At 45.5% G+C, this 70,803-nt stretch overlaps 5 protein-coding genes, 3 non-coding genes and 1 pseudogene across 8 annotated transcripts; all 9 read left to right on the top strand.

Annotated features, from left to right (window-relative positions):
• Nucleotides 1-4,753: 4,753 nt before the first annotated feature.
• Trnav-aac (transfer RNA valine (anticodon AAC)) lies at nt 4,754-4,826 on the top strand. Its single transcript has one exon. It is a non-coding gene; the product is annotated as a tRNA-Val (tRNA).
• Nucleotides 4,827-9,677: 4,851 nt separating this feature from the next.
• Nucleotides 9,678-9,914, top strand: LOC144175536 (uncharacterized; annotated as a pseudogene).
• A 6,832-nt stretch (nt 9,915-16,746) lies between these two features.
• LOC144175784 (uncharacterized) lies at nt 16,747-18,445 on the top strand. The gene is made up of 2 exons (XM_077704796.1): nt 16,747-16,898; nt 18,088-18,445. The coding sequence occupies exons 1-2, from the start codon at nt 16,784-16,786 to the stop codon at nt 18,327-18,329; spliced, it is 357 nt and encodes a 118-aa protein (XP_077560922.1). The 5' UTR covers nt 16,747-16,783; the 3' UTR covers nt 18,330-18,445.
• Nucleotides 18,446-25,731: 7,286 nt separating this feature from the next.
• Trnav-aac (transfer RNA valine (anticodon AAC)) lies at nt 25,732-25,804 on the top strand. Its single transcript has one exon. It is a non-coding gene; the product is annotated as a tRNA-Val (tRNA).
• Nucleotides 25,805-29,747: 3,943 nt separating this feature from the next.
• LOC144175785 (uncharacterized) lies at nt 29,748-31,152 on the top strand. The gene is made up of 2 exons (XM_077704797.1): nt 29,748-29,779; nt 30,911-31,152. Exon 2 carries the CDS (start codon nt 30,916-30,918, stop codon nt 31,150-31,152), a length of 237 nt encoding a protein of 78 aa, XP_077560923.1. The 5' UTR covers nt 29,748-29,779; nt 30,911-30,915.
• Nucleotides 31,153-36,933: 5,781 nt separating this feature from the next.
• LOC144175786 (uncharacterized) lies at nt 36,934-38,446 on the top strand. Its single transcript, XM_077704798.1, has 2 exons — nt 36,934-36,967; nt 38,092-38,446. Exon 2 carries the CDS (start codon nt 38,097-38,099, stop codon nt 38,331-38,333), a length of 237 nt encoding a protein of 78 aa, XP_077560924.1. The 5' UTR covers nt 36,934-36,967; nt 38,092-38,096; the 3' UTR covers nt 38,334-38,446.
• A 6,680-nt stretch (nt 38,447-45,126) lies between these two features.
• On the top strand, nt 45,127-45,199 carry Trnav-aac (transfer RNA valine (anticodon AAC)). Its single transcript has one exon. It is a non-coding gene; the product is annotated as a tRNA-Val (tRNA).
• A 2,921-nt stretch (nt 45,200-48,120) lies between these two features.
• LOC144175787 (uncharacterized) lies at nt 48,121-50,186 on the top strand. Its single transcript, XM_077704799.1, has 2 exons — nt 48,121-48,250; nt 49,822-50,186. Exon 2 carries the CDS (start codon nt 49,827-49,829, stop codon nt 50,061-50,063), a length of 237 nt encoding a protein of 78 aa, XP_077560925.1. The 5' UTR covers nt 48,121-48,250; nt 49,822-49,826; the 3' UTR covers nt 50,064-50,186.
• A 12,653-nt stretch (nt 50,187-62,839) lies between these two features.
• On the top strand, nt 62,840-64,466 carry LOC144173542 (uncharacterized). Its single transcript, XM_077701922.1, has 2 exons — nt 62,840-62,969; nt 64,106-64,466. Exons 1-2 carry the CDS (start codon nt 62,855-62,857, stop codon nt 64,345-64,347), a joined length of 357 nt encoding a protein of 118 aa, XP_077558048.1. The 5' UTR covers nt 62,840-62,854; the 3' UTR covers nt 64,348-64,466.
• The last annotated feature ends 6,337 nt before the right edge of the window (nt 64,467-70,803 follow it).

The following is a 70,803-nucleotide window of genomic DNA, read 5'->3' on the forward strand; positions in this document are numbered from 1 at the left end:
ACAGGCAACCTGCCCTGTTGGCAGTAAAGTTTGTTTCGGAAAATACTGCTGGATTTTTGAGGACGCTTATGTGCATACTAAAAAGCACGCATGCAAGCTCGCGTGAGGCCTTTTATTTTCAGCGCACGGCCCATCTCATGATTCGTAGCCACCACCGTAATGTCGCCATCGCCGTTGGAATGTCGTTCATATACACGCGGAGATCACCCACTGTTGTTGGTTAAAAGTGGCTCGCATCTTCCTCTCGCTTAGATCGTCAATTAACATGTGCCTGTCCTGCAAAAACAAAACAAAGATCGCTTTCAAAGCTTTAGGGGTGCGGTATTGCTGGCACATCTTCGTCCTCCTCAAACATTATCGCTATTCAATTTCAAAGTCGACCGAGTTAGAACTGAACGGGCCCCTGAGCGACGCCGACGCACGCCAGCTAAGTACGGAAAGAAAAAAGTGCTAAATCAATCAATGAAGAGAGGTATCAGGCCCACGAGGCTATGTCGCAACGTGTAAAATGGGGCAGTCGTGAGAAGGCGTAAAAATCTGAGGACCTCCCAAACCTTCAGAAGTGCTAGAGAATTGAGAGAGCTCAATCCAGGTATAAGCATTCCCCACATTGTTAAAAGAAAGCCTAGAAAAGAAAGATCTAACTTGAAAGCGTTGGATTATGGTGCTCCTCAAAAAGTACTGCAGAAATTCAGAGATTTTTTTCCTAATGTGTAGCGCTCTTATGCCGCTTGTCCTGAGCGTGAGTTTTCACAGTCACATCGTCCAGTTATTTCCATTTACGTTATTATAACGACTCGAATCTCCATTATTGTGGAAATGCAGGGCGTTATACGTATACGGTTTGCCGTTTCACGGAATTGCTTAATATTTTCCTGATGTTTTTGGTTTTTCAAACTTTTGTCTGACTAATAATCTCCATTTACGCTGCACTAACAATTACATTTGGAACTTTCGTGAAATCTACATTATTGTGAAAATGCAGCGCGTTACACGATTCGCAATTTTACGTAATTTCTTTTATTTTTTTGTATTTTTTTAGTGCTTGAAAATTTATTGCTACCAATTATCTCATTTACGCTAATACAACGATTATGGGTGCAACTTTGGCAAAATTGCATTATTGTTGAAATGCAGGTCGTTGTACGGTTTCCCGTTTTCCGTATTTCTTTCGTATGTTTGTTAGTTACTTTTTTTTCAAAAATTTGTTCCATCAATTGCCTCCATTCACGGCCTCATAAAGCCTACAAATGGAACTTTACCGAAATAAGCATTATTGTGGAAATGCAGGGTGTTACACGGTCAGCGATTTCCCGTAATATTTAATAATTTTCTTATGTTTTTTCAAAGTTTCATTCAGTCAATTATCTCCATTTACGCTATTATGGCGATTACAGTTTAAATTTTCGCCAAATCTGCATTATTGTGGAAATGGAATGCGTTGTGCGTTTTGCCATTTTCTGCAATTTTTAATAGTTTTCTATTTATTTAGTTTCTAAAATTCCATTCGGCAAATTATCTCCATTTACGTTATTATATCGATTACATTGAAAAATTCGGCGAAATCTGCCTAAACATGGAAATGCAGCTTATGCACTGTTCGCCATTTCCCGCAATTAATTTATATTTCTCTTATTTTATTAGTTTTTCAAAATTTTCTTCGCCCATTTATCTCCGTTTACGGTATTATAACGATTACAGGTAGAACTTTTGCGAATTGTGCATTATTGTGGAAAATTTTCAAAATATCACCATTTTTTCAAAATTTTGTTCGAATAATTATCTCCATTTACGCTATTATAATGACTACAGGCGAAACTTTCCTGACATCTGCATTATGTAGAATTGCAGGGCGTTACACGGTTCGACATTTTATGTATATTTTGTATTTTTTTATCATTTATATTTTTCAACATTTCGTGTGCCCACTTATCTCCATTTACGCTATTATAGTGATTGCTGCCAGAACTTCCGCAAAATCTGCATTTTTGTGTAAATGCAGGGAGTTACACGGTCCGGGCTGTGGGGGAACTCGGCAAAGAATGCTACATATTTTTTTTAAAATAAAGATTGCTATTTTGCGTCTCTCTGAAATGTTCAAAGCAAAGTGGGAACTGTTATTGTAACACGATTTCTTGCTATTCGATCCTAAGCTTCATGAAGGCGCACGGGTGGTAAGTTTAGTGACAGCTACGTCACCCCTGACTCCGCCGTATATGTCTGTCTGGACTTCCTAGGAAGCTCAATAGAGCTGAGCAATGGGTGAGCAGAATATTGTGGGCTCGCCCACGAAATGCAGGAAATGTTTATTGAAGCACACTCTCATTCATTCATTCATTCATTCATTCATTCATTCATTCATTCAGAGTACCCCTAAAGGCCCTCTAGACGAGGGTATTACACAGGGGGGAGGGGGGCAAGACAACATTATACAAAAATACTGACAAAAATACAAAACGCATTATAATCAGTAATTAGTTCCCACGAAGGGAAGAAACCACAAATACAACCTACAGCCATACCGCGTTGTACAATCGTTAAACAACAGATAAATTGGGAACATAGCTCGCAAGACCTCAAGAATTTGCTTGACACTTTTGCGCCCATAATATTGGCTGAAAAAGAAAACAATATTACGCAAAAACAAAGAACAGAGAACGTAGCAAGTGGCAGCGTATGCAGAAATAGCCTGCAGCAAGAGCAAGAGCAACGTATGCAAGCTACTGCTACAATTTATGCGTGAGGTAAAAACTGCAAAAAATATCTAGTTAGTGGCCGTAGTGTACAAGAGCTGCAGGAGTTTATTGGAATCTTTTTCGGTGGCAACATGTGCTGGCAAGTCATTCCACTCAACAATGGTGCGCGGTATGAATGATTGTGCGAAACGAAGTGAATGACATTGTGGGCGTTTAACTTTATTGGGGTGATCACGTCGTGGAAAGAGAGCAGAGGGGCTTTCAAAAAAACTTTCACGCAGTGACGGGTGGTTATAAATAGAGGCCGGATTTTTAGGCACTAAAAAAGCACGTTTTAGGCGTCAAAAATAGGCAGCAAAAACAACGTTTTAGGCACTAAAAAGAATAAAATAGGCGCAATAAATTTTTAGATAAATGCTAATAATTTCAAGTCAAGACGTGAGCGAACTGTAAGCACGGCAGGAAATCCAAAAATGTTATTGCTATGATGCCGCAATGGCAGTAACAGTTCAATTCATTTCAATTCAATTCTTTATTTTTCTCTCATAACAAGTTCTATACATTGACCTTAGACGTGGAATTGCCCCGTAATACCTCTGGGCTAATGGCGATCAATTGGCTTAATTTCACAAGCGCATTGCTTACATACATGTTCAGATGCGAAAGTTACTCAAGCGTCGCATATTGTGAAACAGGCAGGAGAAACAATACTTGAAATATGGTAATACTGATTTATAAACGCGCAAGCGTCGGCACAGGTGCGTCTCTCCTCCACTCTCCTCCTCTCCTCTCTCCGATAGCGAACGCGGTCTCAGTCGACGGTCGTCCGTGCTCCGTTTGCACTCTCTCGCAGTACTCGACGATTGCTTGATGCGACGGTTCCTTTAGAGATTCAACCCAACGGAAACACCAATGGAACGACCCAGATGCGTTGCATCACACCAGGGTTCCCGCGAGGGGAGGTGGGCGTAATTTTCCCCATCACTTTCTTTGCCCCTGACGGTATCATAGTTCCCCTGGGGAGTAGAGTTGTGCGTCCACCGCCAAGTCCTGCGGGAAAGCCACCCGTAAAGCATGCAGAAGCCGCCGCTCTGGTTGCTCCGGCGCAAAGAGAGGGGTGGGTGGGGGGAGTGTTAAAAAGAGGGCCAGGTTCAAACCCATAAAATTCAGAACAGTAAATATTTCCAGGTAGAATGAATAGAGGTATCAAATTGCACTCGAAAGCGAAACTTGACGCTGCATAGTGCTGATTTAGGCGCCAATTTGAGAAAAAAGGCATTTATAGGTATTTATCGGAGTTTAAGCACCAACACCCAAAATAGGCATTTATAGGCACTATAAAACCACCATAAAAGCCATCCTTGACCTCCAATTCGTGCTCATATATCGAAATGGGGCGATAGGAATGCGAGGGAAAAAATAGGCATTTGCTTAAAATCCGGTCTCTAGTTATAAAGCTTGTGAAAAAGTGATAAGCGCGCATGTTTCCGGCGCAGGGCCAAATCAACTAGTTCAGCACGGTTTTTCAAGTTAGTGACGCTGGAAAAGGAAGAATAATCAGAATAAATAAACCGAGCAGCACGGTTTTGCACGGATTCAATATTTGATACGATGTAGGCTTGATGAGGGTCCCAAATGGCGCTAGCATACTGAGTCTGAAGAATCACCATTCGAAAAATGATAACGGCTATTGGTCCAAGCATCGCTTCGAGAGAACCGCATTGGCAAAACCTTGTGTTCTCGCTCGCCAAGCAGAAGTTGACCTGTAAATAAGAAGACGATGGCACTGACTAATTTTTCGGGACTAAGTAACAGAACTTGTTCGGATTCTTACGCAGTTAGCGACCATCGGGATAAATAATCGCGTGGGCACTGTTGTCTTGGGCCGCAGACCGCCGTCCCTCATCGCCGTATAACGCAACCGCGTTTCGTGTTTCAGAGCACGACCATTGCGACACGCTCCGTGTATGGAGGCAAAGGCGCAACCGGTTACGAAAGTATGCCAGCGCGCTATCATTCCGTCGACAGGGCCACTTTTTGAAGGACCCCGGACAGCCGTGCTTGTGGTGTAGTGGTTATCACATCCGCCTAACACGCGGAAGGTCCCAGGTTCGATCCCTGGCAGGCACACACCTATTTTTATTTTGCTTTACGAGGGCGTAGGGACGCTAAGATAACGGTACAGCCCTATGAGCAGTGAAATATTAGGCCCGCATTGACGTGTTCGTTTAACAGATTCCCCGACCTCTGTATTCTACACTTTTTCCTTAACGTTGAGGGTGGTTTAAGATTTGGTGACCGTAACTTCTTTTTGGAACACCTCAGAGTTTAGGTTGCCTTCTGTGTTCGCAGCCCCACTTTGTTCTCTATCCCCTATCGGTATATTGTTTTATTCTTGCGTTCTAGTAGCACCTAACTTCTTATGAGAATCCGGGTGTAATTGACGACAACGGCACCTGGCTGGCTTCCTCTTTGCTTATCCCTATGAAGGTCCAATAACGAAACGTGGAGGTGCGAAGGCTTTCCATAAAAAGTACGCATTCCAGGTCACAACTGTCGCGACATGTGCCACGGGGACTGGTAACGCTGGAATCGGTACCGAAGTATGTCAGTCAGAATGTCTCCATTCCGCAAAGGCGCCTCTTTAAACCCCACAACATCAGTCCTTGTGGTGTACTGGTTATCACATACGCCTATCACGCGCTAGGTCCCAGTTTCGATCCCTGGCAAGCACAGGATTCGTTTTTGCGGTTGTTTGGGTCATGAGGTCGCACTAACTCCACAAAAGTGAATAGAACTTATTTTAAAAATAATGTCAGGATGTTAAACGTAAAGAATGTCTCCAAATTACTGATCCAACACTCATCATATGTTTTTTTTTTCGATCTCATTGCCATGATGCGCATATTCAACACCACGCTTAAGATTGCACATATTATCTGTATAAAACGCCAACCGGTTAACTGAAAGTTTTATGCGTTATGCAAGGTTCATCAAAGGCAATTCGGTAAGCCTGGCGGCAGCGGTTAGGAGACGGAAAAAGGTGGATATCTTGTATTTTGTTTGTGCAATAATTAGGAGCTGTTTATTTTAAGTACATTATTCACTACAAACAAAACATTGCGTCCTCATTCTCCCAACATCTCCCAGCGTGAGAAAGCATTCAACTATAAAATAAACCGTTCTTCGACCTTCATTGCTTCTTTGCGTCATGCATTTGCAGACGGCATACGAAAACGTTGCCAGTATGGTACATGATTGCCTTCTTTCCCTGGCCTCAAGGAAACTTCCGCAACCTCGTGAAGTCAACGTGAACCTTAAATGAATGACCTAAACGTGCGATATAAACTTCCGGGGAAGTCAAACATTGAAGCCTGCTGTTTCAGCGAGGGTAAGGTTTTAGCCCTACAGTACACCTTCAAAATATAAGCTTTGAGGGTGAGCAAGATTTGACCTCGAACTGGGGACAAAATGACGTGAAACCGCAGGGGTTTTTCTCATCCGTGATGATGTGGCATTTTGGCATTTTATCTTAACTGATGATCAGCGTATTATAAGATTATCGCGTAGCTACGCATTCACGTCGCAGCATACGCGTAATCATGAACGCAATCGACATAATCAAAGTGAGGGATGCGAGAAAGTTCTATGGTACTAGTTATTCAGCGCGAAAATTTACCCGAGCTCTTTGAGGTTCCAATAGAAGTTTTTGTTTGTTTTTAAGTGCAGAGAAAGTAAGGCGGTCGTCTTGTCGTCGTAGCTCGCTCGCTTGACCCAACTAGAGCAACAGGGCGCCTTGTTGTAGCGCGGCCGTCGCGGCGTACCCCAGAGGCTTCGAAAGCCAATCGGTTTATATAGCCATTAGCGTTCGCAACTTGTTACCGCTGGCGCTTGTCTTTCATCTCCCCGTTGTTCAGCTAAAAAAAAACTGTCGATACATTTGAGGCAAAATATACCTAACTAACAGGCATGCCCGCGTTCATTTACTTAGGAACGCTCGTTGGGATAGTTTTTACGATAGCAAGCGAAAAAACCGGCCGCGCAAGAAAAAAAATGGCGCGTTCGAAATGACGCGCAAACGTTCCAGCTGCGCAAGAAAAAAAAATACGCATTCGAAATGACGCAAAACAGCCCCAGCATACGAAACTAAAGCAAGCACAAAACGAGCAGAACTCCCGCTGGCTCAGTTTCAGGTCGTGGGCGAGCGACAACTACGAAGTCGTGAAATTTGGATTCCATGGGGTGGCAGCCGTGAGCGGATAACGGCGGTACATCCCATCATTAGGAACCACTGCTCTGCACTTCCGACAACTTTCACATTGACTACAATGGCTTTAATTTTTTTATGTAGATATATACGTTGTGCTATTTTGTTGAGGCGGCACATAAATATCTTTGTGGAGTACAGTAGGATGGAGACTGTGCCGAGTAAAGAGGGGAGATCTGAAAAATGCATGAATGGACTTTTCCTATGCGTGTGAAAGTTGCTATATTTTGTACGATAGTAATGAATCGATGAAACCTGACGTCTCAACTCATGAGCCTCATTCCCATCAGCTGTAAAGCCTTTGATAGAGTTGTCAGGTAAGCGACACAGAAGAGGGGGCTAAGAACTTGTGGGTCCGCAGGGGCCTACACTCACATGTGAACTCGCCAACGCATAAAACTAGTAATATGTCAAGCGATGGGAGCTTAGTTGTGATGATAGGCGAGCCCGAATGTGATAAACGGGATTTGTAGGGCCAATGAAGCTTAATTGACCCAGTGTAGGTTTTAAAAAAACTGAATACTGGGCATATTCTGCGCTAGCGAGCCGAGGAATGAGCGCGGGGTTGGTTTCTTGGTACACCAAGGGATAAAATGGAATCCAGGAGAATTCTGAAGCGTTCGGGGCAACCGTTCTCGATGTCAATAAGGAAAAGAGCAGGTTCCAGTTGAAGGCTGCGCAAGTTTATGCACAATGTTTAACTACTAAACGGATGCTGTTATGAAGATCTTCGAAATTGTAGAAAGCGCGATGAATAAGTTTAAGATTGAGCGCACTACTGAGAGGGGAGGCCTCAGCGCAAAGGTGGGAAAGTTGCAGGTCAAACTGGGGGAAGCATGACCATGAATGAAACATCTGTATCCACCCATTCCCGTCGCGCTCACCGAAAAAAGTGCGGCACAAAGAACATCAAACGCAACCCATCCAAAAAACTCACACACATTAAAAGCTCGGTTTGTGAAGTAAAAATAAGCTTGATTGCATCTAAATTCTGCACCTGAAATGGTGGCTGTAATAAGCATACTTTGCAGGGTTGTTGCCTGAGGTATTTCTTAAACATCAGCAAAATTATGTGCTAATGTGCTAATAAATAAATATGAAAATATCGGTGCTTCTCCGAATAAATGTAGGTTCACCATATCAGACCGATGAAGGCAATTAAAGCGTCTATTGAAGGATCATATCTGAAGTAAACAGTGGGGACATTGCAAACCCCGGAAAAACATTAGATCCGGTGCACCTTCTCGATATGAAAACACAACGCAGTGAGAAGCATCTGAAGTCCCTGCGCCTTTGACGCGTTCTCTTCGCGCGTGTATTTCTCACAAGCCTCCTCCTTGGGCGAGAGACTAGCGGCATTAGGAACGACGTGTCGGGGCCTACGTCGGGCTTTCCCGGCAGCCCGACCTTCGTGCTAACGACCATTCTAGCGGCGAAAGAAGCTGATGACCGTACCAGCACGTATCTCGCTGCCTCAGTATATAAACCCTGAGGCCAGGGTGCCCATCACACACTGAAACTTCTGGTTGACTGAGTTTCATTGGAGCAACAAGTGGTGAGGTTTTTGTGTGTCCTTTTCTACTGGAAAACGAAACTTTGTTGCAAAGCAAGTGCCCGTTTTCCTGATGCGGCCGCAGCAGTTCGTAATGTGTGTAGATACACTACGGACCAATTTTTGAGACACTAGTCGATAGAGAAAAGGGTGTCGCTATCACACTTTTGTGCTAGTAGTTCTTGAAACATCCTTTTTAACATTAACGCTTATCTTGTTGTGTGTGAACTCTTTGGTACCAACAAAATGTTTATACCATTCGGTGACATGGCGGATGAGCTTAGTCACAAAAAAACCAAGAAATCCATTTTGAAAAAAAAAAGATTCACATGGACTTCCTTTGTAAGGTATTTTAAGTCGCGTTAGCCCTGTTCATTGAGTGAAACAGCAATTTCTGATTCTGTGTTCTTCCGTATGTTAACAGAGGCCACATAACGTCAGAGGACCAAGACGTGTTTTTCACAGTTCAAGGCGAACTATTTCTAATTATATGTAATTATACGTATTAAACAGTAGTGGACGGGCTATGCACGAATCCAAAATTGCTGCTTTCACAGGATGCGAAGTATCTGACTTGGGGAAGGAAGCCTTTACAAAAAGTCAGTAACGTTTTGAATTACTAACGGCCATTAGGCAACTGTCTGGCGCAGTTTTTCTGTTTCCCGAAGGGTCAGTCCGACCAAAGCTTCGGCTTGCATTTCCATTATGCGATGGTAGTCCCACCTTCAGCATTATTTGTTTATGAAATGCTTTACTGTTTGGGGATAATAATTTCAAGCTTTCCACTGGAAACAATCGTCGGAAGGGAGGGGGAAGAAAATAACTTCTCAGAACATCCCAACTGCTACGACAGAATACCCAGCACAACATAGATTTGTGCTTTTATTTTGGCACCCTTCAACGCATGCCATTAGCATAGGGATTTCCGCCGTGTGGAATCCGTCCACGGTTTGTATTACCAGAAATTGCCAATTTACTTTTTATGAAAGCCAAATACAATTTGCCCGCATGAAACGTGGTCCGAAATGTTCACGTGAGCGCACAACGCTCCAATACGGCGCCAGCCAACATGCCGTTCTGCGTCGTACTGAAACAACTACGTGAGACAGTTGCACAGATTGCTAATATGTCGGTTTTTGTTCACATGGTTCTGGCAGCCAACATGATCGCCGTGAGCAGCAAGTCCCTCCTCGTCGCCCTCATGGTGCTGGCCGTCCTGTGCAGCCTCGGAGCCGCCCAGTTCGGCTACGGCGGTTCCGGACGAGGATATGGAGGCTACCGCGGCTATGGCTGAGGGTTCGGAAGCTACGGAGGCTTCGGACGAGGCTTCGGAGGATACGGCGGCTATGGTCGCGGATTCGGAGGCTACGGCGGCTACGGACGTGGCTTCTACGGCTAAATAAAGCAGAAGAGATTCTTAATGCCCATCCTGACGCCAATCCAGAAGCTCACGACCTGTTTCAACCCAAGTGTTCAACCCATCGACGTCATTTCCCATCCAATAAATTAATTCTCGTCCGATAATGCAATGGTCCTGGATTGTTCTTTCGAATTATGCAGACAGAATGCGCGAATACGACACTACCAATGAGTTTGTTGCTGAAAACATCTGGCCAGCCTCAAAATATGGGGCAACGCTGCGCTGTTACGCGGCGCCTATACTGTGAAAACTTTTGTTTCCAGAACAGCAAGAGAACATCAAGAATACGCATTTAATAACGATTTTCTTGTAAGCTGTTTTGTTTTACGGTTAAAAAGGCCTAATGACCCCGAATGCTAGTTTAAACTGTTGTGAGTTCAACTATCATGTACATAATTGCAAAAAGAGCAATTTAGAGCCGCAGGGTATCGAATACATCGCACATCAGTGCTGCGTAGCGATGGCTTAAAAATACCAAACGCATTACATTTCACTTGTTTCCCTCAGCATAAAAATAATTATGCCGTATTAGTGAATACAAGACAACAAACTATGCTCCAAGTAACTCATGAAGGGTGCAAAGAAAGTTTATATTCGATTCGGGTTAATTTCGCTGTGCTCAAATTGTAAGAACGCCTTACGCAGGCAGCTGAAACTATTACCTTTTATCTATACCATAGTGTAGTGACCGTACGCAGCTACAACTGCGCGACAACATAGTCCACGAAAAATCCGCCGCTCGTGGATGGTCTGTTTTTATACTTTTCTCTTAGGGCATGACGTTTGTCGGTGTGCTGTTCGGTAGGAATGCCGTTTGGCGTTTGTATGCTTTTTCACCGCAATCTGTTAATTGTCGCATGCCCTGTTTTGCATTTATATCGGTAGATTAATATCGGTGTCGAGTATGGAAATGGGCCACTTGACCTTCGGCATCATTGAGAAAGTCAGGAGTTTGTTCATCAACTTGACAGAAGACAGCGTCAAAATGCGGGTTTCGATGTTTTCGTAAAGTTGGGAATGCCGAATATACGAGAAAAAAACTACTTCCTTTCTTGTTTTTTTTATAGCAAAATTTTGGAGCTCGCTGTTCACATAATAGTTCCCCTGCCCCATTGCATTCAGGGCACGTTTTTTCCGCACTCTACTTTTGAACATGGCGGGATTAACTAATTTTTGGCCAGCTGACGGACCAATTCACTTTGGTGAACATACCGAGCGACATCCTCTGCGCTTAATGCCGTCTTTCTATGAACTTTTTTCATCTCGTCTTCCTCCTGCTGCTCTTCTAACACAAGGGCTGTTAAGACACCATGCGAGCCCTGCGCGACTTTCGACTCCAGAACAACCAGTGCGAATACAACAGTAGCGGTCAGTTTTCTCACTCAGTTGTGCGGAAGTATTTTCGCTGAAGACTCGTACGCGCGAGCCAAAAAGAGAGGGGCCGGTCACGTGGACTGCCAACGTCATGAGCCTCCCCTTGACTCTACGCACCCAAAACATGTCCATGCACACTTCACAACCGGAATTATTAACAGAAGCACTGTCATGCAGTTTCAGAACGTCACACAGGCGCTCTGAAGCAAGTAGTCTTCAAGAGCCTCAAATCTTAGTAGACACACGTGCGACCAAGCGCCTGTGTTTGAATTCTTGCTCCTTCGACTATGTTATGCAATGGGTGGTCCGTACTGAAGCCCAAAAATAGAGGCCCCTAACCGCGTCTCTGCTTGCGGTAATGAAACAGCAATATCTAGAAGAGGGGTCAGCATCGCCTCGGTTCCCCGTGAAGCCTGAAGAGCGTAATCATAAAGGCGCTAGGCGTCGGCAACTTCCCAGTGAGAGCGAACCCGAGGATTCCCGTTCGCGGCTGCCGCTTTTCTGATGGAGGTGAAAAACGAAAATGCCCATTTGTTCGAGATGTATGTGCACGTTCAAGATTCCTAGGCGGGTCAAAATAAACCGGAGGCCTTCACTACGGCGCGCCTCGTTGCCTGTGTAGCGTCATCGCGTTAAACGTCATAATCAATCAACTTCAAGGTGAGAGAGAGAGAGCGTAAATGTTATTGGGCATCAGTTAGGATAACGACTAGTGGTTTCCAGCGTTTGGATTTCCCCGGCGACCTCGACTGCACGTTTTGGATGTACTCGCTGGGCTTGAGTATTCGACCTGCCTTACTCCGCCTCCCAGTGGTCCTCAGAAGAGATGAGAGGGAATGTGCTGTGAGGGCATTGTCAACTGAAATAAGAAACAGTTTTGTGGGCCCCAAAGTCAGGCCGTTAGAGAGAGGGAAACATAGAGGGGGAACTTGCGTGCAGTCTCGTATTGGTTTCGAGAAGGCGCCAGTATTGTTCCTCTATGATACCGAGTGACTAGTGAGGTGCGGATAGCGCCGGGGAGAGAGGCGGTAATGCAGACAATTTCCTGGAATGTGCAATTGCTGTCGCGGGTTGATTGGGCTTCACTAAAAAGGGCGCGACGCGACACAGCTCGGATGCATAGCTCTCGAGCAGCAAGCATAACAGCGTCATTTTCATCCAGTCCCGCTTGTGCAGCAATCCAACTCAACTCCGCGTGGGAAAGTGAGATGAGTTTTAACAAAGATTTAGAGAGGGTTGGGCAAATACACCATTGAAGAAACCTTAATGAGAGGTACCTCAAAAGAGTTCAGCATATGTGCTTGGTTTTCCAAGCTTGGTCAGTGGCGTAAATGGATAGGGGAATATTATCGCTGTTTCAATCCCCGGATGCCGATCATATTTTTTCAGATAAAATGGATGCTTAAGGACGTCTGGCTACGCACTATAAAACCTGCTCCTGTGCATCGAAGCTGGCGAATACGGATTGCCTGGCACGTGAGAAAGACGAATCGGAGAGCAAAATAATAAAAACCTGTGACAATATAGAATATGATAACGATTGCGTCAGCGCGCCTTCCTAATGTGTACATAAACGTCCTTGATGTCTAAAGAACTGTACATTTTTCTGCACTATTGTTCATTCAAGGGTAAAGCGCATTCACTCAGCCAAAAATAGGAGTGTTGTCTGAGGATTCAAGTGCGGTATTTATTTGGTAATGGTGGGTATGGACCAAGGAGGCTAAAAAAATTGTTGGAGTGGAAGTCTTCTATACCAACCAATGGGTTCGGATGAAGCCGCCGGTGGCCATCTTGCTGGGGGCAAGAAACCACATGCCAAGTGCTTTGCAGCGGTCTTTGCGGACTTTTCCAGCGGTTCTAAATTACGTAACTTATTCTCAAGCTATAATTCAACATTGCGTACTGAGGTGAGCCATGTCGGACGTCTCCGTATTGTTTTTTACCAAAGGAATTTCGTTAAAACTGAGATATCTGAGTACACGGACATTGTTTTTTTTCACCTTATAGGCTTGGATATGCAGCTGCCACAAAGTAAAAAAATACATAAGAACTCGCAAAGTCATTAACACGTCTGATTTTATTGTAAACTGTTCAAATGCAGAAATTGATCATGAAAGTTCTCAGAACAAAACCAATTGAGAGTTGCCACTGCACAGTGAAAAACAGCAGTTATGCAACAAAATAAGTGGGCATAAAATGCAGCTTTTTCAGAAAAACAACACAAAACACCCAGATTCCAGTATTGTGATAATAAACATAATGGAGTGACACAAAACCGGCACAGAAAACGTTCATGAGTATGACAGTAACCAATGCGATTATGTTCATTGCATTGCTGCGCAACCTAACGCACAAATAAACCTCAGAAAAAGAACTAATCATTTTTCTGGTAAATTGCACCCTGAGATTATATTTCCGGTGACATGAACTACCGAAAAAGAACGAACTAGTTTGTAATTTGGAAAACAAAGTGTTTATTGTTTGGAAGAAGACAGACTTATGATCCAAGACATCCAATTGATAAAACATACTACCAAATGGCAAACAAACGACATTGACAAAAGACACTACTCAGCATCGCTCGGAAACCTAGCAGCAAAGAAATTCATCGTTGAAGGCGCGAATACTGCGCCACACAATGCAACGACCATGATTTGTTTGGAATAAGCTTCCACGCGTGCAACTGACGTGAGAAATTTGACTCCCGGCGCAGCATTCACACTGTTTGCACAACCGTAAGCCATGTACGAACCAACCGTACTTGTTGTGATCGCGTTACATGGCGCGCAGGCGAATCAACAACACCTTTTCGCTCACACACGGAACGCGCGCTGCTACAACTACGCGTCTTCTGCCCTAGCAAGATGGCGTCACGGCGGCTTCACTTTACGGGCGCCCGCTCTCCTCCAGCAATTTTTTTTAACCTTCTTGGTATGGACATAGTGTCCTTGATATAACATATAATAGTTTTGCTCCCGTCTGGGGTTTGTGCTTAGTTGTTGACATTCCGAGGCCAGAACACGTTTGTTTGCGTTATACATTAGTATGCGGACATTTTCCTTGTTATTTGCTCTTTACGAAACTCATAATTTTTGTCGTTCATTGCGTTTAGCCTTAACCTGGGTGTGCAGATGCAACTTTATACCCTAGGTTTGAATTTCCTTCACCTGTTACCGCTTTATCCAGATGGGTGTGTTCTGTCACTGACCTTGCTTTAATTTTGGGTCCCACGTATGGTACATTGTCGAATGTATTATGTCTTGTTTGATTTACAGCATAGTTTGATTTACAGCATAGTTTTTTATCTGCTATTTACTATTCTGTTTAGTCCTGCTTCACCGATTTGTTTCATTTTTATTATTTCTAGTGCGAGTTTAGCTAGCCAGAAGAGATGTTCATGCAGTTGATTGGCTCGCGGCTGTTGGTAGTGGAAGGTATGTACGTACTTCGTCGCGTCTTGGAAGAATACAGTTGAGAGTCCTGCTCTCGTCTTGTTACTCTTGTGTGTGTTTTCTTGTGTGTTCGCGCAGTATTTGTTTTTTCCGGAATGAACAAATTCCTCCTAGTTCACCTTAACACATTGAAAGCTCTTACCAACCCCTCCGTTTCAATAGCAGCCACATAAACATACTAATGTCCATACCCCAAACAAACGTGTTCTGGTCCCTCAAGTTCAACATAAGCACAAACCAAAAACGGAAGCAGACCTATTATGTCTCATATCAACGATAACACGTACAGGGCCACCATTGCCAAAAGACTACGAAATCTGAATCCTCGGACAACACTCGTATTTATGGTTTAGTGAATTCGGTTTTCCTTTGCGACGAACAATTGTGTAAAAGGAATTAACAATTCTTCTTAGGGACAGGGTGCAATGATTCCGGGAACGTATTTGTGGACGCGTCCGCATGGTGCAAGGGAAGTTCCTTGTACGGGTAAATATTACCGCAGACGCTAATGATAAGTATAGTAATACTAATATTTCTTATAGAACTTTGAAAGTTGTTTGCCAAATGTCAAGGGTGTAACGCGCCGAAGCTACACATGGGTTGGGATAAGCACTGTAGTTCAGTGCTCCGGAAGAAAATTGACCACCTGGTGATCTTTAACGCCCACTAAAATCTCGACGCGCAGACATTTCTGCTTTTCACCCACTTCAGAAAATCGGCAGCCGTAGCCAGGAATGAAAACCATGTCCACAAGCTCAGAAGCCCGAAGACATAAAACCTCAGACACTTAAATGGTGTTTACTTCTCAATCTATGCACAGCCTAATTACGCTTGTGGGAGTGCGAAAAACAGCCTTATTTTTATTAAAGTGAAGCTTTCGATGTCTCTCCGATGGCGTCACGCGAGCACCACAAAACGCACTGCAGGAAAGCAAATGTTTTCTGACGATTATGATAGTCGCCGATTAAGTAAATAACAAAAAAAAACGCTTTCTGGGGTCGGATGCCTACCTGGGTCCCTCGCGCTACAAAGTCGAAGTCGGTAAGATGGCGTCATTTGCGCCACAGTCGAAGCCGTTAAGATTTCAAGACGGATGCATGGACATGCAAAATGACACAGTCGTATTATGCACCACTCGCTCTAACGGTGACCATAGTTGAAAGCAAAACATTCTTCGTGTGAAATCAAATAACGAAGGGTTAAAGACAAAGCCGCTGTGATCAAAAGTACAAAGAGTGTGCGCTTCAAAGTTAAAGCTAAACGAGTCAAAGTTCAAACCATTTATAAAACAAAGTTCGAACTCAAACCTAAACCACGGAATCCCTCACGAGAAATATTCTCCGGTAATCATCGTCATCGTTGAACAGAGGAGTGCTCGATTTTATGATGGATTTCCCATAAAAAAAGTACGGAGACAACATTCGGTGATTTGTCTACTAGAAATAGTGGAGAATAAGGGCAGTCACAGATTTTCATGCCAATTGGGTAGGAGCAGAGACAAAAACTGTAAATCTATATACATTAATTCACACTCACATCATAAATTGCATGCCCTAACACCTCCACTTCTCAGAAGAAACTTATTTTTGTACACTGCCAATAATTTATTTTATATTTTTATACGTAAATTATTGACCAGAACGAGCACACTTGGCAGAGCTCCTGGTTGAAAAATTTCCGCAGATATGGAGCTAAACATAGGCTAAAGTATCGAACCGACGAAGAACCAACACAGCAAGTATAGGAAAGGAAGATATAACACATCATACAATAGTGAAGAAAACATCGGAATCTCGGAATCCTCGGATCCTAGTACACATTCTCGGTATGGAAACACAACGCAGTGAGACGGATCTCTAGTTCCTCGCCGCTTCGTTTCCTCCCCCATCGTTGGCGCAGTTGTGACACTCGTCCTCCGGTGTGTGACTACCGGCGCCAAGAAGGACGCGTCGCGGCATGGGCCGGGCTTTCCCGGTAGCCCGACCTTCGGGCTAACGACCCGGCTAGCGGTGAAAGGAGCGGATGACCGCACCAGCACGTGTCCTGCGGCCACAGTATATAAGCCCTAGGAGCCCCTGCACCCAACACACACACAACTGTTTCCACCGTCGTCTGAGCTTCATTCGAGCAGCAACAGGTGAGTGTTTTGGAATGGCGGTAGCGCTAAGAAAGCTATGTTTGCCGCGGCAAAGAATTGCTGGATTACGTACGAAGAGCTGTGACTACGTGATAATGTCTGCTATAGACTTTCTCATATGGCGAGAGCTATGTTGTTATTGCAATGATCGCTAGGCTGTCTTGAGTAGTGTCGTTTATTGAAAAAATGATGAACTCACTATGAATTGGTCGAGCTATTTCGCTGTAAGAAGTTTCAAGGCTTAGAAGTCTCATGACGAGAGACAAGAAAGGAAATCATAAAACATTAAATGACGAGGCTTTTCCTGTAGAGTATATATATAATAACTCTGGCTCTGCTGTTTGACCTCCAGTAAAACTTGTGATGTTTTTTCGTGGTCTTCATAAAGCAAGAGCTAAAATCTAAGCCACGTATACGCTTTTTTGTTACATCCAAATATATCGCCACTGCACTTAACCAGGCGTGACCGGGCGTGCACCGCTTATGGAGTTACTGTTTTCAGTGGATTGCTCATGTGTCTTTTAGACGGGACGCAGTTTCGTGAGTATGGTAAATTTGAGATTGAACAGCGAGCGCAAACGAACACTTTTGTATTTCGTACAGGATTTCTATACCGCAAGGAACAGCCCAGTTAGAATCTGCGACTTGCTTATCTATTCTAGTCCGCTGGAGAGATGAGCGCGCCCAAAGCATTCCTGCTATAATGATGCAGCATTTTCTGATATTTCTAAGCATTGCAATAAAACGTCTCGTAGGCAGTGAAGGGGGTGGAAATATACCATTGCCAACCACCTGTATTACCGTTATGCACCCGTAGTACCGTTTATATATACGTAGTTGCGTTGATTTGCATATTTAAATATTTATTTAGAAAAATACATAAATATTTGCATATATTTGAATATAGATTTTTGCATATAAATATTTGTATATTTGCGTATAGATACATCTTTGCGTTTAAAAACCTCAGGCATGGCCTTGCCGTGGGCGGCGGCCGCGTCTTGAATTCGCAGAAATTTGGCAAGTTACATCTAATGAAGGCAAAATAAAAGCGTTCTGCATAAGTTGTGGTGCCAAATGGCGAAGTAAGATTGAAGTCAAAACGGTTTTAATGTCAGACCCACTGCCTCTTGTCGGAAAAACCATTAACAAATTCCTAATATGTCTTTTTGTGGCACGGTATTTGCAGCCAACATGATCGCCGTGAGCGGCAAGTCCATCCTCGTCGCCCTCGTGGTGCTGGCCGCCCTGTGCAGCCTGGCAGCCGCCCAGTTCGGCTACGGCGGGTTCGGACGTGGATTTGGCGGCTACGGCGGCTACGGACGCGGCTTCGGAGGCTACGGAGGTTACGGCCGCGGATTCGGAGGCTACGGAGGTTACGGCCGCGGATTTGGAGGCTACGGCGGCTACGGACGGGGCTTCTACGGCTAAACTAATCTGAAAAACAATGCCTGCCACCACTGCCATTGACGGCGCATGCCCTGTTTCAAGTCATGTGATCAACCCACTCAGGCTGCTTCCCATTTAATAAATTATTCGAGATACCTACAAAATCCTCCTGAACTGTTTTTTCGTCGTTGTACAGATTGTGTGCGCGAACTCAATGTGAACGAGGTGTTTGCTGCCTAAAACGGGAAGGCGTGAAATTGGCTAACAAGAAAATACCATCCAACTATAGAGCGTCGCCACAACAGAACAGTCACAAAACAGTGTGGGAATGCGGGACGCCTAATGAGGCAATGATCTACCCTTTTAAGCAGTGTACGATATTACAGCAAAGCTGTCTATGGCTAGGATCTAGCCGATCGTCTCCGGCAACTGAGCGATGAAGACAAGAATCGCAAGCGAGCGTAGCGACACCTTGCGGCGCCCACTCAAATCCCCGGGATCGTAAAACTGTGCGCCACAGGTTCAGCGGATGGAAAAAAAATTGCAGAATTAAAAATTCCTAGGCCCGTCAAATTTTAATATAACATGGCTTTTATTCCCCAGAAAACAATGAGTTTCCAGCAATGCATTTGCGGATAGAGGCGAAGCCGGCTTTAAAGGGATCGGTGTAAGCTTGGTACGTGTAAGATGATTTAACGTCCACCTTCGGAAGGTGCATCATTGCAGAAAGTGGCTCTATCGTTTGTTTTATTGAAACTATCCTGAAACAAATTATTTGAAAATTAGCCGTAAAGACGACTCTATCATTACGACGAGTTTTATTTACGGTTCAAAATTACACAGTTCAGAGTGAAGTCGTAAATATTGTGGAATTCTCGTCTGCCGTCAATACATGGTCTTCATCCGGAGGGAAACGGACAGCTCCATGTTCTCCCCTGTAATAAAACTCTGGTTCTTTAAAGTTTTATTCAACCCGCCCTGGTGGCTCAGTGGCTAAGGCGTTGCGTTGCTGAGTACGAGGTGGCGGGTTCGATTCCCTGCCGCGGCGGCCGCTTTTCTGATGAAGGCGAAAAGCAAAAACGCCCGTGTGAACGAGATTTCGGCGCACGATAAAGATCCCCAGGTGGTCAGAATTAATCCCTCCACTACGGCGCGCCTCATCGCCTGCGTTGCGTCGGCGCGTTAACCCTGCAATCAATCAATAAAGTTTCATTCAGGTGATTAACCAGGAAGAGTTCTCAATCGCAAATTACATACAAACGTATTTTGCTTCATTACCCCTTGGACTACGACACGATCAAAGTATAAATTTGTCCACGTTGAGGCTCAGGACCACAGCTTTGGTCGTCATCCTTCTTCAAAGAGTGGAAGGGCACTGAATTTTCTTTTAGTATATAGAACACTTTCTTTGAGTTTCTTGTAGAGTTTCGTATTTGATTGTTTTAGAGTTGTTTCCGTAGGCAACAGGCGACAGGAGAGGACATTTTTTGTAGGTTTACAAGAAATAAGTCAAAATACGTGGCCACTGCTTCTTTCACCCGAAGTCGGAGGAGCAAGGGAAAACACAAAAAAGCTGCAGGAATCTATTTACGCTCGCCTCATACATACAAATAAAAGTACAGAGAAAGAAAGTGGCTGCCACCTTGCGGATGCAAAAACCAAGAAAGCACCCGAAAAAAAAACAGGCTCTTTTTTTTCCCAACAACGATACCATAAAAAAAATCAAAGCTTCACTGGGGAAATTTGTTTTGATGCAACCAACCTACACGCAGTGAAACGCTTTCTGAAATCGATGACTGAACGAGAAATCGGGCGTATATTTTGAGAGCGGAAGCTGTGCTGGGATGTTTGTGATACAGCATGTAACAATTATATTCTGTCCAGCCTCAACACACCAATTTTTTGGGGACTCAGGTGGTTTGAAGGCGAAAGCCAACGATTGTCGAAAACTTCTTCACTGCTGCTTTGGGTTGGCGGTGCCCGCACGTGCACCTGTCATGCGAGACACATGCTGATAATTCTTGTTCCATCCTGGCACGATACTGAGTTGGTGCTGCAATGACGGCACTTGGCTGCGGCTAATGAGGAACCGAGTTCAAATCCCGTCCGAATCCAAAATACGTTGTGTGTATATTTTATTTACGTATTTTATATTTACACCGGAAGAAATGTGTCTTCATTCGTGTAGTCGCCGCCAACCACGGTCACTTCTTACGTTTCACGTGATATCCTAAGGCTTTAGCGTGAAGACGTATGTCGATTTTTTTTACGAATCTGCGGGAAATTGTATTTTTTTTTCAATTTTGCATTTTTTTAAACAAAGACAAGCAAGAAAAGTTGGTTTTTTCTCATGCCGCTCCACATTTCATGCTAACTACCATCTCTACTCCTAACTAGAACTGCCATGGCGAAAGAGCTCGAATTATTTTTGTGCTTTTTTCTGACTGCTGTCAAAGATCTGAATTGACAGCGAGAATTCAGCACTTTTTAGAGCTGCTGATTGAAATATTATGTGTGTCATTGCAAGGTAACCTTGAATGCCGCAGTGTCACCCTGAACGGAACGAAAACCGTTTGTTTCTTAGGTAATATAGAAATGACGTTGTTGCAATGCTCTAAAACTCTATTACACTGTGAATAACAACATATAGTTTAGCTTTATGACTCAAAAATCAATATGGAGCAAACATAAATGACTTACCGTTGCAGTGAGCCACGTCGACAGACCTAACGCGTCAAGAAAAGATTTCTAGAAACTACACCGTGGCTAAAACATGACCACAAAACTAAATCTTTGCCGAATTGCAAATTAATGTTCAGGGGGTCTCGCGTACAGCGCTGGAGCCAAACGTTAGAGGGCACACCGAAGCACTCGGATTGGCTGAAAACTTTGTCTGGGCTGCCGTGCCCAGTCCAAGTTGGCCACGGCAGCGTCCCCTGTCAATGCTTGCCGTGACAACCACATTCATTTTAGACATGTCTTTTTGAGCCATTGTACCCCGTACCAAAGCGATCGAGACCTGGTGAAAACAAATCGGCTCTAACGAGCGCCTGGCGGGTTTGCTCACCTGTATGCAATAAATACCGCCGCGTACGATATGATAGCTGAAAACGCGATGGAAAAATGTTGCAGGATCATTCAGCGTACTCTTTCACAAAAGCATCTCTCTTGCCTAGGTTTATCGCCGAGCCGATCTCCTGCCTAAGTCGTCTATACTACAACGTCGGCATCAGACTCACTGCAGCTACGTTTTAAACAATCATTCAAGCCACTGCTAAACTGCGTCCAAAGAAGGTGAAGGCCTACTAAGACTCTGTGGGAGATTTCTCACGTACGCTCATTTTTTTCTTGTATACTCGTGCTATGCATCGCCGGCCAAAAGGAATTTACCAAGTTCCAAGCTTTTTTTCCCATTTTTTCTTTTTTCTTTAAAAGCAAAAAACAGTGCGCGAAAAATTCTTCTTCCTCTTCATTTTTTCGTATCCGTGCTATGCAACAAAACACGCTGAATATTTTGGGGGTTTTATTATTAGGAATATACTTGTGTTAAAGCGCGAAACCCCACGGAACGCGTTAGCGCAGTGCTAGCAGATGTGAAACATTGTTTTCGGAAGGTATCCGGGGGTGCGTGTTAGGTGGGCGCCGGCCGGGTGCGGGGTTTCGCCAGCGTGTCCAAGAAACAACTTCGCATTAAACTCTTGTTTGAGCTCGCCGTCGATCCCGTACAATGCGTAAACTTCCCCCTGTGTGAATTGGCAAAGACTGAGCACAACTTACCCAGAGAAAGGCAAAGTAACAACTAGGGCACGCCGAGAAAAGTAGTATATGCAGTGGAGAAATGGGGATCACATGCCGCGCCAGCCACTACAGTGACGTCGGAAAGAACTAAAAAAAAAACTAAACAAGCAACAACAAACTAGGCACGCGAATTGGGCGAGCATGGGCAGGTCGCTATCTATAAAGCCGGTCGTGGACTGAAGAAGGCCTTAAAGCGAAGGACAACCGGATTTTTGAAGAACATATTTTCTCGATGCCAAATGTAAGTGCATCAACTACAACAATTCAACCCGGGACAGTTCTTGTTAAAGCGCCCTAGAACTATTTAAATCGCAATTTTCGAGGTACAAGCTATAAGTGGACCGCACAAATAAATGCTGGCAACCACGACAATGACCCGTGCGCCAACATACTTTCAAGTGTACATTACTGACCCCCCCCCTTCACCCGCTCACTTTCGAAGAAGCGCCTCGCGCCGCCAAGGCGAACCACCCTCCTTTCCCAATTTCTCGGCCCCCTCCTCCTTTGCTTTCTCTCACTCTTCAGTCTTGACATCGTTCTCTCGGTAACGACGATAGCGACGCGGCTGATTCCAGGGACGGGCGCCAAGGGGCTGCGCCCTAAAAAATGGACGATTAACACCCCAGTCTTAGAGGGCCACAATGGTGGCCCGTGAGGAACGCCACCCCGCCTGCGCTCGGGTGACCTCTATCCTCCGAATGGCGTAAAGCCGCTGTGTGGTGGTCACTGACAAAGTTAGTGACTCAGGGGAACGACTTATCCGGTCTCCCGAACGCTGTTGTGACACCTCTTGTAGAAGAACAATGGCGTTCACTTTTAATCAGCCAGGAGAGCCATTTCACTTTTTTTAAACAGACGAAATGCCGCCCGACAGGCAACCTGCTCTGTTGGCAGTAAACTTTGTTTTGGAAAATACTGCTGAATTTTCAAGGACGCTTATGTGCATACTAAAAAGCATGCATGCAAGCTCGCGTGAGGTCTTTTATTTTCAGCGCTCGGCTCATCTCATGATTCGTAGCCAGCCACCACCGTAATGTCGCTATCACCGTTGGTATCGCGTTCATATACACGCGGAGACCGCCCATTAGTGATGCTTAAAACTGTCTCTCATCTTCCTCTTGCTTAGATCGTCAATGAGCGTGGTTGTGTCCTCCAAAAAGAAAGCAAATATCCCACTCTTGGCTTTAGGGGGGCAGTATTGCTGACACATCTTCGTCCTCCTCAAGCATCCTCGCTTCTTATTTTCAAAATCGACCCAGTTAAACACTGAACGGGCCCCTGAGGGACGCCGACGCACGCCAGCTAAGAACGGGGAGAAAAAGTGCTAAAATCAAACAATGAAGAGAGGTATCAGGACCACGATGCTAGGTCGCAACGTGTAAAATGGGGCAGTCGTTGGAAGGCGTAAAAAATCTGATTACCTCCGAAACCTTCACAAGTGCTTGAGAATTAAGAGAGCTAAATCCAGGTGTAAGCATTCCCCACATGGTTAAAAGAAAGCCTACCAATGAAAGATCTACCTTGAGAGCGTTGGATTGTGGTGCTTCTCAAAAAACTTCTGCAGGAATTCAGAGTTATCTGCTAATGCGTAGCGCTCTTATGCCGCTTGTCTTGAGTGTTAGTTTTTACAGTCACATTTTTGGGATTTTTCTAAATCCCGTCCGCCCAGTTATCTCCATTTATGCTATTATAACGACTCGAATCTCCATTATTGTGGAAATGCAGGACGTTATACGTATACGGTTTACCATTTCCCTGAATTGCTGAAGGTTTTCCTGATTTTTTTAGTTTTTTTTTAACTTTTGCCCGACTAATAATCTCCATTTACGCTGTACTAACGATTACGTGTGGAACTTTCGGGAAAACTACATTAGTATGGAAGTGCAGCCCGTTACACGGTTCGCAATTTTCCGTAATTTTTTTTTATATTTTTTGTATTTTTTAGTGCTCGAAAATTTATTTCTACCGATTATCTCATTTACGCTAACATAACGATTATAGTGCAACTTTGGCATTATTATTGAAATGCAGGTCATTGTAGGGTTGGCCATTTACCGTATTTCTCTCGTATTCTTGTTAATTATTTTTCTTTTTCAAAATTTGTTCCACCAATTGCCTCCATTCACGCTATTATAAAGGCTACAGGTGGAACTGTACCGAACTCTGCATTATTGCGGAAATACAGGGTGTTACACGGATAGCGATTTACCGTAATATTTTATAGTTTTCTTAATTTTTTTTTTTATTTTCGTTCGACCAATTATCTCCATTTACGCTATTATGACGATTCCAGGCGAATGTTTCGCCAAATCTGCATTTTTGTGGATATGGCATGCATTGTACGTTTTGCCGTTATCTGCAATTTTTAATAGTTTTCTAATTTTTTTATTTCAAAATTCCGTCCTTCAAATTATCTCCATTTACCTTATTATATCCATTACATTTAGAAATTTCGCGAAATCTGCATTATTATGGAAATGCAGGGCGTTACACGGTTCGCCATTTTCTGAAATTAACTTATATTTCTCTTATTTTTTTTATTTTTCAAAATTTTGCTCGACCAATTATCTCCGTTTACGCTATTATAACGATTGCAGGTGGAACTTTCGCAAAATGTGCATTTTGCGAAAATTTTTCAAAATATCATAATTTTTCAAAATTTCGTTTTAATAATTATCTCCATTTACGCTATTATAACGACTACTGATCAAACTTTCCTGACATCTGCATTGTGTAGAATTGCAGGATGTTACACGGTTCGCCATTTTACATATATTTTGTATGTGTTAATCATTTTTTTAATCATTTTTTTATCATTTATTTTTTTCAACATTTCGTGTGCTCTCTTATCTCCATTTACGCTGTTATACTGATTTCAGGTTGAACGTCCGCAAAATCTGCATTTTTGTGTAAATGCAGGGAGCCACACGGTCCTGTCTGTGGGGCTCTCGGCAAAGAATGCTACACATTTAAAAAAAATAATGCAATTTTACGTCTCTCTGAAGTGTTGGAAGCAACACGGTGACTGCTGTTGTAACACGATTTCTTGCTATTTGATCCTGAGCTTTATGATGGCGCACAGCTGGTAAGTTTAGTGACAGCTACGTCACCCCTGACTCCGCCGTATATGTCTCTCTGGACTTCCTAGGAAGCGCAATAGGGCTGAGCAATGGGTGAGCTGAATATTGTGGGCTCGCCCGCGGAATGAAAAAAATGTTATTGAAGCGCACTCTCATTCTGAAAAATCACCTATTCGGAAAATGATAACGGCTATTGGTCCAAGCATCACTTCGAAAGAGAACCGCATCGGAAAAACCTTGTGTATCTCGCCCGCCAAGCAGAAGTTGACCAGTAAATAAGAAGACTATGGCACTGACTAATTTTTCAAGACTCCGTAACAGAACTCGCTCGTATTCTTACACACTTAGTGACCATCGGGATAAAGAATCGGGTGTGCAATGACGTGTTGGGCTGCTGACCCCCGTCCCTCATCCCCGTATAACCCAACCGCGTTTCGCGTTTCAGAGCACGACCATTGCGACACGCTTCGCGTATGGAGTTCGGAAAGGCGCAACCGGTTACGAAAGTATGCCAGCGCGATATCGTTCCGTCGACAGAGGCACTTTTTGAAGAAACCAGGACAGCTGTGCTTGTGGTGTAGTGGTTATCACATCCGCCTAACACGCGGAAGGTCCCAGGTTCGATCCCTGGCAGGCACACGCATCTTTTGCTTTTGCTTTCAAGGGGTTCAGGAGGCTAAAATAACGTTAACCAGAATATAAGTAGTGAAATGTTAGCACCGGCCGGCTGTGTTCGTTTAACTGTTTCCTCGACCTCCATATCCTCCGCTTTTTCGTTAACGCTGAGGGCAGTTTAGGATTATGTGACCGTAACTTTGCGGAGCACCAGAGAGTTTAGGTCACCCCCCGTGTGCGCAGCCCCTACTTTGTTCGGTATATTCGAGAATACTCGGTATATTCGGTATATTTGTTCGGTAATACTTGGTATATTGGTATATTGTTTTATTCTTGCGTTGTCGTACCTCCTAACTCACTACAAGAATCGGGGTGCAATTGACGACAAGGGCACCTTACCCCTGCGAAGGTCCAATGTGCTTACCTCTTGTGCTTGTGCTTACCTCTTTGCTTACCCTTGCGAAGGTCCAATAACGAAACCTGGAGGGTAAAGGCTTTCCATACCAGGTACGCTTTCCCGATCGCAACTGGGGCGACATGTGCCACGGTGACTGGTAACGCTGGAATCCGTACCGAAGTATGTCAGTGAGAATGTGTGCATTCCGCAAAGGCGCCTTTTTAAACCGAATAGCAGCTGTTATTGTGGTGTAGCGGTAATCGCATCCGCCTAACACGCGGAGGGTCCCAGGTTCGATGCCTTGCAGGCATAAAATTCGTTGTATGGTTGTTTGGATTATTAGGTCTCACTGAACTCCATAAAAATGATTAGAACTTGTTATAAAAATAATGTAAGGATGTTAAACGTAAAGAATGTCTCCAAAGCACTGATTCATACCTCTTGATGTAATTTTGTCAAATCTCATCGCCATGATCCGCATGTTCAACAGGGCGCCCAGGATTCTACATATTAATTAAATAAAACGGCAACCGGTTAACTGAAATTTTCACTCGTTATACAAGGTTCATTCCAGGCAATTCTGTAAGCCTGGCGGCAGCGGTTAGGGCACGAAAAAAGCTGCATCTTTAGTATTTTGTTGGAGTAATAATTAGGAGGTACTTTAAGTACATTATTCATTACAAAGAAAACGTTGCGACCTCATTGTCCCAACATCTCCCAGCGTGCGAAAGCATTCAACTATAAAATAAACCGTTCTTCGACCTTCATTGCATCTTTGCGTCATGCTTTTGTGATGGCATACGAAAATGTTGCCAGTATGATACATGATTGCCTTCTTTACCCTGGCCGCAAGAAACGGTGTGCAACCTCATGATGTCAACGTGAACCTCACATGAATGACTTCAACTTGCGATATATACTTCGAGGGAAGTCAAACATTGTAGCCTGCTGTTTGAGCGAGAACAATGTTTTAGACCTGAACTTCAAAAGATAAGTTTTGAGGTTGAGTAAGCTTTGACCTCCAACTGGGGAATAAATGAGGTCAAACAGCAGTGGTCTTTCTCATTCGTGATGATGCAGTATTTTGCCATTTTATCTTAACTTATGATGAGCGTATTATAAGATTATCGCGTAGCTACGCATGCACGTCACAGCATGCGCGTAATCATGAACGCAATCGACATAATCAAAGTGAAGGATGCGAGAAAGTGCCATGGTAGTAGTTATTCACCGCTAAAATTTACCCGAGCTCTTTGACGTTCCTATAAAAGCTTTTTGCTTGTTTTTAAGTGCAGAGCATGTTTGGCACTCGCCTAGTCGTCGTTGCTCGCTCGCTAGACCCAAGTAGAGAAACATGGCGTTTCGTTGTAGCACTGTCGTCGCAGCGTACCCCAGAGGCTTCGAAAGCAAAGCGGTTTATATATTCATAAGCGTTCGCAACTCGTGAACCGCTGGCGCTTGTAGTACATCTCCCCGTTGTTTAGCCCGAAGAAAACTATAGGTACATATGAAGCAAAATATGCGTAATTAACCGGCAGCGCCCGCGTTCATTTAGTTAGGAACGCTCGTTGGGTTGGTTTTTACGATTGCAAGCGAAAAAAGCGGAAGCGAAAGAAAAAAAATGGCGGGTTCGAAATGCCGCAGAAAGGCTCCCGCAGCTCAAGAAAAAAATGGCGCGCTCGAAATGACGCTGAAACGTTCCATCCGCGTAAGAAAAAAATTACGCGTTCGAAGTGACGCAAAACAGCCCAGCATACGAAACTAAAGCAAGTACAAAAAGAGCAGAAATCCCGCTGGCGCAGTTTCAGGCCGTGGGCGCGCGAGCACTATGAAGTCGGGAAATTTAAATTGAATGGGGTGGTAGCAGTGAGCGGATAACGGCGGTACAGCACGTCATGAAGAATCACTGCTCTGCACTTCCGAAAGCTGTCACATTGAGTGCAACGCTTTATTTTTTATATAGATATACACGTTGGGCTATTTCGTTGAGAAGCCGAATAAATATCTACGCCGTGTGCAGTAGGAGGGAGACTGCGGTGATTAAAAAGGGGACATTTCAAGAATACATGGTCCATTCCTATATGTGTGGAAGTTACTACATTTTAGGCGGTAGTAATAAAAGGGATGTGAACTGACGACTCAACTCATGAGCCTCATTCCCATCAGCTGTAAAGCCTTTCACAGGGTTGTCAGGTCAGCAATACAGCAGAGTGTGCTAAGAACTTGTGGGCCCGCAGGGCCCCCACTAAAATTTGAACTCGCCAACGCATAAAACTAGTAATATATCAAGCGAGGGGAGCTTAGTTGGGCTGATAGGGGAGCGTCAAGGTCGTAAACGGGATATTGCAGGGCCAAGCGAGCCTAAAGGAGCAGGTGAGGGTATAAGAAAATGAATACTGGGCATATTCTGAGCAAGCGAACAGAGGACTGAGCGCGGGGTGGTTTTCTTGGTACACAAAGAGATAACAAGGAATGCCAGAGAATTCTGCAGCTTTCGCGACAATGTCGTTCTCGTTGTCAATAAGCAAAATAACAGGTTCAAGTTAAGCAGCGCAAGTTTACGCACAACGTCTAGCTACGAAAGGGTTGCGGTTAAGAAGCATCTTGTTGAACAGGGCGAATAGGGACAAAAATATGAAAGAAATGAACAGGACAACGCTGACTTACAACAGGATATATTTCTTCACTTCTTTCTTATTTGTGTTCCTGTTAGTTCGCGCTGTTCCCCAAGATGCAAGTACACCAACTCGCCCAACTCGCCACCTTGCTACTGTCAAGAAGGTCTACGAAATTGTCGAATGCGCAATGAATAAAGTACAGACCCAGCGCACTACTAAGATGGGAGACCTCAGCGCAAACATAGCAAAGAGGCAGGTCAAACTGGGAGAAGCAGGACCAAGAAGGAAACATCTGTATCCCCCAATTCCCGTCGCACTCTCAGAAAAAATACGCCACAAAGAACATCAAACGCAACGCATCCAAAAACCTCTCACACCTTAAAAGCTCTGTTTGTGAAGTAGAACTCAGCTTGATTGCATCTAATTGCTGCACCTGAACTGGTGGCTGTAACAAGCATACTTGGCAGGGATTTTGCCTGAGTTAGTCATTTACCCACCGGAAATTAATGTGCTAGTATATAAGTACGAGAATATCGGCGCTTGTACGACTAAATGTAGGTTAACCATATCAGACCGGTGAAGGCAATTACTGCTTATAGTGAAGGAATACATCTGAAGTAAACAGATGGGGCATTGCAAACCCCGGAAAAATACCAGATGTGGCACACTCTCTCTATATAAAATCAGGCTGCAGTGCGAAGCATCTGAAGTCCCTGCTCCTTTGACGCGTTCTCTTCGCGCGTGTATTTATCACTACCCTCCTCGTTGGGCGAGAGACTAGCGGCCTTAGGAACGACGTGCCGTGGCCTACGTCGGACTTTCCCGGCAGCCCGACCTTCGGGCTAACGACCAGTCCAGCGGCGAAAGGAGCTGATGACCGCACCAGCACGTGTCTCACTGCCGCAGTATATAAACCCTGCTGCCTCGGTGCCCATCACACACTGACAACTTCAGGTTGACTGAGTTTTATTGGAGCAACAACTGGTGAGTTTTTTTGTGGCCTTTACTACTGGAAAACGAAATTTGGTGCAAAGAAAGTGCTCTTTATCCTGATGTTGCCGCAGCAGATGATAATGTGTGTACATACATTACGGACCGATTTTTGAGACACTAGTCGACAAAGAAAAGGATGTCGTTATCACAATTTTGTGCTAGTAGTTCTTGAGACATTCTTTTTAACATTAACGCTTATGGTCTTGTGTGTAAACTCTTTCGTCCCAAAAAAATGTTTATGGCGTACGGTGACACCATGGATAAGCTTCTTCACGAAAAAAACAAAGTAATTCATTTTGAAAAAAAATCACCTGGCCTTTCTCTGTAAGGTATTTAAAGTTGCATTAGCCCTGTTCTTTGATTGCAACAGCAATTCCTGATTCCGTGTTCTTCCGTATGTTAACAGAGGCCACATAACTTCAAAGGACCAAGACGTGTTTTTCAGAGTTCAAGGCGAACTATTTGTAATTATAGTTATTAAACAGTAACTGATGGGCTATGCACGCATCCAAAGTTGCTCCTTTTACAGGATGCGAAATATCTGCCTTGGGGAAGGAGGCGATTTAAAAAGTCAGTAACTTTTTTAATTAGTAACGACTATTAACCAACTGTCTGGCGCAGTTTTTCTGTTTCCCGAAGTGCCAGTCCAACCAAAGCTTCGGCTTGCATTTCCATTATGCGGTGGTGGTTGCACCTTAAGCACTTTTTTGTTGGAATTCTTTACCCTTCAGCGATAATACTTTCAAGCATTCCACCAGAAACTTTCTTCGGAAGGGAGAAAGATCCGACTTGTCATAACATCCCAACGGTTACAACCGAATGCCAAGCACAACATAGAAGTCGTGCTTTTAATTTGGTACCTTTCAACGCATCCCATTAGCATAGGGATTTCCGCAGTGTGGCAGCAGTCTACGGTTTGTATTCGCAGAAATCGCCAATTTACTTTTTATGAAAGCCAAACACAATTTCCCGCATGAAAGGTGGTATGAAATGTCCACGTGAGCTCACAACGCTCCCATACGGCGCCAGCCAACACGCCGTTCTGCGCCGTACTCAAACAGCTACGTAAGACATTTGCACAGGTTGCTAATATGTCTGTTTTTGTTCACATGGTTCCGGCAGCCAACATGATCGCCGTGAGCAGCAAGTCCCTCCTCGTCGCCCTCGTGGTGCTGGCCGCCCTGTGCAGCCTAGCAGCCGCCCAGTTCGGCTACGGCGGATTCGGACGAGGATACGGGGGCTACGGCGGCTATGGCCGCGGGTTCGGAGGCTACGGAGGCTTCGGGCGAGGCTTCGGAGGATACGGCGGCTATGGCCGCGGATTCGGAGGCTATGGCGGCTACGGACGTGGCTTCTACGGCTAAATAAAGCAGAAGAGATTTTTAATGCCCATCCTGACGTCAATCCAGAGGCTCACGCACTGTTTCAACCCAAGTGATCAACCCACCGACATTATTTTGCATCCAATAAATTAATTCATGTCTCCTAATGCAATGGTCGTGCATTGTTCTTTCGAGTTATACAGACAGAATGCGCGAATACGACACCACCGAGGAGTTTGTTGCTAAAAACATCTGGCCAGCCTCTTATTATATGGTCAAGCCGCACTGTTACGCTGCGGATAAACTATAAAAATTCTTAGCTCTGAAATTCTTGCCCCACCACCTGTAATTTCTGTCCTTCTCCTGGCACCCTATATCAACAGGTATGGAAGTGTCAAAAAACCCCGCACCTCCCCCCAACCCCACCCCATCCTATGAGCAGTGGATGGCTTGCCTGACTAGACCGGACGTAAGGATCCAGCAAGACCTGGTGACGAGGGCCCGGACTGCCAGCCGCAGCCAGGGTATCCTGGACTAAGGATGCCCTCCACCAGGCGGGCGCCCTAACATCTGCGCCTCATGCTCGCAAATAAAGATTTATCAATCAATCAAATTGCCTCTGAAACGGGACAATAGCGTCAAGAATACACATTTACCAGTAAGTATTTTCTTGCAACCAGTTTTGTTTTACGGTTTTAGAAGTCTACATTACCCGGTACAGCCAGCTTAAACGGTTCTAATTTCAACTACCATGTGCATATTTCGTTAAAGAACAATTTAGATAACAGGGAATCGAATACATAGCACAGGAGTGCTGCCTCGAAATGGCTCAAAAACAATTCCCCAAGGAAAAAATAAATAAATAAATAAATACGCCGTATTGTTGTATATAAGACAACGAACTACACTCAAAGTAACTGATGGAGCGTGGAAAGAAACTTTCTGGTCGTATGGGGTTTATTTCTCGCTGCTGAAGTTGTGAGTCAGGGTGCCTTACGCAGGAGGATGAAGCTATTTCCTGTTATCTGGGCCGTAGTGCAGTGACCGTGCGCAGCTATGTTTGCCCGGCAACAGAGTGTACGACAAAGCCGTCGATCCCCAAAGGGCGGTTTTTCTGCTCTGCTCTTAGGGCGTGCAGTTTTTCGCTGTGCTGTTGTGTTGGAATGCCGTTTGGCGTTTCCATGTTTTTTTTTTTCGGCGCAATTTATTGTCGCCTGCCTTTTTTATGTTTACATCGGTATGCGCCGTGTATGAAAAAAGGCGACTTGATTTTTCCAACATTGCAAACGTGAGGAGTTAGCTCATCAACTTTAAAGAAGACGGTGTTGAAAATGCAGGTTACGAAGTTTTCATGAAGATGTGACTGACATTTGGCACTAAACGAGAAAAAACTACTTTCCTTCGTGTTTTCTTTGAAGCTGCATTTTGGAGCTTTTTGAGAACATAATATTTTCACCTGCCGCGATGCATTTCAGCCTCCAGATTTTCCATATTCTCCTTTTCAACATGGCGGGCTTAGCTAACGTCGGACCAGCTGAACGAATCAGTTGGGTTTGGTGACCCTGGCTAGCGACATCCTCTACGCTTATTAATGCTGCGTTTTAATGAACTTCTTTCACCTCCCCCTCCTCGCGCGCTTCTAATAACAGAGCTGTTATGACACCATGCGAGCCGTAGGCGACATCCGAGGCCACAAAACCCAGTACGAATACAAGAGATGCGGTCACCTTACTCTGCCAGCGGCGCGGAAGTTTTTCGGCGACGATGCGTACGCGGGAGCCAAAAAGAGAGGTGCCAGTCACGTGCCCTGCCAAAGTCATGAGCGTCCCCTGGGCTCTACGCACCCGAAAGATGTCGATGCACACTGCACAACCGTAATTATTATGAGAAGCGCGGCAATAAAATTTTAGAACGTTACACAGGCTCTCTGAAGCAACTAGCATCCTTAGAGCCTCAAAGCTTAGTAGACACGCCCGACCAAGCGACTGCGTTCGCATTCCTGCTTCTTCGATTATGTTATGTAATGGATCGTCCATACTAAAGTCTAGAACCAGAGGACACTAACCCCTTCACTGCTTGTAGTAATCCAACACCAAAATCTACAAGACTGGTGAGCGTCGCTACAATACAAAAGCCACGGTGCCGCGCAAAGCCTGCGGAGCGTAAGCATGAAGACACTTGTCGTGTGCAACTTCACAGTGACACTGAGCCCGAAATCGCGGGTTCGCTTCCCGGCCGTTGCGGCCAGTTTTCTGGTGAGGGTGAAAAGTTAAAACGCCCGTGTATTCGAGGTTTGGGCGCACGTTAAAGGTAACAGTTATACCGGAACCATCCACTACGGCGCGCCTCATCGACTGTGTAGGGTCGGCGCGTTGAACCCCCATAATCAATCAATCAGCTTCACAGTGACAGAGAGAGCATAAACGTTTTTGATCATCCGTTGGGTTAACGACGAGTGGTTACCAACGTTGCGAGTTCGACGACGACCTCGGCTGCTCGTTCAGGAAGTCCTCGCTGGGCTGGAGAATCCGAGCTGCCTTACACCCTATTTCCAGTCCCCCTCAGTAGAGATGAGAGGGAATGAGCTGTGAGGGCATTGCCAACTGATATGAGAAACCATCTAGGGGCTCCGCCGTCGAGGCGTTGGAGAGAGGGAAATATAGAGGTATAAATTGCATGCGGTCTGGTATTTGCTTGGAGATGGCGCCAGTATCGTTTTTCCATATTAGAGAGTGACCAATGGGCTGTGGGGTAGCGCCGGTGAGAGATGCGGTAGTGGCAGGTAATTTGCTGGAAAGACAAATTGCAGTAGCGCGTCGATTGGGTTTCATGAAAAAGGGCCCGGCACGACTCAGTTCGGAGGCACAGCTCTCGACCTGCAAGGATAGCAGCTAGTTTTTCATCCATGCCCTCATGGGCGGAAGTCCAAATCCACTCCGTGTGGGAAGTAAGAGGACGTCTGAGAAAGATTTTGAGAGCATGGGGAAATATTCCAGCGAACGAACGTTAATGAGACATGCCCCGAACAGTTCAACATAATATGCTTGGTTTTTCATGCTCGATCAGTGGCGTGATCGATAGGGAATTAAAATTGCTCTTTTAATCCTCGGACGCCCGATCATATTTTTTCAGTTAAAAAGGATGCTTGGGGACGTCTGGCTAGGCAGTGCGAAACATGCTGCGGTGAACTCGAGCTGGCGGATACGGAATGTCTGGCACGGGATAAAGATAAACAAGAGATCGAAATAATAAAAAATTTACAACAATACATAATATGATAACTATTGCATCAGCGAGCCTCCTATTGGCCTACTACCCACGCAAATACCATATTACAACGTTACGTGTACGCAGATACTTTCTTGATAGGTTCACTGCCCGTGTGTGTTCTCTCTATCAAACTTGGAACTACTGTCGTTCATTACTTTTAGCCATAACGTCGGTGTGCAGACGTAACTATATCCCTCAGCTTGAATTTAATTCACTTGTTATCGCTTTATCGAGGTGGTTTTATTCTGTCGCTGATTTTGTTTTTATTTTTGGTCACGCGATGTGGTACGTTGACGAATGTATTATAGCTTGTTTGATTTATACCGTGGTTTTCTTGTCTGCTGCCTAGCATTCTGTTTGGCCCTACTTTATCGATTCGTTTCATTTTTATTATTCCAAACGCAATTTTCGCTACGGCAAAAGAGTTGTCTTGGCAGTTCATCGGCTTGCGGCTGTTGACAGTGGAAGATTTATACGTACTTCGTCGCGTCTTGGAAGAATAAAGTTGAGAGTCCTGCTCACGTCATGTTACTTTTGTGTATGCTTGCGCAGTATTTGTCTTTCCCGGAATGACCTAATTACTGCTTCACCTAAACTCATTGAAAGCTGTTACCAATCCCTACGTTTCAATGGCAGCCACATTAACATAATAGTGTCGATACCTCCTCCCCCCCACAAAGTGTCCTGGCCTATGAAGGTCAACAACTAAACACAGAGCTCATACTGAAGCTGACCTATTCTGTGTCATACCAGCGCTACTATGTACAGGGCGACCTTCACCAAGTAAATACCGAATTTGAATCATCGGACAACACTCAAATTTATGGTTGAGCGAATTCGGTTTTTCGTTGGCATTAGCAATGTCGTAAAAATATTTTACAATTATTCTGTAAGGGCAAGTTGCAACGATTCAAGGGGTCATATTTGTCGGCGCACTTGGTTGGGGCTTTCAGAAGTTCATTGCACTGGGATATATTACCGGAGACGCTATTTGTCACACGTCCGAAACATTTTTGTCCCAATTTCAAGGGTGTGTCGTGCCGAAGCTACAACTGATGTGACCGGAATAATGTGGCCACCTGGAGATCTTCAGCGCCCACTAAAAGCCTGGCTCGCGCGCTTTCTTGCTTTTCACCTCCATCAGAAAATCGGTCGCCCTAGCCAAGAAAAGGAACCGTGTCCACAGGATCATCAGCACAACGCCTTAGACCGTGAACCTCCTGAATCACGTTTGTTTTTCTTTCCATGGAGAGCCAATATGAGCTTGTGGGAGTGCAAAAACAGTAACATTGGTTATTAAACCGAAGCTTTCTATGTCTCACTGATGGCGTCTCCGCGCACACCATAAAATACACTGCCGGAAAGCAAACTTTCTCTGACCATCATGACGGTCGTGGGCGAAGGGAAGAAAAAAAGCGATCCCCGTGGTCGGAATCGTACTTGAGTTACTGGCGTTATGAAATCAGCGTATTTTCAATGCGCCATTCTGCCACGGCTGAAGCAGTTGGGATTTGGAGACTAGTGCATGGACGTTCAAACTTACACTCGAAAATTATGCCCCCCCCCCCCCCCGGAATAACAACGATGTCAGTTGAACGCGAACTTTTGTTCGTGCGAAATCAAATGGTGAAGAGTCAAAAGCAGCTGTGGTCAAAAGTTCAAACTGCGACCGAGTCAAAGTCCAAGCTCAGCAAGTCCAGGTGCTACCAAACTCAAGCTTCAACCAAAGAATTCCTCAAGGGAAAGGTTCGCGTTCAACCATCGTCGTCGTTAAATGGAGGGGTGCAAGACGTTTATTGTGGATTGCACATAAAAAAGTACGATGACTACTTTGGGTAATTTGTCTACTAGAAATAGCTGAGAAATAAGTGCAGTTACCGCTTCTGCATGTCCTTTTGGTAGGAGCAGAAACAAAACTTTAATCACATGAATTCACGCCCGCAAATATGCAAAGATATGAAGCTTTAAATACAACTAACCGGCTTGCACCAGAAATCTCATACCTGGACACCTCGAGTTGTCCAAAAGAACCTATTTTATCGTTTGTTTATATTTCAATTGCCTATGTTTACACGTGAATTGGTGAGTACAATGAGCACACTTGGCAAAGCTGCCGCTTCAAAATATCAGTACCTCTGGAGGTAAATATAAGGTTAACCATTCCGAACCGACAAAGACCCGAATCAGCGGGTTGTGAAGGCAGATATACCGCATCATATAATATCGAAGAAGACATTGGAATCTCGGAATCCTCGGATCCTAGTACACATTCTAGGTACGGAAACACAACGTAGGGAGAAGGATCTCTGGTTTCTCTCTCCCTCGTTCCCTCCACCATCGTTGGCGCAGTGGTGACACTCGTCCTCCGGTGTGCGACTACCGGCGCCAAGAAGGACGTGCCGCGGCGTGGGCCGGGCTTTCTCGGCAGCCCGACCTTCGGGCTAACGACCGGGCTAGCGGTGAAAGGAGCGGATGACCGCACCAGCACGTGTCTCGCGGCCGCAGTATATAAGCCCTTGGAGGTCCTGCACCCAACACACATACAACTCTTTCCGCAGTAGTCTGAGCTTCTTTGGAGCAACAACTGGTGAGTGTTTTGGATGCCTGTAGCTCTAAAAAAGCCATGTTTGCCGCCGTAAAGAATTGCTAGATTACGTACGAAGAGCTGGGACTACGTGATAATATGTACTATAGACATTCGCATATGGCGAGACGCATGTCGTTATTATAATGATTGCTGGGCTGTCTTAGGTAGTGTCTTTTTTTTCAAACAATGATGAACTCCCTATGCATTGGTCGAGCTCCTTCCCTGCAACAAGTTGTTCCGGGCACTTCGTGTAAACTCTTAGAAGTTTTGTGTTGAGAATGAAGGAAGTAAATTATAAAAACATTGGTGACGAGGCTTGTGCTGTGGAGTACATAGATTAATTGGGGCTCTGTTGCTTGTCTTTAAGGGAAATTTGTGATTTTCTTTTTCAAGTTTTCATTATCCAAAACATAAACTCTATGCTACGCAAAGTGCTCCTTAGTTCAAGGCAAACTCATTGCCGCTGCAGTTAACACGCGGTGACCGGGCGTGCAGCGCTTATGGAGTCACTTTTTTTGGTTGATTGGAAACGTATCTTCTTCGGGATGGGATGCAGTTCGTTGAATGCGGTAAACTTTTGATTGAACAGCGAGCCTGAATGAACAATTTTTTACATTGTAGAGTGTTTATACTACCGCAAGCAGCAGCCTAGTCAGAATCACCGACTTACATTTCTATTCTTTGCAGCTGTGGAGATACACGCACCCCAAGCATTAGTTTTCTCGTATAATGGTTTAGTATTTTCTGATAATATTTATAAGTATTGCCATAAAAAGCCACGTGGGAAGCGTAGGGGGGTGCGGATATCCGATTGGCAACCACCTGAATTACTATCATGCACCCGAAGTACCGAAATCAACTCTTTGTATAGTATACCCATTTGTGCATTGAAATAGTTCAGTAATTTCCCCGCTGTGGGCTGCGGCCACGGGTTGAATATCGCAAACATGGCCAACTTACATATAGTGAAGGCAAAATAAAAGTTTTCTGTATAAGTTGTGGTGCCAAATGGGAGGATAAGATTGAAGACGAAGCTGTTGTTCATGGCAGCCCCACTAGTTCTGATCGGAAAAAAAAACCTTGACAAGTTTCTAATATATCTTTTTGTGGCACGGTTCTTGCAGCCAACATGATCGCCGTGAGCAGCAAGTCCCTCCTCGTCGCCCTCGTGGTGCTGGCCGCCATGTGCAGCCTGGCAGCCGCCCAGTTCGGCTACGGCGGATTCGGAAGAGGATACGGGGGCTACGGCGGCTATGGCCGCGGCTTCGGAGGCTACGGAGGCTACGGCCGCGGATTCGGAGGCTATGGAGGTTACGGCCGCGGATTCGGAGGCTACGGCGGCTACGGGCGGGGCTTCTACGGCTAAACAAAGCTGAAAAGACAATGCCTGCCACCACTGCCATTGACGGCGCATGCCCTGTTTCAAGTCATGTGATCAACCCACTCAGGCTGCTTCCCATTTAATAAATTATTCGAGTTACCTACGCAATCCTCCTGAACTGTTTTTTCGTTGTTGTGCAGATAGGGTGCGCTAATTCGCCAGGAACGAGGTGTTTGTTGCCTAAAGCGGGAAGGCGTGAAATTGGCTAACGAGAAATTAGCATCCGACTATAGAGCGTCGCCACAACAGAACAGTCACAAAAGAGTGGGGGAATTCGGGACGCCTAAGGAGGAAATGATCTACCGTTTTAGCTAGTGTACGACATTTTTGAGTGTACATAACACAGTCTTTAAGTTTTACTTACGGATTCGTTTATTTTCGTTGCTTTTAGCGTTGTTTCCGTAGGCAACAGGAGAAAGGAGTGAACATTTTTTGTAGGTTTGCAAGAAATAAGTAAGAAAACGCGGCCACTCCTTCTGTCAGTGGAAGTCAGAGATGCAGGGGTAAAAACAAAAAGCTGTATGAATCTATTCACGCTCGCACGCATGCATACACAAACGTAAGGTACTCAAGAAAATTAGGTGGCTACCACCTTGAAATGTTGGCGGAAAAACAGGTATTTCGCGTTTTTATTTCAACCAGGGTAGCATTGAAAAAAATACAGAGCTTCTCCGGAGGAATTTGTTGTGATGCGACCAATTACAGGGTAAAACGCTTTCTAAAATCGATGATTGGACGTAATATTGTGGGCATATTGTGAGAGCGGAAGCTCTGCTAAGATATTTGTGATGCAACTTGTAACATTTTAATTCTGTCCAGCGTTTACAGAAAAATTTATAGGGAACTTAAATGTCTCAGGTGATTTGAAAGCGACAGCCAACGATTGTCGAAGACTTCTTCACTGCTGCATTGTGTTTGCAAGGCCGTCCCGTTCGCCTGTCATGCGGCACGCATCCGGATAATCCTTGTTTCATCCTGACACGATACTGGGTTGGTGCTGCAGTGACCGCACCTAGATGCGGCGTTTGGTGAAGCGAGTCCAAATCCCATTCGCACCCAAAAAACGTTCTGTGTATATTTTATTTAGTTTATTGGTACACCTACCAAAACTTGACTATATTCCTGTAGTCGCTTTTGCGTTTGATGAGATATCTAAGGCTTTCACGTAAAGAAGTATGCGGAATTTTTCACGGGTCTGTGCGAAATATTCTTTTTTTCTATTTTTCGTATTTTTCTGAAGAAAACATGCAAGAAAACTTGCTTTTTTTCATGCCCCCCAAATTTCATGAAAACTTACATCTCACACACAACAGGAACTGTCATGGCGAAAGAGTTCGCATCGACCAATAGAACCTATATTTGTACTTTTTTTTATAATTTTTGCTCTGAATTGACGGCTACAATTCGGCACTTGGGAGAGCTGCTGATCGAAATAACACATGTGTCAATGCAGGGTGCTCTTGAATGCCCGCAGCGTCCCCCCGAACGGAACAAAAACCGTTTGTTTCTTAGGCAAAAAAAGAATGGAATTTGGGGCAATTCTCTAAAACTGTATTAGACTGTGAATAACCACATATTATTAAGCTTGATCACATAAAATCAATGGCTATGTCTCGTGCCACGCGCGTGGTACGAGATGCGCCTCCCTCGCGGTGGCTGCTGCCACGTAGAAGTGACGTCAAGCTAAAGTAATCCCGTAACTTCCTGTGACGTCACAAAATAAACGACATATTAACGTCATTTGATCATGTCGCTTTTTTGTGCTAACGACGACGGCAGCACTGTGTTCACGTCTTGTATTCCGAATCTTCCGATGTTCTCCGCCCGTGGTTCGAATGGCAGGCCTGACGCATCGTTACGTCCTTATCTCCCTGTACAGCGGCTGCCTCGCGGCACTTTTTTCTTCTTGGGAGGTGTGCTTGTAATTGTTTAGATTGGGTATTTTTCGTGAACTTGCTGTTGCACGCCTTGGTAAGCATAACGCATTCTTTTCTGCATGCTGCTTCGCCACGCTTTTTACATGCTCCTAGAACTGTCGTGTTGTCGCTGAATATTTTGTAAGCTTCATGTTGTCTAGCAGTTCGCATGCCATCGGCTTTACGCGCCTGCACTCGTTGTCTACATGTGCCTCGCTTCTTCTATGCTAAGCCTTGTGTTCTGACTCTGGTGTGGTGGCTTAATGATAAAACGTGGGTATCAGTATTTTTCATCGCGTCGCGCCGTGGCTAACCTGGTAGCTGTCTTTGATCACATGACAACGCGAGCGACGCAGTGTCAGCGTGTGCACGAATCGAGTGCCGTCAGGTAGCACGTGGCATCACCGAACGCAATCCGACCTCCCATGTAGCTTCTGCAATTTTTTTCGCGTGGCAGTACCGCTATTGCCGAGACGTGTATCCTGACTGTTGTGACTTCCTCGCTCCTAGCAGAAGACACTTATCATCATCATTTTCGTCATGCTCTTCACTAGCTGCCGCATGCTCTCGTGGCTGCGTCGGCTCGCTCCACTTCTTCTTCTTGTTTTCATTAAAGCCTCATCGGATCACGACGTGTCGCTCCCCTTCCTGAGCATCGCGCCGCAGCTGGAGGACCCAGAGGTCCAACACTGACTACTCCGCAGAAACGATCTGTGCACGAGGCGCTGCAGAATCCGTGCAGGGAGCGCAGCTTCACTACTGTGGGTGGAGCCCAACTGCCCGTCCAAGGCCATCTAGTCAAGATACCGCTGCAACCATTCGCTGACTCGCTGGCTTCTTGTGCAGGGAGGCTCAAGCTCCAACTGCGCAAGCATGAGAAAAGTGCAGCCGATAAGATCGCCGTGTGGGCGAAGTTTGGCACTTCGTTTAAATAGTCCTTTAAAGTCTGGAGTGCATAAGGTTAACACGTGACAGTTCAGTTATTGTTCATCTAAGTTCAAATTTGTTGCTTCGAGTACCATCGTGCTTTCAAATTGAAAAGCCCTAATGAAACGATAGGCAAGACTTAAAATGAGCTGCGAATTTTAGCAAACTGTAAGCAGCCACTATCAAAAGCACACGAAACAGATTTGTAACGTTTTGTCTACCTTGAAATTATCCACAGAGCGAACGCGGAACTGCCAGCTAGCAATTTTGATGAAAAGTTCTTATCTGCTCAAATGGATGTAAAGAAGTGGCAAAGGATGGATAGGATAGCGCTTCACCCTCGCCAGTTGATTGTCTGCTAGCACCAGAGGCTTTTGTTCACAAGTACCGTAAAAACCCGCGTATAATACGATGTTTTTTTTTTTTTCCAAATTTTACTATGTACAATTTGTGCCTCCTATTATATGTGGATCCCAAAGTTTTCAGCCGAAAATTTGCACTTTCGGTTTCGGTTTCAGCGGAGGGTGGGCCATCTTGCGGTGGCGTTAGCTGGCTGCTGCTTCTCTCAGCCGGCGTCATTTTGATTGTTTTGACCACGCGAAGGATCGGCACGTTCACCGCAAGTCTATCACGATGTCGGGTGCACGAAGGCAGCATTCAGCGGCAATTGAAAGAAAAGTTATTTTATGTGCCAAGACCATCAGGAATTGCGCCGCAGGACGGCAGTTCGGCGTCACCGAAGGCAGCATTCGCGGGTGGAGAAAGCAACTGGTGCTTGACTGGATAAAGTCTGTGTGGTGTCGGCGGCCTGGAGCACTGTTGGGGGTTCCCGTCAGTGGTCGTGTTGGACGCCTTTCGCTGCCACCGTGCCGATTCTGTGAAGAAGTTGTTGCGCGAACCCCGCATTGAACTCATTGTCATTCCAGGAGGAATGACATCCCAGCTGCAACCGCTAGACGTTTGCATCAACAAGCCTTTCAAAGACTGCATTAGGTCCTGCTACCAAGAGGGGAAGAGGTCAGGAGACCCGTAAGTGACAGCTACCGAATGGCTGACGCGGGCTTCTCCAGCGGTACTTTGTGGCTGGATCGCGGATGCGTGGGCCAGCATCCCAGAGGAGCTCCTCAGTCGCTCTTTTAAGAAATGCGGCATCTCGAACGCCCTTGATGGCACTGAGGACCACTTTCTGTGGGAAGGCATTTCCAACAAGGCGACTTCAGGAGACAGCGGCAGCAAACCTGACGATGACTGAACGGACGTCGGGAGACAGTGCCAGCGAAAACTGACAATGACTGAAGGGTAACTGCAGTGCAAATAAATGTTTTCTGTGCTCTTTACCTCGTATTATATGCGGATGAAAACTTTTTTCTGATTTTGCTGTCCCCGAATTACACCTCGTATTATACGCGGGTTTTTACGGTACTGCTTGGATTTTATTTCCCTTACCTTTGCTCCAGTGCCTTTTGCGTCCTTTAACCTGATTAGGCAACAAAACGTCCTCTTGCATCTGCTTTGAGTATGTATTTTGATAGGCTCGTTCCTTCTTTACTCTTGTGTTTGGCTTGGTTGGAATTGAACATAACCAGCCACAATACTTTCATTCACTCTCAGCAGGATGGGCTAATGATGATGAGAGCTTATCTCGGAGACTTGCAGTCTACGCACAAATTCCAAGTGTCTGGGACATATATATGCCCATCCCAAGCACTCTGCAGAATTCAACTTGACACTAATGCTTGTTTTCGCAACTGGTGAAGCGTGCTTAAGCGTCTGCTGTCCAAACCTTTGGGGTAGTGAACATGAAGAGTTTCCAATTGTGAAAGGATGTTTCACATTCTATTGCTTTGTAACTCCGCACTGTGTTGTAAACTGGTTTGGAAAATTGCTCAAGCGAATTTACTTAGTGGTAAGGGGCATAACAAAATGTCCCGCATTTTGTTCACAACGGTGCAAGTCTCGTCAGAAGCCAGCTGCTAGAAAACAGATTCAGTTTACAGATACAGATAATGATACAGATATAGAAAAGATACAGTTTTTTTTTTAAATTTTAGATTCTCAAAATTTTGTCGGAATAATTATCTCCAGTTACCTTGTTGTAACGATTACATTTATAACTTTCGGGAAATCTGCATTATTGTGGGCATGCAGCGCGTGACATGGCTCGCCAGTTTCCGTAATTTTTTATACTTCAATTTTTTTAGTGTTTCAAAATTTCTTTCCACCAATTATCTAATTTGCGCTAATGCAACGATTATACGTGCAACTTGCTCGAAATCTCCATTATTGTGTAAATGCAGGTCGTGGTACGGTTTGCCATTTTCCGTATTTCTTTAATACGTTTGTTATTTATTATTTTTTTCAATGTTTGTTCGACCAATTGTTTCCATTGACCCTATTATAACAACTACAGGTGGAACTTTCCCGGAATCTGCAATGTTGTGGAAATGCAGGGTTGTGCACGGTTCGTGATGTTCCGTGATTATTTTTTATTTTTCTTATTTCTTTAGTTTCTCAAAATTTCCTCCAACCAATTATCTCCATTTATGTTATTGAAACGATTACACTTGAAACTTGCGCGAAATCTGCAATATTGTGGAAATGCAGGGCAATAGGCGGTTTGACATTTCCCGTAATTAACTTATGTTTTTCATATTTTCTGTTTTTTTTAATTCGGTTCGACAAATTATTTCTGTTTACATTATTGTGACAATTTATTTAGAAATTGCGGGAAATCTGCAGCATTGTGGAAATGCAGTGCATAAGACGTTCCGCCATTTTCTAAATTATTTATATTTCACTTATTTTATTTTTTTCTTAAATTATGTTCGACCAATTATCTCCGTTTAGGCTATTATAACTATTACAGGCGGAACTGTCGTAAAATCTGCATTATGTGGTAAGGCTATGCGGTATACGTTTTGCCATTTTTACTATTCTTCCTATTTTTATTTTTTTCAAAATTTCGCCCCTCAAATTATCTCAATTGACGTTATTATAACGATCACATTGAAACTTTCCCGAAATCAGCATGATTGTGGAATTTCAGGGCGTTGCACGGTTCGCCATTTTTCGTATTTTTGTATTTTTCTTATTGTTTAGTTCTTCAAAATTTCGTGCGACCAGTTATGTCCACTTACGCTATTAGAGTGATTACAGGTGGAACTTCTGCGAAACCTGGATCTTTGTGGAAATACAGGGCAGTCCTGGCAGGCGGGGAAGGGGGGGGGGGAGGCGGGGGTACAAGGCGAAAATGCTATGTATTTAAAAAAATGCTATTTTGCGTCTCTCGGAGGTGTTCAATAAGAAAAAAAAAACGTGGACTGCTATTGTACCTTTTCTTGCTATTTGACCCCAGAGCTCTATGAAGGCACGCAGGCGGTAACTTTTGTGGCAGCTGTCACCGCTGGCGTCGCCGAATTTGTCTGTCTCGCCTGTCCAGGAAGTTCAATAGGATTAGGAAGGGGTGAGCAGAACATTGTGGTCGCGCCTTTAAAATGCCGCAAAGCTTCAGTGAAGGAAAGTCTGCTTCTGGGAAAGCACATATGCGACAAGCGATAACGGCCACTGCTCCAAGCATCAGTGCGGGGCAACCGCATTGGGAAGGCCCTGCAATTCACGCCCGCCAAACAGAAGTTAACCTGTAAATTGAAATCCGCGGGAGTTGACTGATTTTTCACGATGAAGTAACAGAATTTGTTCGGATTCTTACGCAGTTAGTGACGGTCAGGACTAAGAACTGGATGTTCAGTGTTGTGCTGCGCTGCTGACCACCGTCTCTCAACACCGCCTTACGCAGTTCCGTTTCGCATTTCAGAGCACGTCATTGCGACACACTCCGCGTATAGAGGGACACGCGCAACCGGTTAGGAAAGTATGCCACCGCGATATCGTTCCGTCGACGGTGGCTGTTTCTTAGAAGGCTAGGACAGCCAGCTGTGCTTGTGGTGTAGTGGTTATCACATCCGCCTAACACGCGGAAGGTCCCAGGTTCGATCCCTGGCAGGCACACGCATTTTTTCTTTTGTTTTCGAGGAGTGTAGGGAGGATAAAATGACTTTAAAGGCCAATGAGCAGTGAAATTGTGTCTCCCGCGTGTTCGTTTAAGTTTTCTCGGCCTCCGTATCCATTCCTTGCCCGTTAAGGTTGAGGGCGCTTTAACATTAGGTGACCGTAACTTTGTCAAACAAAACACATTTCAGGTGGCACCGCCTGTTCCCAGCCGTACTTTGCCCTCCCGCCCCCATCGGTCTATTGTTTAAGGCTTGCATTCTAGTAGCTCCTTGCTTACATGAGGACAAGGATGTTAGTGATGGCGAGCGCACCTGCCTGGCTTTCTTTTTACTAAACCCTGTGAAGGTCCAATAAAGAAACCTGGAAGGGTAAAGGCTTTCCATAAAAATTAGGCATTCCCGATCACAACTGTCGATACATATGCCACGGTGACCAATAACGCTATAACCAGTACCGAAGTAGATCAGTGCGAATGTGTGCATTCCGCAAAGGCGCCTTTTTGACCCGAATAGCAGCTGTGCTTGTGGTGTAGTGGTTGTCACATCCGCCTAACACGCCGAAGGTCCTAGGTTCGATCCCTCGCAGGCACAGGATTCGTTTTTATGGTTGTTTGGGTCATGAAGCATCACTCAGCTCATGAAAATGAATAGAACTTGTTTTTAAAATAATGTAAGGATGTTAAATGCAACGAATGTCTCCAAGTTACTGGTCCGTAACTGATTATATGATTTTTAACATGTCATTACCATGATCAATGTAATCAACAGAGTCCCAATAATTCTATACATGAACTAGCGAAAACGTTAACCGGATAAATGAAATTTTCTGACGTTATACAAGGTTCATTTCCAGGCAATTCAGTAAGCTTGGCGGCAACGGTTAGGACATAAAAAGGTGCATTTTAGTATTTCGTTTGAGTAATAATTCGGAGTTATTTATTTTAGCGATATATTCAATTATAAAGAAAACGTTGTGTCCTCATTGTCCCAACACCTTACACCGTGCAAAACCAGCTAACTATAATTTAAGCCATTTCTTCGACCTACTCATTTTTTCTTTGCGTCATGCATTTGCAGATATACGAAAACAAAACCAGTGTGATCCATGATTGGCTTCTTTACACGGCCCCGAATGAAGGTTGGGCAACCTCCTGAGGTCAACTTGAACCTCAATTGGATTTCTTCAACATGCGAGATGACGTTCGGGGAGGTTAAATTTTATAGTTTGCTGTATGAGCGAGGTCAAGGGTTAGATCTCAACTTCAAAAGAAGTTTTGAGCTTGAGTGAGGTTCAGTATCGAACTGGGTTTGATGTGAGGTCAAGCCCCGTTGGCCTTTCCTATCGGTGATGACGCAGCCTTTTCCCATTTTATCTTAAGATATGGGTAGCGCATTATAAAGGTATCGCGTACTTATGCATGCACGTCTCAGTATCAGCGTAGTCGACATAATCAAAATGAAGGGCTCGAGTAAGTGCTATGCCGGTAGCTGTTCAGTGCGAAAATTTTCCCGAGCTCTGACATTCCTGTAATGGTTTTTAGCTTGGTATTCTATAGATATATTCGTAATGCTATTTGGTTGAGACGCGGCGTATATATCTACACGGAGTACACTAGGAGGGACACTGTTGAGTAAGGGGGAAGATTAGGAGAATGCACGTTCCTTCCCTATATTTGTGGGAGTTCAAATATTTAGTACGGTGTTTGGAGAACCGCCTATAGTATACATCGGATGTAAAGAGTCGATAAAAGGGATATGAACTAACGACTCAACTCATGGGCATCAGTCCCCATAAGCTGCGAAGCATTTGGCACAGCGGTAAGGCCATCATATAGCAGACGGTGCTAAGAACGTGTGATTTAGCATGGGCTTCCACGGGAATTTCAACTCGGCAATGCACAAATCTTGGACTTTGTAGTGCTAGGGGAGCTTAGTTGGCCTGCTAGGGGAGCTTGAAAAAGTTAAATGGGATATGGTAGGGCCAAGCGATGCTAAAACACTAGGTGACGGCTTGAAGTTATTACACAGTAAATCTAATTGCTGCAAATGAACTGTTGGCTATAATAACTTCGCTTGGCAGGGTTGCTGCCTGTGTTATTCCTTAAAGGGACCCTGCAACACTTTCGATAAGCGCTATTACTCTTCCCTTCACGTCCGGGAACACTGCGCAAGCTGTACTTTTCGCCAGCGCAGAGCGGCACTGCGTGATGTGCTCGTCGCCCCAGATACGCCTTCTATTTCTGCTTTGTTTTTGTGGCTTTTTTCAAAGTTTCTTTCGAAAAACGCTCATAGCTGAAACTCAAGGAAAACCGGCCAGAAGCCGCTATATCGCCTTATTGACGTAATTCGAGCCGTCGAAGAACGTCAAGAATGGGACAGAGAGAAAAATCTTTTGAGCAAGTTTACAACTTATATCATGGGCATCAAGCAGTAATTTTCGGCTGAGGTACTTTGCAACCCCCTAATCTAAGTACTGGGTGTATTTGGTGACTACGTTCAGCAAGCATTTAAAATTTCAAAAAATGTTGAAAAAAGTGTTGCAGGGTCCCTTGAAACCACCACACAATTATGTACTAGTGTATAAGTACGGGAATATCGGTGCTCGTAGTACTAAATGATGCTAACCATATCAGACCGATGAAGTCAATTAATTCGTATAGTGAAGACAGATAGCCGAAGTAAACAGATGGGGCATTGCAAACCGCAGAAAAACACCAGATGTGGTACACTCTCTCGATATCAAAACGCAATGCAATAAGAAGCATTTGAAATTCCTTCTGCGTTGACACGTTCTTGTCGCGCGTGTATTTTTCAAAACCATCCTCCTTGGGGGAGAGACTAGCGGCCCTAGGAACGACGTGCCCTGGCCTACGTCGCGATTTCCCGGCAGTTCGACCTTCGTGCTAGCGACCAGTCTAGCGGCGAAAGGAGCTGATGACCGCACCAGCACGTGTCTCGCGGCCGTAGTATATAAACCCTGCATCCTCGGTGCCCATCACACACTTGACCACTTCTCCTAGTCGACTCAGCTACATTGGAGCAATAACTGGTGAGTCTTTTTGAATGGCCACTGGTGCTGGGAAACGAAATCGTGCTGCAAAGTGAGCTCTCGTTTTTCTGATATTGCTGCAGCATTTGTTAATGTTTGTAAACACATTACAGAGCAATGTTTCAGATAGTCGTCGACAGCGCGAAGGACGTCGTTATTACGCTTTTGTGCTAGTAGTTCTTGAAGCATCCTTTTTAACATTGACGCCTATCTTTTAGTGTGTAAACTCTTTGGTCCCCAAAAAAATGTTTATGCCGTTTGTGGGCATCGTGGGTAAGCCGTGTGACGAAAATCCAAGAAATACCTTTCGAAAAATAAAATGAATGACCTCGCGTTCCTCTGTAAGAAATTTATATTCGATTTGGACCTGCTATTTGAGTAGTATATCTATTTCCGATTCCCTTTTTCTCAGTGTTATGACTATGGCTTGATACCGTCTGCTTACCCAGAAGGGTTTTCTAGAGTTGATGCAAACTATTCGAAATTAATGATAATAAACACTACCTGACGGGCTGTGCACGCATGCGAAGTTGCTTCTTTTAGAGGTTTTTAAACATGTGGTCTGGGCAAGGAGGCAATATGGAGAAGTGAGTAAATTTTGTAATCAACGACGAGACTTAATCAACTATGAGGTGGAATATTTCTATTACTCCAAGCTTCAGTATGATCAGAAACTGCAGCTTGCATTCTCATTATGCGGGGAGAAAGAAGGGGAACCAACGCACTGCAAGTTATTTGTTGGTCGGAATCGTTTACTGTTTAGCGATACTGTTGCAAGACCAGCAATACAAACTATCGTGGGACTGGGGTACTGTTCAGAACTTCGCAACTGTTTTAACACTATGAAAATCACAAGACAGAAAACACAAATAGAATGCTTTTCATTATTCAATCCCTGCATACCAATAGCAACGGGTTTGTCCTGGTGTTCAATGATTCCACAGCTTGTATTCGCAGAAATGTCTCATTTACTTCGTATGAAAACGAAATACAAGTTTTCCTCGTTAAATGTGGCCCCGACTGGCCAAGTATGCTTACAGTGCCCTCAAACGGCGGGAGCAAACAGGCTCATCTACGACCTACTGACTCAGGCGAGGAAAAAAAAATCCCGGGCCACCACCACTAACGTGATTCCTGGTGCGGGATTCACGTTAGTGGATCCCGCATGGAGTGTATCAGTGTATTCTTGGCGTCTTCGCGTTTTGGCAAACGGAGATGAAACCGTTTGGGGGGTAGAGGTATACAGCTTTGCGGTAAAATTCCCGTTCCTTTGAAGCACGGAGAGTTCCAACAGAAGACGTAAGTGACTGTACCCGTGTTTTTTTTCGTGCGCGTTACGAAGAACCCCAGTGCGATGCGTAAAATAGGGTCCCGGTGTTTTTTTTTAGTACGCCATACCTTCTAGCGCGAGGCGTAAACGAGGTTCCCAGTGTTTTAGTACTGTGACCACATGAGACGACGATAACGACGATGACGACAGGATACGCCCACAGCCTCAGCCCTTAACGGTCTTTGCCCCTCAAAAATTTTCAAACGTTGCTAATACGTCTGCGTTTTTTCTGTTCCTGCAGCCAAAATGATTGCCGTGAGCAGCAAGTCCCTCCTCCTCGCCCTCGTGGTGCTGGCTGCCCTGTGCAGCCTGGCAGCCGCCCAGTTCGGGTACGGAGGATTCGGACGCGGATACGGAGGCTACGGAGGCTACGGCCGAGGATTCGGAGGCTACGGCGGCTACGGACGCGGCTTCGGAGGCTACGGAGGCTATGGCCGCGGATTCGGAGGCTATGGAGGCTATGGACGTGGCTTCTACGGCTAAACGAACCTAAAAAGTCTGCTTATGCCTGCGAAGACGCACCACTGACAACAAACACCCTGTTTCAAGCCATGTAATGAACCAAACCACACGCTTTCCCTGCCAATAAATTATTTTTCGTCCTCTAAAGAATCGTCCTTGTTTGTTCTTTTGACGCGATAGACGCAGTACGCAGGGGGACGACAGCACCCAGGAGTGTGTTGCTTAAAAGATGTAACTACCCTCAGGTTATACGTTTAGGCCGGGCCGCTATGCTGCGGATATGCTGTGAGCTATTCCTATTACAGAACGAAAAGAGAAGGCCAACAAAATGCTATTTTCAAACATTTTCCCCGGGTAACCAATTTATATTATGGTTTGAAACGTCTGACGTACCCCGGCAGCCACTTTTAATGTTTTTGCGCTTAACGTCTGGGTGCGTAATTGTAAGAAAAACGGCTCAGACCTGCAGTTGTTGAAATACCTAGCTCTCCATTGAGGTGGAGTAATGACTCATAAACAATTTCCACTCCGTTTCAGTTTTTTCTTAATGTGCTGTAGATACCCCAGAATGTTATGCACGTGTCAACGCATCTTTTTTTTTGCGATATTAGTTCCGCGGGTGGAGAGAAATGTTTAATCCATTCGGGCTAATTTGTCGGTGTTCAAATCTAAACCACTGGCGGACTATAGATAAGGCTGAAGCCGCTTCCTGGTACGTAAGAGTTCTTTTGGAAATAACGTGCAGATATAGCATCTCGGTAACCTGTAGGTGGCATTCACTGAAAGCTTAACCGGAAATTTCTCTGCTTGGCAACGGTGGAAGTCGCCGCGTCTGTTGCAGTTATACTAGCGTATGTGCAATGCACCCACGTGTCGCAGAAGATAAAAAACGGCATGCCTCGTTTGCCCTCTTTCAACCTGATTCTCAGCCATGGTATTAACAGATATGAGACAATTGTAAAGAAAGGGCCTTTATTTAGGGGCGAACTTGTGCCCGAACTGTACAAAAAAAAACAAATGAAACAGTTTCTCTCAACGTGAAATCCGTGGAAATGGCACAGCCCTTCTGGCGCTTTATTTTGGAGTTTTGGACCCGTCTTGAAAAAGTCCGTTTGGCGTCCGTTTTATTGTTACGTACATCCTACTTTAGGCTGGATTTGTGTTGACGTTTTTGCGTTGGTTTGTGCCACACGTTTCAAACAAAAAAACTATTTTAAACTACCTTTTATATGTTGATTTGAATGGATTTTGCAAGCTTAAACATGATAATATTTTTCTAGGACGAAGTTGAAATTTCTCCCCACAAGCGGGTGAATGTCGAAAGATAGCAGCTGCAGTATGTGGCAGTAAAGCGTTAACTTAACAATGCTACGGCTTCTCAGTGCTTTCGCACTTGCAAAGCGATGTTTACGTCCACATGACAGCGACCGTGTATGATAAAAACCATCTGTTACGCATTTTGACATCGACGCACTTGCGGCATGCGGACGCGAGCTTTTCGTTGGCTGTAGCATCTTTGGAGGGAAAACCTGCATGAGTGGCGGTGATTTTCGTTTTGTAACACGAAAATGTTTCATGCCGGGGTACACAAACCTCCCCGATGTCATATCCGTCACAGGAATGAAATCCCCAGAAAAAGTTCCATTGACTCGGCGGTTCCATCCCAGGATTCCAACCCACGATCACTGTGGCCGCGACGGGAGGTGAGAGACGCTCTGCCAAGTGGGCCGTATGTCTGCCCAACGCGCTTTATGCCGTTCCCTCTTACTTTCTCCATTCAGGTGGTGCTGCCGTCTAGGAGAGGTGAAGCGAAGTTCTGCGTCATGACGCTAATGAGCGCCGATAGTTGGCGCCTCGATAGGGCAGTGTATAACAGCGTAAGCTGCTGTGTTTGTATGTCCGCCGCGCCGCCTATGCTGCGGGTGTGATGGCCCCGTGCACGGTGGAGGAATAACTTATTTCTCCAACGTTGCCCCGTGTAGGAAAACTGTTGCATTAAGGCAGAAAGGCAACGAAGCCGACTGGCGAATGCCGCTCTCCTGACTGCTTTGGTGCGACGAGAGACACACCAGCCGGAAGCAAAACGCGTACACGCATTCAAAATCCAATTAAGCTACGAGCTCTGCCTGTCGCGTTCCACAAGCTGAGCCCGTCGCAACGCAATTGTCTGCCGTACACCCCACGAAGCAGGACCCAGGTGGTCTCACGCTTACCGAAGTGACCAGTCAGCAGGCCTTCGCTCGCCAAGCACACCCACACGACTGCTGCCGAACCGCAAATCATGCTTCTTTCGCTGTAGCGGACCGTGATTTTACCAAACGATTCGCTGACAAACCGTTCGGTTTCGTTCGCCCGCGTTGCGAGCGCTTGGGGCTTCAATAGGCGCGTGTAATCCTGTGTGTAATGTTGATGCGTATAACGGTGCCATACCGACGAAATTAAATAGCGATATGCAAGTTCATGTGGATGCAAAATAAACATTCAACTGCTCCTGTGAAGGCACATTTCACTTTCCTGTTTTACCGATTCCTATGAAAGAGGGATCAACCACATTTTTCTAATCAAGGCTGCTCAAGGTATTTCAATTTCTGCTGTCTTTTTAACTACCTGCCTGTTTCGTGTGAAGTCTACAAACGTTAAGCTGGTATGCGTATTCGCCAAAAACCCAAAGAAGTTTACACATTTTCTGCCGAATGTTTGTGTAATGTTGGTCGTCTGCTAAAAAGCTATCAAGCTCGCACACGATCGTTTATATCACTGCGTGATGGATACGAGTAGTTGCACCGGAACGTTGAGGGCTGCGACAGCGACATCGTGTCCTCGTTACCGACCGCTGACTGAAAGCCACCAGTAGCGAAGAAACGAAGAGCGCGCACATTTGGTCCTCGACACATACCCCGCGCTGCCGCCGGTAAAGGTCGTCTCGCAGTGCATCTCACAGCCACCACGCAGTTCTCTTCGAGAGGCGGAACGCTTCGGCAGGCATTTCGGGCGGGCCAATATTATTACTTTCCCTCATGTTCCTCCGCCAAGCCAGCAAGGCGATGATCAGTACATTTATTGTAGAGCTGCGAAAAACGTATGCTCCATTTCGTCTGCTTAGAGGAGCCGCGGCTCAACGCAGGAGCTCCGCCGTGCTTACATTGCGTCACATCCGGGCGTTCGGTTTTAGCCAGGCAGGGCTCGCTCCAAACGGACACAAAACGAAAAAAAAAACCTCAGAATACCGCCCAGGCTGTTCTTTTTGAGCTTGCTTTCATCTCGCGCTTGCTGGAGCCGTACTGCTCAATGGTGAACGCGTCGTTTTTTGTCTTCCGCGGCCATTTCGTTTCCCTCTTACTATCGTTAAAACCAACCGAACGAGCATTTCTAACAAAATGGTCGCGCGGTTGCGGTAAGGAGGAGGAAAAAAACGTTTATTGCTCCCATTTAATGGGAAGAAACGTGCGCGGGATGGGGATCAGTTATCCATGGTGGGTGGCGTCCCTAGTCCGGGATGCCACGGCCAGCTGCAGCTCGAATGGCCCTAGTCACCACGCCACGCTGGTTTTCCAGGACATCGCTACTCAGCAGGACCTCCCAATGCTCCTGTGTCGGTGCGATGACTTCAGGTTATTCGGTGACGCCTTTACATTCCCACACCATGTAGCACAGAGTGTTGGGCGTCCCAGAGCAGAAGTTGCAACTACATATATTTTGCCTCAAATGTACCTGAACTTTTCTTTGCGCTATATAATAGGGACATGTATGACAAGTGTGAGATGTTTAGGAGTTTCGAATATATAAACCGCTTGCTCAAGTATGCTGTTAACTCTTGGCCAGAAGGCTGAATCGAGGGTCAAGCGGGTATCTTTTCGAAGCCTCTGCTTGACTGCGTGACGCCATGTGATACCGTGACAGCGGACGAGCTATAGGACGACAAGGCGGGCCCCTGCAGTGCTCTGAACTTAAAAGACTTGCGTTCCGCTTGACCTTCAAGAACACTCTACCAGCGTTCATGGCGCAGGGGGAGGAGGAAAAAACTTTATTCAAACGCAACATTAAGTGTCGACAATGTCCCGGGCCAGGTTCACCAACGCCAGCTGGTCAGCCAAGTCCGCCACGTTGAAGGAAGAGGGTGGGGAAAATGGCGTGATCTCCTCGCGGTGTCCGTGCTTTCGCGCCTCGAATGGCGAGGGTGGTGGTTGTGGTTTGCGGGAGAGGGAAAGGAAAGGAAAAACACTGGGGATATTTTGAGCTGAGCAGGGAGCTCACCTGCATACAGCCCAGTGCAGGGGAAGGGAAGTAGAGGGGAAGTGACAGGATAAAGTGGGGAGAGTCAAAGAGCGAGAGAGAGAGATAGAGAAAGGTATAAAGACAGCTGCCAGTACTAGAAATCGGTCAGTCCGGGAACATCAGTCCGGGCGCTGCACTCCAGGCTAAAGGCGCTGCGTGAGGCCGGTCGTCTCCAGATAATGGAGCAGATGGGCGAAGACTTCCCGTTGGCGAGCATACACAAGCTCGCGCTCCCGGCGCCAAGTTTGCGCTACCGGTTGCAGCCGGTTCTAGCCAACTTTGGGTTGATATTTGAAAGCAAGCAGCAATTTATTATAATAATAATCGCACTAACACTTTGCGCTGGCGCTCTCCTTCCCCTCGAAAACTTTGCATCACGGGAGAATGAAACGGCGACCGCAAATGAAAGGGACACTATAGTGAACTAGACGAGACACGATGCCCAAGAGGCCAATGTTGCAGTCGCCTGCGACCGCGGATGTCGACACAAGTTCCCTCTAACAGGTGGCTGTGTACAAACACCAAATATGCTGTGGTTTTTGATACAATGGTAGGGTAGTAGTGTGTACATGCGAGGCCGTTTCCCGAGCAGTGGTTGCACTCATCAGTCGGCACAAGCCTGGCGAAGCGCTAGCGCCGCTTGAACAAATAACCTGAGTTTGGCTTCCTCACGGCTAAATTTTCGGCAGCAATATTTCCGTTGCCGTCGGCAGCAATAGTTCTGTTGGTTCCTCACGACGCAGTTGCACGTGAACGTATGCTCCGAAGTTTTTACTGCTCTACCGATAGCCGTGCGACGATTTCGACCATGTCTGTTGGTAGTAGCAGAGTTCTTCAATGCTTCTCTGGTCATGAAACTCCTGGTCAAGTTTCGTACGAGGACAAAGGCTACCACGAGTGGCGCCACTGCAGATCGGAGGGCATCGGGTGGCCGCCGCTGCTCTGTAGCCAGACCGGCAGGCAGGAACGCAGTAGCAGCATGCCCGTTCCCACCAAATTTTTTAGCCACTCACGAAATGATAAGTCCATTTGAGCGGACCACGACACGTAAAGCGAAAGCCCAGTGCTGACAAGGCGGCGAGCGTCTGTTTTATCTTACTCCGTGGGCCCTTCCTGACCACGCCCTCGGCTGCCCTCCGATCAACACCAGCGCCACGGCGCGGCAGCATACGAAGCTCTCCCAGAGCGTGATGGCGAAGTTTTATGACCAGAAAGGCTTTGAAGGACTCTGGTAGTAGTTAGGTCGTAGGGTGCTGCATGGAACTGTCCCGGTATTAATGGGACGCAGTTTGGAGCATCAAAAAGCTCTTGCTGATGTCGTGTTCTGCGCTTTATCGGGCGCAAGCACGGATAAGTACGGCCATATCGGGGAGTCAGACGTTAACCGTGACACTTGATTTGGCGGCGTCGCCTTAGCAACACAGGCACATGCTTGCCCAAATGCAATCCGCGGAAGTGAATACAGCACATTAAGCTTGACAAAACAGGTACAGCGCAAAAGAAAGCCGCGCTCTCGAAGTACTCTTCTATTAGGGCGTACAGTTTTGTGCCTTGCGGTTTTGTCGCTTCGCAGTAGCGTCGCTATACTATTTTAACGTTTGGTTGTTTATTCGCTGTGCTGTTTTGCCGCTGCTCTATTTTATCGCGCACTGGGTGTGACCATACATGAGTATTTTAATGAGTGCGTTGGGTCCTGAATAGGCCCCTGATATTCACCAACGTTGCAGAAGGGCCGAATCCTGTTCGCTTACGTACGCAGGAGTTGCTACCTAACCTATGATGACGCCTAAAATTAGGGTTTGGGTGTTTTTCCGCAGTTACGAAGCGGCTAGTGGCGTGTAAAAATTAAGAAAGGTGCCTTCTCCTCTCGTTTATTCTGTCGCTGCATCGTGAAGCTTGCTGCTTCTTCACCACAGCTGTTAGAACATAGTGCGGCCTCTACGCGACAGCCGGCGCGAAAACCACCGGTGCGGCTAGAGGGAAGAGTAGAACAGAAGCAGTGAACTTTCTACCTAAAATGTTTCGAAAATTTTCCCTACTTCGAGCCCGCGAGATCAAGAAATGGGCTTCGCCCTAGTCTCCAACTATGTGGGCGTGGGTTGACATTCTGGAGTTAAATGCGCCGGCCGATGACTGCTCAACAAAGAAGCGACCAGTTATCCCCTGCCTGCTTCGGTAATTGCCGTGGGCAGCTGAAGATGGTGGGACCGTGACTACGACGGACGCAGCCTAAGACGGGCGTAGCCTGCGGTGCATAAGCAGGATGCCGGTGCTCGTCAGGAAATTTGCCCCGTTTTAGTTCGGAAGAGAGGTGTCCCGAAACAGTGCAACTGATCTGCGGACGAAAACGTTTTAAGTCGAAGCTTATACCTCTACCCCCAAAGGGTTCTGTCGCGACTTTTCGTGTCAACATAAAACTCCCGCGAACAAATAAAAGAAGCTACGGCACCGCCAGGTATCAATCCTGGAACGAATAGAGAAATAGAGCGGGAGCCCGTTGTTTTCCCGATTGAGCTACGAGCCCAAGCGGAGACGGGGGAGACAGACGGTGCACTCACAAAGCACATATATGGGCTTACCCTCTGCGTTCTTGCTGAATGTTACGTTAAAACGTCACGCTACCTCTTGCACCACTGTGAACTCCGCCCACGGCACGTGAAGCGGCCGCGCGCACGCCTTTCGCATGCGCTAGGAGTTATAAAAATTAAAGGAAGCTCACACCAACGCATGACATGTCTCTTCTACTCCGTCTCTGCCACCGATATCCTCGCCTCCATCGGCGGCGGCAGAAACAGAAGAAAAGTGAGATTGTCTAACACCGTGGTTGAGCTTCCGTTAATTTTATAGCAAAAGAGTTCTCACCCATTTGTTTCACGAATACAACTCAACCAACCACTATTTATGAATCATGCATTGATTTAGCCTTAGCAAAGACTATCTCTTTGAAGTAAAAAAAGGGTGTGTTAAGTGTATTTCACTTGTCCCTGGTTTCACTCTCTGTAGGACCATGTGTGTGAATTCAAGCGACGCAGCATGGGTAATCATTGTGGGTGTCGTTTACAATTTCACTTTCCAACCACCTTCTGTGGGTATGCATAGATTGGTCCACATTTAATGCTCTGCCTTGCTCTGTCAGCGGCATCGAAAACAACTCCTCTAAAATTGTTATTTTAATAACAGGGCACGAGGTCAAAATCTTTCAAATCCGGTTTTTTTACAGCTATGCGGGGGAAGCGAGGTTGGTCGAGCGATAGCTCGGTTTTCCCAAAGAGAGCACACTGTCAATGCGCACACAATTGCACCAAAAGGCAAAACACTACGCCGCTCGCTGCAGTCGGTCTATAGGCGCGAACCACTGTGATCTTGTAGCAGAAAAACTAGTTTGTATCATTTTCTGACGCCACGCTTTGTGTGTCTTACCTCCTTATCCGCCTCTCCTTGCGGAGCGAACCAGCGAATAGACGCTTTTAAGTGCGAATGCACTTCTTAAGCGACCCTGAACCTGCGTCCACCGGCGATGTCCGCGCACGTGGAGATGGGCGCGCGCAGCCTGGCCGCTGACATGGCACATACCCACGTGGGGGATTGGCCAGGAATCGGGCGTGAGAAGGGCTAATGCACCCGCTTAAAGGAGTACTGACACGAAATTTCAAAACTGAGGTCCGCTCTAGCAATCAAGTACAACGACACCACAAATAGGTGTCTGTGAATAAATGCATCTTTCTTTCTTTGTAGTTGTGTGTGCGTGTGTGATCTCTCTTTCGCGAACATTACCGAACCGCGCAAATTCAACTCGTGCATTCGCACTTTCACATTCTTCCCCTCGGGGAAATGCGGGGAATTTTTTTACGGCGCAATCGTGCGATTCGCTGGCTTGACCTTGCAATTGCTGAGCTTGGAGGCCAGAAATATAGTACGAATAATGGACAGAGCGAATCGCGTTCTGGGTTTCTACTTGGGGTAACAGAGCATTCGCCCTTAAACAATGGCGGGGAATATTTCGGTATCCACGGAAAAACCTGTGGCTACGAACTGGAGCTTCCGGATCCGGAGTTACGGGCACGTGCTGAAGGTGAATCATGGAGGGGAATAATAGAAGTGTATACAGTAAAAGCTCGTTAATTCGGATTTCTAAGGACCAGAAAAAATGTCCGAATTAACCGAATGTCCGTATTATCGAATGGTCGAAATAAACACAATAAATGCAAGTTTTTTTTCTACATACCTTTATTTTACGAAGTAATCGCGTATGCTTGTCTGCTTTCGAGCAGAAATTCGCGCGGACACAATTTTTCTGAGCCCTTCAAGGTGCTCAGCAGCTCGCATGCTATCTTCAGTGTCAAAACAAAATTCTTCGAGGACGACGAGGGCCTCCGCGGCTTCCTTCACATTACGAGAGGGCCTGTGTGGCTCATGGTGCGGCTGCTCCTCTTCGAGCTCTTCGGTATCAGATTCGTCGCCATGCATAACTTCCTTGACGATTTGTTCATCAGTCAGAGAGCCGGCAGTGGCAAAGCCAGCATCAATGCCGACATAATCGTCGAGCGTCACTTCATCAGGCAACACACTTCCGAAATCCTGCCCGTCATCGGCACCGTCGTCCGGCGACACTACGGACACTGCGTCATCGCTGGAGTCGGGTACAACAAAGCCACTGTGCCTAAAACAGTTGGCAATGACGTGGGCAGGCGTGTTCTTCCACACATGCGCAAGTATGCTAACTGCGCTCAGGAGATTCATGCCGTATTGTTTGCCGACGTCATGACACAGGAGCATCCGTTCCAACACGCACCTTCGGTACTTCGTTTTCACGAATTGGATTATGCCTTGGTCCATGGGTTGAAGCGCTGATGTTGTATTCGGCGGCAAAAAAGCAACTTCAATGTTGCTCAGTCCGGTGACACTGTGTGCACTGCAGTTGTCCAGCACCATCAACACTTTGCGGTTCTTCGCAGAGAACTGTCGATCCAGCTTTTGGATCCTAGTTAAAAAAATTTCACCCGTCATCCACGCTTTTCGGTTGGCGCGGTAATCCACGGGAAGATTGTTCATGTTCTTAAAAGCAGCGTGGCTTTTGAGCCTTCCCGATAACGAGAAGCGGCAAGCGCTCTGTCCCCGTCATGTTGGCGGCTAAAAGTACGGTCACTCGTTCCTTGCTTCATTTGCCGCCGATACAAGGATCCCCTTTCATTGTCACAGTTTTGTCCGGTAACGCTTTGAAAAACAGTGCCGTCTCATCAGCGTTAAATATGTCATTCGGATCGTAGTCGGCAAGGTGCTTCAGCAGCTGAGCGCTCTTCCAGTTGTTGACCGTGTCTTCACTCACGGCTCCTCTTTCGCCGCAAACGGTCTTGAAAACAAGGCCGTGTCTTTCCCTGAACCGTGCACACCATCCTTCCGACGCTCTGAAGGAATCGATGTCCATCATCGCTGCAAACTTTTCAGCTTGCGCCATAATCAGGGGTCCACTCAACGGCAGGTTTGCGTTACGCGCGCTGACCACCCACTGAAGAAGGGCTTCTTCCAACTCTGGAGGGGCTGCTTTTCGTAGCCGCTTCCTCGATGCGCTGAACTTCTCACCTTCAAACGCCTGCAGAATTTGCTCTTCGTTTTTAACATATGTACCAAGAGTACTTCTTTTCACATTGAACTTCTTCATCACTTCTTGTCGAGAGAGCCCATTTTTCAGGGCACGCAAAATTTCGACTTTGGTGGTCAAGTCCTTGGCCTCGTACTTGGGCCGCTCCGCCGGCGTTGCCATCGGCGGAGAGTGCGGTCACAGGAGAAAGCTAAAGGAGCCGCACTGAATCGTTCCACGTTAAAACGGCGTTCAGCGATGCTGCACTCCAACGGGAACAAAGCCACAAAATGGCGCCGATGGCACCGCCAAACCTACACGCGAAGAAAAGACGTTCAACCAGTCAAAAGTCAAGCCAAGTCGATAATTGATGTCCATGGCGAAGCTGCGTTTGAGCTTCACTTTTGTTCCGCATTGTTCTTTTTTTCGTTTTTGAGCCTCGCCAGCGGCCTGAAAGTCGCCGAATTATCCGATTTGCGGTAAAATCTGTCCGAAATAACGAGTGCCCTGTCTCATAGAGTGATGCGTATATTTACGGGGACCAGATGACGTGTCCGAATTAACCAATTTTCCGAATTAACGAGAGTCGAATTAACGCGCTTTTACTGTAACAATAAATACTACGCTAAGGATTGCTTCAGCGCTCCTTCCGTTATCCTTCTACCCACGGAAATTATTTTTCGAGGTCATGTGTCTATGGAGGCCACCTTGACAGGTTCATTTTTCGGCTTTTGATACTCTTGCTCAAACTCAGCATTTGTTTTGTCCACAGCGTTTAGCCATTGCTTCGCTGTGCACTTGCAACTGTATGCCTTCACCACGCCTTGAATTTCCCTCAGTAGCTGTCGCTTTATTTAGGTGGTTCTATTCCGTTGCTGGCATTGCTTAGAATTTAGAATTTTTGGTAGTGTGTAACATACATAGTCAAATATAAGAGCTGCGGTTTGATTTACAGCGTGGAAATCTTACCTGCTACGTACTGTTTTGCTGAGAATTTCATTACCGCTTAATATCATTTCTGTTGTTAGAAAGGGGAATTTCATAACGCCAAAAGCGATGCGGCGGCTGTTGATTGGCTTGCGGGTGTAAATACAGGAATCTACATGCGGGCTTTGTGGCTTCTTGGTAGGAAAAATTTGGTAGTCCTGGTTTGGGATAAATTTGGGAGTCCGTTTTACTCCTGTGTGTCTTTCCGCAGTTGCTTGCACGCTAATTGCTTTTCCCGGAATGAAATAATTCTTACTATACCTAAACACATTAAACGCGTAACACAAACCTCCTAGCCCTTACTAATCTCCCCGTTTTCCTAGCAGCAACGTTAAACGAACATACTAATATGGATATTTCATACAGCCAGTCATCATTTCAAGCGAATGTTCTTTGACCCATAAACGTCCAAAACTAGGCAGATACCTCAGACGAAAATAGCTGCTACAGCGTGTCATCAGCTATACTATATGCAGGGTCAGCAGACACGAATAAATACAGCCGAATTGTAATCCACGGATAGTACTCCCACCCCCATTATAGTGAATTCGGTTTTACGTTAGTATAAACAGCAGTTACGCACCCTAGAATTCTTGTGTAAAAAGACAATGTTCAATGATTTCAGGGCTGTATTTGTGGTTACGCCGTGTTGAAGCAGTCTGAAGTTGTTTATATTGGTAATTACCGCGGGCAATGCTGCTAAGAATAGTAATATTACTATTTTTGACAACAAGTTTGAAACAGTTTTCTTTAATATTTTGGGATTCAGGCACGAACGGTAAACAAACAAATAAAGCTCAAAGAAAACGAAACAGCTCGTAACTAAAAAGCCTCATGGCCTGAATTCATGTCCTGTTAAAGAAATCATTTTTATATTTTTTTCTTCCGATCACTTAAACTGGATTGGTCCCTACAGTGAGCACGTTTGGCAGAGCTTTTGCTTGAATTATTCGTTGAACTGATGTGATAAAATGCGTTCGGGGTCGGTCGCAATCGCCTACTACAGTCGACTCTCATTAATACAAATTCTACGGTAACCAGAAAACACTTCGAAGTACCCGAACTTCAAACAAAACAAAAAGGACAAAACAGCACTGTTACTAGCCCGAAACATCTAGCCCTTCCAAATATTGTTTAAAATCTTGACTTTTGTTGCCAAGTCGACCGTATGAAACTGGTTGCCATGATGGCTCGGTCTTATCGTCAAAATCGAAGCCTCAAGCATTTACCACAGAAAACCCTCACGCGGCCCTGTGCGCAACAATGAAGGTTGAGGACCTGAAAACAGGAAACTACGCAGGCTGGCGCAAGTCTCAACTGGCCTACCGCTTTATCAACTGTGCGCTGCCTTAGTTGCGATGGCTTCTGCATAGTACAGAGTACACGTACCGCTCTTTTAGCACTTGAAAATTTCCAATTTTTTTCTGGAAATGACGGCCACCTTAATGCTCTGCATTCGAAATACCTTCCCATTAACCGATATAATGCGTTCTAGCTTCGCAATACTGAGCAATGTCTTCCACTGGATTTCATGTAGAATTTTCAGGACCAGCACACACTTAAAAGTAACTAAAAATTCCAATTAGGCGACTTGGAATTATCGAGAGTCGACTGTATCTAGAAAATTTCAGTAATTGTGGAGCTAAATGTGGTGTAACCGTACCGAACTGACGAAGAACCACCACAGCGGGTAGTGAAGGAAGATATACCGCATCACACAATATCGAAGAAGACATTGCAATCTCGGAATCCTCGGATCCTAGTACGCATTCTCGGTATGGAAACATAACGTAGTGAGAAGGATCTCTAGTAGCTCTTCATTTCGTTCCCTCCGCCATCGTTGGCGCAGTTGTGACAATCGTCCTCCGGTGTGTGACTACCGGCAACAAGAAGGACGCGTCGCGGCGTGGGCTGGGCTTTCCCGGCAGCCCGACCTTCGGGCTAACGACCAGGCTAGCGGTGAAAGGAGCGGATGACCGCACCAGCACGTGTCTCGCTGCCGCGGTATATAAACACTGGAACCTCCGGCACCCAACACACACACAGCACTTCGCACAGTAGTCTGAGCTTCTTTGGAGCAGCAACTGGTAAGTGTTTTGGACGCCTATAGCTCTGAGAAAGATAACTTTGCAGCCCCAAGGAATGTGCCCCTTTTTCCCGAGATCACTGCAGTATCTAGGAATGACGGTCGATACATGACAATGCGTTTTAAACATTCGCCAGGGCTTTTGTTATTACATGTATTTGTAGCTTTCTTGAGCCCTGTAGGTTTGTTCACAGAATGCAGTAGCTCAATGAGTATTGTTCGAGTTATTTTGCACCAACAGTTCTTCCGCAGCTTGGCGTCAACGCTTACTAGCTCTGTGCCTAAAGAATGAACGAAATGAAAATGAAAAATTAGATGACGAGCCTTTTCTTGCAGGGTATTCAAACTAAGCTTTGCACTGCTTTTTGATGCCAACCGGAATTAGATTTTCATATTTCTCGTGCTTTTCCAAAACCATGAGATATTTTGTCGGGCACGTAAAATGCGATGAGTTGAAGGCAAACTGATCGCCGCAGCAGTTAACACGAGTTGGCGGCGCGTGCACCGCTTTTGATATTAGTGTTTTTAACGAATTTGAAATGCGTTGTTTTTGAGACAGGAACGCACTTCTGTGAATACAGGAAGTTTTGAGAGAAGATGCAAGCCTAAAAATGTTACGTATTTTGTACAACTTTTGTGGTCCGTAAGAACCTGCCTAATCAGATCCTGCGGCGTGGCCGACTAAATAGATGAGCGAGTCAAAAGCAGTTGTTTTTCTCGTGTAATGGTTTTAATTGTTGCTGTTTTAATTTGCGAACATAATATTAGGAAGTAATAAAAAACGGAAGTAAATAAAAAGGAATCGGCCGGGGTAGAATCAAGGATAACCCCTCTTGAAAGCAGCTGTTTTATTATCATGCACTCGCATTTATGGATTTTACGCTTTTCATATAGTGCACACGATTGCATTTGAGTAGCTCAGACACACTCCGGCGTTGCAAGCGGCCGCGGCGTGCATTTCCCGATGTGACCAAGCGACACCGAATGAACGCGAAATTTCAGTTGTGATGCTGAAGGGCCATGTAAGTCCGCAGGCTTAGAATACGTCCTAAAGGCATTGCTCATCCGCACCCTACTCGATCGTATCGGGAAAAAATGTGAACACGTTGCTAAAGTAATTTATTTTTCCTGGCATAGTTCACGCAGCCAACATGATCGCCGTGAGCAGCAAGTCCCTCCTGGTCGCCCTCGTTGTGCTGGTCGCCCTGTGCAGCCTGGCAGCCGCCCAGTTCGGCTACGGTGGATTCGGACGCGGATACGGAGGCTACGGCCGGGGATTCGGCGGCTACGGAGGCTATGGCCGCGGCTTCGGAGGTTACGGAGGCTATGGCCGCGGTTTCGGTGGCTATGGCGGCTATGGTCGTGGTTTCTACGGCTAAAGGAACCTACAAAGCCACCGCCCTCCACGACGATAGACCAACAGCCCACACCCTCTTTCAAGACATGTGATCAACCCCCTAACAGCCTTCCTCATTTAATAAATTATTCGTGTTTTTTACTCATTGGTCCCGTATTCTTGTTTCGTTCCTGTACAGGCAGTGTTCGCTAATTTTACAGCAATGCGTTTTTTCTTGTTTAAAGTGGAGAGGCGTCAAAATACGTAGCAGGAATATAGCGCCCGACTATAGAACACAGCCCCAACCAAACAGCGACAATACAAGGGGCGAAAAAAGGGCGGCTGACAGCGTTGAACAAGTATACAAAGCTGCCCCCGCCCACCATGGCATTCAGCTCACAATGAACGCTGAGTGCTGCAGCTCTATCAGCCCAAGTAGAAGCACCAACAAAAAGGGAAAGCGAAACGTAACACTTCACCCCATTCCATTTTTGTTTAACAGCCTGTGATATTCACAAAGTCGTGTCACACCAGCCAAACATTTTAGCGTTCACGTTGAGAGAACGCTCTAACATTAGGCTTTATTATATCATTATTATATGCGGTATTTCGTAACATTATTTGTGTTACATGTCTTATCATCGCTGCTGTGGGATCGTAGATATAGAAAGAAACGCCGTCGAAGAATAGACGAAACGCGTTAAGAGAACGCTATAGGCGGCGGACTAAAATGAAAACTGCTCTTAAAGAGCTTTATAGGAGCTTTTTGTAACTAGAGTTTTTTAACATTGGAACAGAATTTCTGGTCGTACGCGAAGTCCCCATTGACCGCGACAGTCGAAAATATTTGCGCTGTTCGCCCTCAAATCCCTCCGGTGTCCGCGTCTTAAGCAGGTATTCAATAAAATTCCCGAGGGTGTTCCCTAATTTAGTGTCAGACTGCTAAAATGGCTCATAAAAAATATCGGCCCAGTCATGAATGCCGACCTAAATTTCTTGGTCTTTCACCGAGGGGCCTAGTCATTCATTCAATAATTCCGACTTTGGAATTTCTGGAAACTTTAAGCGCGATAGTCTTTCTTGCACTACTTAAACGCCGAAATTTTGGTTTGCTCTCTGTCTGCATATCATTCTGTCTGTGTCTAGATACAGTCGCTCACCCAAAAGTTAGGAGAGCTCTTGAACAAGACTTTGATATAGGCAAAATATTTCCGAAGTAGTAAATCTGGTAGCATAGTTCATACCTGTGAATACTGCTCAGTAAAAGCAAAAAAAAAAACACAAATGAATAACTTATACCGCAACAAGTATTTTAAATAAGAAATTACGCAGAGGTTATTTTTCAAACAAAAAGAAAAAAATGCATTAAGAAGAGAACAATAGTTCAACGCTCAAATACAAAAAGGCTGGCGCGCAAGCCTGGAGCTGGTGGCAGAAGCCCCGTGTCACGCAGCAACAAAATGTCCCCACAGATGGTGTACCAGCAGTGCGAACGCGGGAAAGTTGAATTGTATTCAGCAAACATTTACTGCGTCTATCGTGGGAGGACAAAAGCAGAGGGACAAAGCGTGAGAGCTAGGCGGGGAGCGAGAAGATGCAGTTACGTGGCACGGGCTGCAAAATAGTCGTCTTTCGAAGGCATTTGCAGCGAAGCTGTCAGATACGCCGCGAATTTTTTTCATTAACGCGAAGAAGGTTAATTGCCCTATTCGACATAAAACCCTCGTTGGTACTGCGGTTGCCCGGTCAAAAAAATGGCCGCCGATGTTAAAAGTGCAGAAAAAAAATGGCGAAACACACCCAAAGTTCGGAATCAACGTAACGCGAAGCTCTTATCGTGGCATACTTGAGTTGAGATTATCTTGCGCCTGGAATTTTTTTATTGTTAATGTTCTGAGCATGGTTGCTGATTTTTTATTTGAGAGAGCAGCTTCGAGAACACGCCGCTAGCTCCAAGCGTAGAGAACGGGATGCAGGCACGAACTGGCGTAGAATGCAATGGCGACCATTCCTGACACGGTTTCTTTATGCACACGACGCCATTAGAATGCAGCAGGCGTTGGTTTTTGTGGACATTTTCGTGCGGACGCCAGGGCGGTCCGCGCTTTCTCAAACGTAGCCAAACAATTGTGTACCGTAAAAATTATCCAGCTGCGATGTCGAATATGGAGGCGCGCAGGCCACTTGGAAAGCAGGGCCCTTCGTTCGGCGCTTGAGTCGCGATCACCGCCTACATTATAGAATGATGGCACCGGGTGTACTCTACTTAGGGTAATGTAGTGCGGACACCTCGGCACCACTCGGTGGTTGTGCTGCTATGGCGTGGCCGCTGGGGAGTGTCGTGCGAGTTGAGCGGCGCCTCATGTTGGCAGCGATAGCAGACAAGTGCCTCTGTATTTATCGGTCATGCTGCGCTGCGCCCCCCACTACAAGGCGGTCATAATCATCATCATCATCGTCGTCGTCATCGCAGTTGTCGTTAGCGGCGGTGGCGCCGTAATTATAATAATATTAAAATTAATTCCCATCGCCATCATCATCATAATCATGGAGGCTGCTACCATCACTTTAATCATCATCGACCTGTTTGTGTTTACAGCATGACGAAGACTTCTTCCAAAGGTATCCAGTAGCTTATATGACGAGTTTCCAGGGTCCTTTCCTTTCCCCCGAAGTTTCCAATTTCATCCCTGCGCCGAATATTTAGAACTCATCTGTTTCGCTTACCATCTATTGGCAATCACTCTGGCGAATATAAGGTCAACGCCTTTAAATTATCCGCAATACATATGACCTGCTCCATACCCTTTCTTCCGCTTAATTTTAAGTATTCTCTACGTGAATTTGTTCTTAAATTCAAGCTGATGATTTCTTATCACTGAGCGTTATGTCTACAACTTTTCCGGTGGAGTAGTCACCACGGGACGTACACAATGGTTGTGTGCCTGTCGTTTCAGTGACAACGGCGCCTTACTGCCCAAAATTTAGGGACACTCACGGAAGGCAGCCGAGCCATGCAAAATCTGCGCCTTATTGGATTTTTGATTTGGAGCACAACTGAAAATCTCCCCAAGATGCAGTAGCCGACCGGTTTTCCGCGCCTGGAGGGGAGCAAAAATAATCCGAATAAAAGAGCAGCTTCACGAAATAAACGAAGTGTGTTTCGTTTAACTATAAAACACTAAAACCACTATTTCGTGGAAATTCTCCCTAATACGTTAAAATGTAATCCTAAAAAATTTTGGCGCCCGGTTAATCCGAAGGAACATCAGGCAGTACCTACCCTTCCTTGCGAAAGTGAGGGCGCTATGGCTTTAGCAGCTCGTTCAGAGCTTTTTAACACGTACTTCAGCGGCGTGTTCGACTCTCGTACCTCTTAAATCTGTTGTTATCCCTAATACTAATGACTCGATAACGACAATCAGGAATGGTGAGGTGAAAGCAATTGGCCGCCTTCCTTTCAGCTCTAGTCCGGGGCCAGATGGCATTAGTAGTACAAAGCTGTTTAAAAAGACTGCTCGCCCATCGGCTGCACTATTAATTCGAATTTTTCAACAGTCATTAGACACAAGTAGTATACCAGATCATTGGAAAAACGGGCATGTAAAGCCTGTACCTAACGGAGGGGACACTACTAATCCAAACAATTGCCGACCTATTTCCCTAACTTCATTTTGCTGCAAGATACCGAAGCATATTATATTCACTCAAGTCATGGATAATTTAAATGTAAGTAATTTACTATTAGAAAATCAACATTTATTAAGTTATAAGCGATCACGCCAAACCAAATTTGAATTGACAACTGACCTTCACAAATCCATCCACAGGTCCTTTTGCACAGACGCAATATTCATAGATTTTTCCAGAGCGTTTGGTCGCATGCCCCACAATCAACTAATATTGAAAGTTCAGCAGTTACAACACAACGGAAAAACTATTCGTTGGAAAAATGAATTTTTTAGAAACGGGTCTCAATCTATAAACATCAATCAGTGCATATCCAGCAGCTGCTTTGGTAAGTCGGGAGTCCCACTAGGGTCAGTTTTGGGTCCACTTCTGTTTGTAATCTATTGTAATGATATAGCATGTGGCATTAACTTGTCTTTGGGCCTCTTTGCAGATGAATGCGTTTATTATAAGCAGATAAATATGATTAATGACGGCATTAGCCTACAGGATGACTTGCCCAAATTAATACAATGGTGCAATAGATGGTAAATGGAGATTAAAGGAAAAACTTTTTTGAAATCCTAAATGCTTGCAGAACGAGTCACCCACCCCACCCAGTGCTTAGATTAGGGGACCACAAAGCAGCGCCGCAAAACATTACTGCCCTGTGCCCATCACATAACTTAAAAACTCGCTCAAAAAAATTTCCCTCTTTCCCAGTTTTGACGTTCTTCGACAGCCCGAATGACGTCACTGAGGCCACGTAGCGGTTGGTGGCCGGTTTTCCTTCAGTTGCAGCAATGAACGCTTTTCGATAGCACCTTCAAAAATAAAGCCACAAAAACAAAGCAGAACCAAAGGCATATCTGGTGCGACGAGCAAATCACGCAGTGCCGCTCCATGCTGGTGATAACTGTGGGTTTCGCAGTGCTTCCAGACGCGAAGGAAAGAGTGAAAGCGTTTATCGAAAGTGTTGCATTGTCAGTTTAGCGTATCTAAAACCAAACGCATGACTTTTTCTACCTTCTTAGATACTCCTTACAATCAGTCTTGGCAATGGTCGAATTGAAACAGATTCATTGATTGATTGTGGGTTTAACGCGCCGACGCTTCACAAGTGATGAGGGGCGCCGTAGTGAAGGGCTCCGGATTAATTTCGACCGCCGAATTGAAACAGCCTCCTCATTTAAATATCTGGGTATATTTGTTTACTTCAGATCTGAGCTGGAGCACTCACATTGAATACATCACTACCAAGGCCATCATAAACTTGGATTTCTTAAACGCCACCTTTTTTCAAGCGAGCAGCAATACCAAACTGCATACGTACATTTCCTTAATAACATCCACATTAAAATATGCTTCTGTCATGTGCCAGCCACACCTGACGACCTTTATTAACTCCCCCGAAGCCGTACAGAACAAAGCTACAAGATTTATCTTGCGTTCCAAATCTCGTGATATAAGCTTATCTGCTCTAAAACATTCTCGTGATCTGCCTAATCTGTTTACATGAAGAAAATTTTCGGACTTGTCGTTTTTGCACACCCTTTACCCGGGCGGAAGTCAAGCCAATCCCCATCCAATCCGAGGGTAGCCAGGCGGCTTAGGATTCAAAATGGCGTCGTCCAGGAGTCGCACCGTGGCTGCGTCGCAGCAAATCTTGTCCGGAAAATGGAACTTTTGGCTCTATTTTGTCCGAAATATCCATTTTTCATACACATTACTCCCATGGGACCACTTCCGGTTTCTCGGGAGAGTCCGGAATATCCAGCAAGTCCGAATTTCCGGATTCCGAAAAAATGGTTGGCTGCTGTAGATTTGAACTTGTACTTGGTCTAGTATGTCATAACCTGTCAAAAAAAGGCGCTTCTGTGAATGCCTATTCAATATTATGTTTGATTTTCTTCTGTTAGTTTTTAACCCCGCTGCTAAGCAATTGAAGCGCTGTTGGTGAAACATTTCACTCACGTTATGACGGGACTTGCTAATTAAGACAATGTCATCTGCAAGTCCCAGATGAGTTAGGTATTCCCCATTGTTGCGTAATTACCGTCTTGCCTAATCAAGTTTACAAAATGGGCCTTCGTAAGTGATTCCAGTGAGACTGGGCCTCTTTGCATCAAATCTATTCTGATAGGGGAGTTTATGCAGGAGAACCTGAAGAATGTCATTGTCTTCACAACCTTGAACAGTGGTTCCTAGCGCTAGTCTATTCCGCGATCTCCCGATACTTTCACAACCACAGGGGGGGGGGGGGGGTCAGCTGAGTGAAATGCTCTTTTGAAAATCTATAAATGCCATATAGAGAGGTTTGTTATATACACCGCACATTTCTCAGTTACCTGGTTTATTGCATGAGTATGATTCATCGTTGAGAAACCCTTCCTCAAGAAAGTCTGTTCATTTGGAAAGTTTAGCATGGCCCCTTTTCGACTAACCGTTACTTTATAAAAAACTTATACATGACAGAGAGTATTCGATAGGCCTGCAACCATAGGTATGGCCTCGAATGCAATAACAACAGCTGTTGGACAATTGGCATCGCTTAAATTTCTTACGTATGGGATAACGAAAACGCGACAGCGTTTTCTAAACTCAGTGAGCGAAAAAAAGGTGCACACAATGGGCCTTGCTTGAGGCACGCCAGGTGTAGGGGAGGAGGCGGGAGCACGGCCGGAACCACTGCCCCCACCCCCCCCCCCCCCCCCCCCCCCATCCAATCTGCCCCTGCATTAGTCCTTTCCAAACGTTTGCGAGTTGTATACAGATGAGCAAAAATGATAAGATGCAAAAGGCAACGCTCTCTAAAGTCAATACTCCGGGA

The sequence above is a fragment of the Haemaphysalis longicornis genome, unplaced genomic scaffold, assembly GCF_048455015.1.
Source record: "Haemaphysalis longicornis isolate Haplotype H1 unplaced genomic scaffold, Haemaphysalis longicornis Haplotype H1 scaffold_3, whole genome shotgun sequence".
NCBI classification, from domain to species: Eukaryota; Metazoa; Arthropoda; class Arachnida; order Ixodida; family Ixodidae; genus Haemaphysalis; species Haemaphysalis longicornis.

Bases quoted from the DNA above. Each gene is read 5' to 3' on its own strand.
- LOC144175785 (XM_077704797.1), top strand. From the start codon at position 30,916: ATGATCGCCGTGAGCAGCAAGTCCCTCCTCGTCGCCCTCGTGGTGCTG.
- LOC144173542 (XM_077701922.1), top strand. From the start codon at position 62,855: ATGACCGCACCAGCACGTGTCTCGCTGCCGCGGTATATAAACACTGGA. The intron at 62,970-64,105 runs GTAAGTGTTTTG...TTCCTGGCATAG, and splicing joins CTTCTTTGGAGCAGCAACTG to TTCACGCAGCCAACATGATC.
- LOC144175787 (XM_077704799.1), top strand. From the start codon at position 49,827: ATGATTGCCGTGAGCAGCAAGTCCCTCCTCCTCGCCCTCGTGGTGCTG.
- LOC144175786 (XM_077704798.1), top strand. From the start codon at position 38,097: ATGATCGCCGTGAGCAGCAAGTCCCTCCTCGTCGCCCTCGTGGTGCTG.
- LOC144175784 (XM_077704796.1), top strand. From the start codon at position 16,784: ATGACCGCACCAGCACGTGTCCTGCGGCCACAGTATATAAGCCCTAGG. The intron at 16,899-18,087 runs GTGAGTGTTTTG...CGGTATTTGCAG, and splicing joins CTTCATTCGAGCAGCAACAG to CCAACATGATCGCCGTGAGC.